Here is a 72,089-nt window from a genome sequence, read left to right as displayed (position 1 = left end):
AAGCTACTGAGAATAAGTGGCTTTTGCAGAATGATCTGATGTGCAAACATGAAAGAAAATGTAATATATCATATCATCCCTTCCAAAGCTCAGAGAACATCATAGAGATAGAGAGAATGGAAGAACGAGAAAGGAGATATTGTGTATCTGTTTCACACAGATTAAACCTTTTCATCATGCAGTGAGGGAAGAGGTTTGTGAGGTTCACAAATTATAAGAAAACGGAAATCTTAAAAGGATTACACAACTTACAAGACTCACATGGCCCTACTGGTAGTTATATATGCAATAAACAGTTATTTGAAGAGAGGAGGCTGTGGTGTGGCTGCCTGCTAGTTGAATAAACACTCCAGAGATGCAGTTTTCATTCATGATGGGTGGGGTAATTTTCATGGATGCAGCTGCTGTTGAGTCACCCATGATCCAGTAAATAATGGCACATCCATGCTTCTGTGGGCTGCAATAAACTCACCAGGTCAGCAAACTGGACTTGAATTAAACAACTTCTTGGATTTGACACTATCTAGTTTATATGAAGTGAATAAAAACTGTTTCTCTTAGAAATATCATGAAGAAAAGGCTGACCTGGGCTTCACAGAGAGACTGATGCAAAGACAGGAAGAAAAATAAAGGAGGTGAGGAAGGAAGGAAAGAAGGAAGGAAGGAAGGAAGGAAGGAAGGAAGGAAGGAAGGAAGGAAGGAAGGAAGGAAGGAAGGAAGGAAGAGATAAGGGAGGAGAGAGAAGAAGAGAAAGGAAGAAGAAAATTTTGCTTTCATCTTTTTTATTTTGTTTGTTTGCCCCCCACACACACACACACACCTTGGAAATAGGTACATGCTTTCAAAATTGTACTCACTAGAAAGCTTTTAAAAATCAAAGTAGACAAAATTTGTGGTTGGAAGTCATCTTTAAAAAAATAATGATAATTACTTATTTTAAAGGCCAACTATATTTTAATTAACTCATTCACAAGTACAAAAGATACTTATATATTTAATTCTTTAAAAATTAAGCCTTATTAAATTACTCAAACTAATGTATGCAGTGATATGATTTCCAACTTTAGGGTCAACTGGAATGAGGCTAGAGTTTCCTCCCTCTGACTAGGCCTCTAAAACTCCATGGCTGGTATGTGAGTCTAGGGGAGGTAGTGTGACCCATCCAGTGACAGTCTTATTCACACAATGCACTGCAGTCCTGCTCCGAAATACATAGAATATCCTTTAAAAACATAGAAGAGTAGGAGCTTTGTCTGTGTCTGTGGTCTATAAAAATAGACATTGCTGGTTCCAAAGAGCAGTTGAAACCATACAACCAAGTATGGACAGGCTCCAAGTCCAGTATAAAAAGACTGGTACATACCCACTCATTCTCTTTCCTAAGGGAAAATCAAAGGAGCGTGACGTGTTGTCGGATGAGTGAGTGTTGAGCATTCATTTCCAGCTGAGAAAGGAGAGGGTTTGCCAATCTTATTAACTCAAGAAGAAGAAAAAACTATTACCATATGTATGTGTGTTTGTGTGTGTGTGTCTGTGTGTGTGATATGTTTTATATACATATGTGTATATATACATATACCTATATACATACATTTACATATATATATATGTATTCATATTGTTTTTCTACAAATACATGTATCCTCTTCTTTACTTGTTACATGTATCAAAATGAGCCTTTATAAGAAATTGATTATTGGGTAGAAATTAAGTTTTAATTTTTTTATTTTTATTTTTTAAATAAAGCAGTCAAGTAACACAAGACTGACAGAGAATCCTTCTGCACTTGTCAGTTTGGCCAAGTAGGACCCTCACAGACTGAGCAGGAGATCTCACCATTGGAGACCCAGGCATCATGGGCATGTGGTCTTTCATTGGTGACCTCATTCCATGAGCAGTACCCACAGACATCATCCCAGGAGGAGGAGATCCTATCAATGACAACATGGGAAGGCCTCCCATGTGGGGTTCAAGCATCATACCAAAACAAGAAGGAGTGGGAGACTGCGCCGGTGGGGATCCAAGATCATGGTCCCTCTAAGAGAAGAAGTAGAGATTAGAGCTGAAGTTCTCCTTTCCTTGTTGAGACTCAGGTGTTATTTTGTCAACCAGGCTTTGGGCCTGCTCTTCCATCCTTATCTGTGTGTTTTCTATCACTGCAGTGTGTCTTTCTCTCAGATGGAGAATCAACGGTAAGATACACATCACCATAGTGACAATAAAACTTAAGCACGTTGTTTCAGAGGCAGTCAGTTACCACGGTGTTCCATGCCACTGGGAAAATTGAAGTTAAATATTAAAATCAAATGGGCCAATGCAACCTGTATTGCAAAGAAAACATTTATAACAGCTATGAACTCAACACTGTCGCATTGTAATCCAGTTTCCTTAGTTTCAAACATTCTGCTGAAGTCGTCATGTCCTCAACCACTCATTCTGGCCAGTAGGTAACTAGAGCAAACCTGAACTATTGAGTAGTTTAAAACTCTTCCTTTTTTTTTCTTTCCTCAGGAAGCTGAGATGATTTACCTATGGGAATTCTTCCCTAAACATTTCACTCTGGATGCACACGAGACTCCAACCTCTCCTGCATTCCATGAAGAAGAACTGAGGGAGCTGAGAAGGAACTAGGAAGCTTCCAGATGCACCAAAGCCACCTTCCCTGAACATTGCCCTGGTGGGCAAAGGCTCAGCCCAGGGTTGTTTGTCTGCAGACAACCCTGGATAAAATCTCTGAGTATTCAATTTCCTCTTCCCAAGCTTTTTCTTAAGAACAATAAGAATCTAAGTCAATACTATTCAGGAGCAATGACCTAAGGGGGGGTGGGGGCAGTGAAGAAAGGATACTAGGGAGACCAGTGCAAGAGAATGCATACTTATGAAAATACCATAATTGAATCCATCACTTTGTATGCTAACCTTAAAACCTTTTTGAAAATTGTATCAATTAAATAAAAAAATCTAAGTTAAAAATGGTAACAGAGAGAGACAGAGAGAGAGAGAACTCCACTAGTATGTAGCCCTCAATCCTCTCTTCAGGGTGTCCATTTAACCAGTGTCATAAAATCCATGTGATCCAACTCCATGCTCTAAAGGAAGTCAGCAAGCAAACATTCTCCCTGTCTGTTCTTGAATCCCTGTTTGTGCTTCCTGTGCTAATACTAATGATGTCCCCCCTCTTCAGTATCAGCATCTGAACAGGAAAAGTCTAGGCCGTGGAACAAGAAGAGCAGAAAGATGCTTCTAGGTTTTGGGGTTTTTTTTTATTTTTGTTTTTTGTTCTCTTTTGTTTTGTTTTTATTGACATGACAGCTTGTCTAATTGCTAAATATGTCAGAGAACACCCAGGACTCTTACCTTTATTACCAGAAAGGCAAAGAAAATTCAAGTACCATATATAGGCTAGAGTTGTTTTTATGTCAACCAAAACACCAATGGGTTTTGAGATATCATAATAAAATAGAGAATTTTAAGAGCTAAGTTGTGAAAAGAATGTGGTTTTTAGCAGTTAATAGAATTTGGGATGCACTAATTGTCTGGCTTCTGGAGATAAGCCCAAACACATGTGGGCTGTCCATCATTCCTCCCTAAATCTTACTATGCAGAGGCAAGTGTTTTCCAAAATTACTTTGGTATTTTTGTCTGACTTTAGCTGATATATGTTGAACTAATATGTTTATATACGACCTATTGATTTACAAGTATGGAAATACTACATTAAGCCAGGCATAGAATGATAATGGAGCAGCACTGGCTGCTCTTCCAGAAAACCTGGATTTAATTCCTTGCACACACATGATGGCTCACTACCATCTGTTACTCCCAGTCCCAGGAAATCCAACTCCCCTTCTGGCTTCCTCAGGCAATAGGCACACAGTGGAGCACAGACATACATGCAAGCAAACACCCAGACAATATGTGTATATCATTAAACCTTTGATTTCCAACCCCATCCACTTCCCAATACAGCAGTTTCTGCTTATAAATCCTGATTTTCAGTATTTGAGTTGCTTCATAATAGGGATGTTTTCAATGCTATAAAGCTTTCAGTATTTCTTTTTTTAATATTTTTTATTACATATTTTCCTCATTTACATTTCCAATGCTATCCCAAAAGTCCCCCATAGCGCCCCCCACTTCCCTACCCACCCATTCCCATTCTTTTGGCCCTGGCATTCCCCTATATTGGGGCATATAAAGTTTGCAAGTCCAATGGGCCTCTCTTTCCAGTGATGGCCGACTAGGCCATCTTTCGATACATATGCAGCCAGAGACAAGAGCTCCAGGGTACTGGTTAGTTCATCATGTTGTTCCAACTATAGGGTTACATATCCCTTTAGCTCCTTGGGTACTTTCTCTAGCTTCTCCATTGGGAGCCCTGTGATACATCCAATAGCTGACTATGAGCATCCACTCCTGTGTTTGCTAGGCCCCGGCATCGTCTCACAAGAGACAGCTATATTTGGGTCCTTTCAGCAAAATCTTGCTAGTGTATGCAATGGTGTCAGCGTTTAGAAGCTGATTATGGGATGGATACCTGGATACGGCAGTCTCTAGATGGTCCATCCTTTCATCACAGCTCCAAACATTGTCTCTGTAACTCCTTCCATGGGTGTTTTGTTCCCAATTCTAAGAAGGGGCACAGTGTCCACACTTTGGTCTTCATTCTTTTTGAGTTTCATGCGTTTAGCAAATTGTATCTTATATCTTGGGTATCCTAAGTTTTGGGCTAATATCCACTTATCAGTGAATACATATTGTGTGAGTTCCTTTGTGATTGTGTTACCTCACTCAAGATGATGCCCTCCAGGTCTATCCATTTGGCTAGGAATTTCATAAATTCATTCTTTTTAATAGCTGAGTAGTACTCCATTGTGTAAATGTACCATAATTTCTGTATCCATTCCTCTGTTGAGGGACATCTGGGTTCTTTCCAGCTTCTGGCTATTATAAATAGGGCTGCTATGAACATAGTGGAGTATTTGTCCTTCTTACCGGTTGGGACATCTTCATCTGGAATAACAAAAAACCTAGGATAGCAAAAACTCTTCTCAAGGATAAAAGAACCTCTGGTGGAATCACCATGCCGGACCTAAAGCTTTACTACAGAGCAATTGTGATAAAAACTGCATGGTACTGGTATAGTGACAGACAAATAGACCAATGGAATAGAATTGAAGACCCAGAAATGAACCCACACACCTACTGTCACTTGATCTTCGACAAGGGAGCTAAAAACATCCAGTGGAAGAAAGACAGCATTTTCAACAAATGGTGCTGGCACAACTGGTTGTTAGCATGTAGAAGAATGCGAATCGATCCATTCCTATCTCCTTGTACTAAGGTCAAGTCTAAGTGGATCAAGGAACTTCACATAAAACCAGAGACACTGAAACTTATAGAGGAGAAAGTGGGGAAAAGCCTTGAAGATATGGGCACAGGGGAAAAATTCTTGAATAGAACAGCAATGGCTTGTGCTGTAAGATCGAGAATTGACAAGTGGGACCTCATGAAACTGCAAAGCTTCTGCAAGGCAAAAGACACCATCAATAAGACAAAAAAACCACCAACAGATTGGGAAAGGATCTTTACCTATCCTAAATCAGAAAAGGGATTAATATCCAATATATATAAAGAACTCAAGAAGGTGGACTCCAGAAAGTCAAATAACCCCACTAAAAAATGGGGCTCAGAACTGAACAAAGAATTCTCACCTGAGGAATACCGAATGGCAGAGAATCACCTGAAAAAATGTTCAACATCCTTAATCATCAGGGAAATGCAACTCAAAACAACCCTGAGATTCCACCTCACACCAGTCAGAATGGCTAAGATCAAAAATTCAGGTGACAGCAGATGCTGGCGAGGATATGGAGAAAGAGGAACACTCCTCCATTGTTGGTGGGATTGCAAGCTTGTACAACCACTCTGGAAATCAGTCTGGCGATTCCTCAGAAAATTGGACATAGCTTTCAGTATTTCTTAAAGTTAATAAACATAGAAAGTTTTGCTTTGCTTAGAATTCTAACTTTTCTTTGAAATTTCAATGTAATATATACATGAAATAGTTTGTGCTGTGTGTGTGTGTGTGTGTGTGTGTGTGTGTGTGTGTGTGTGTGTTTTGCATGGAGATTGAACCATGGACCAACATATGAATGTCAGACAATTGTTCTGGAACCACTGTACTGGTGACTGCCTGGCCAAATTCATCACATAATTACCAGTTTTATATTTTTCTATATCTTTCCTAGACTCTTACACACATGAGTAATGTTTCAGATGTTTATGCACACACACACACACACACACATCTCACATACACACTCTAATCTAATTAATTGTTTTTCTGCCATGTTGTGCTGTTATATAACTGTCACGGGGAGACTCCTGTGACTCTGCCACATTCCTGATGACCTGTTCTTCTGTGTCTTCACACACTTCAAATCCCTTTCTATGAGGAAACACCTCTCTGACTGCCTCTCCTTTCCATGACATGAATTTTTCATGCAAGTCTACTCTGACTTCCTGTCTCCAGGTGTCTTGTATCCAGGAAGGTACATGTGATTCGTTCTCTACAACAGGGATATGAAAAGACCTGTTGCTGGGAATAGCAAGAAACACCTGTAATGTCAACACCGTGGAGGCTGAGGAGGGGGGACTGTGATGTCAGCACAGAGGACGCTGAGGACGTTCAAGGCCAGGGCAGGTGGCATATTAATACCCTGAAAAGAAGGAAAGTGGAAGGGAGGAAAATCAACAGTCACACGCCAGAGAAGCAGGTGGCCGGTCTCTTCTTTATGCCAACTGGATTTCCATTCAGTCTACTTCAGAAGGCATGTATTGTAGTTGCTTTCTCTCAGCCTGTGTCCTTTATTGACTAAGAGTCTCAGAGCCCTCCTCAGCTCACTCTTGAATTGTGAAATTACATAAGTGAGGAATATAATCTTCAGATGCCTTCAGCCATTGAAATATGTTTCTCATCACCTTAATGTGACTGATAATCCAAGTTAGAATGCCACAGTTAGAAATCTTCAGAATAAAAGCATTGCCCTTTGCCTTTTGATTCTAATTGCTATTAAAATTACCTTAATCCTCTTCATCTTTCCTATTATTGTATTTTATTTGCATTCTCATGTATTGTCTCTGGATATATTCTTTTAATTTGAGCTATTCTTTGCCAGCAAAGCAACTTACAATAGTTTAATAAGGGTATGGCCATGTGTGCCTTTGCTTTGGCTGGGTAGCAAGCCATTGCTGTCCTTACTCGCAGGTGCTCACTGGTTACTTCACTGATTCTTTTTAAGGCTCTTCATGTCTTTTTTCTTACTGTTTCTCAGAATTCTAGATGGAAGCCATTCTTGGCTAATCACGCCAATTCACCTGAGCCCATTAGATCCCTTTGTCTTTGATTTCACCTTCTTTCTACAAAGTTATATTCCAAACCTTATATTACTTTTTTGGTCATATATTCAAAGTTGATGTGTTACTTGCTAGTTTTCTTCTATCTCAACCATTCACACATGTAGTAACTTCTATTTTTAACTGGAACAAGTATTGTAGTTTAATTTTTTCTTATTGAATGTGATTGTATAAATTCATACCGTGTAAAGCATACCCTGGGCAATTTCCTCTCAGTAAGCAGCTCTGTATGCTGCATGACTCTGTTTTCTGGTCTGTCTCTCTGTTTATCTCACAGACATCCCAGGATGTAGGTATAAATGACTGTCATAATGCTGTGACCATTTAATATAGTTCGTCATGTTGAACCCCAACCATAAAATTGTTTTCATTGTCACTTCACAAGTGTAATTTTACAACTATAATGATTCACAATGCAAACTTCTGTGTTTTCCAGTGGTCTTAGCCAATCCCTGTGTAGGGCTGAGAACAGCTGTTCTAAGCCATGAAACCCAAGTATGTCACAGACGGATTGAAGACTTAAGAGAATGTTGCTTTGCTGGCTTTGGGAAAGGACCACAAAACTGTTGGTGGCATGTAAATGGCATTTCAAATAAGAGGCAAAAATAAATGGTGGGCTATTTTCTCATCTGCTGTGTAACGTTTAATGCTATCAGAAAAATTTTCTGTTGCTTCTACCAAAAAGTAACTACTTTTGACTTAATTGATTTTGAGCATAATTTTTAAAATAATATTCCTCCGATTATAGGAAAAGAACATGCTTACTGTAGACATTTACAAGTGTGTAATTACAGAAAACCCCAAAGGAAGCAACAAAATCATTAGCAACTACCCTACTCAGGGAAGCCCCTCCTTATCAGTTTGTTTTATAGCCTTCTGTCCCAGTGCCTGCAAAAGACTTTTGGGAACTTAGAAGGCTGTGAGAGCAGATTTCATTATTATCAACACATAGTAAATATCTTTCATGTCACTGAAACATTATTTTAAGGTGAAGTATCCAAACATATGGATGGATAGAATCTACTTAATCTCGTGCTGCTCACCTTAGCCAATTGCCAGTTCTTTGTCATCAGAACAGTGCTACAGATACATCCTAGCGTATAATCCAGTTGATACCTCACAGCTATTTCCCTGAAGTGAAAGCTAAGAGTGGGCTGGGAAGGGCATTAGTCATTAATAGTTTCAAAACCTCTGATATTATGACATGAAAACTTCCAGCCAGACCATTCCAGTTTTAGAGCACCAATAGCAATGTGCTAGAGCTTATTTGTCTATGACTTTATTAAAGCAAATTATTGTTTAAGGCTTGCTTTACTTTAATGACTGATCCATGTGAGGCCACAGCCACTATGTTCAGACATGAAGGCACTTTAATCTCTCACTCCTCAGACAGAGTCTTGATGATCTTCTCCTTCTTGGCCTGAAGGTGCTTCCCCCCCACCCCCACCCCCACCCCACTTTCCTGCTTCCTTGATCTCAGACCTGTGAGGCTCAGCCTGGTCTGCCAGGAGCTTCTTACAGGCCTTTTCTGCCTTCAGCCTGTGGTTGTGTTCCATGAGTATTTGCATGTTTTCAAATACATTTGACCTTCAGGTACAGGTTGTGATACCTACGGTGATCAGTCTTCTTAGATTAGCAGGATTTGTACCCTCTCGTCCTGGTTACCTTCTCCAGCATTCAAGCATTAGCCATACCTTTCGCTTCCCTGTGCCTGAATGCCTATGCTTCCATCCAGCCACAGTGTTTTCTGTTATCATGGCTGGGAATAGTCACTCACAAGCTCCAGGATGATCAGTGAATCTTTGATCCACTTCCATATCTGCTGATGGTAAATGGCATTGTTGATTTCATTAGTCTCGTTGGCATCCAATCAGATCTTCTTTCTACCACAGAAGAGGAGACTATAAGCAAACCTCTTCTGAAGCCCAAGCTTCTGAAGTCTGAAGCTGCTGACTCAAGAACAGGAAAACTTCATGTGTAAGCAAGCTTTCTTGCCGTGGTATTGATGACTACAGATTCATAATTAAGAAAGAGAGACACTGAAGGCTTCCGTGCTAATCTCCTCCAATCTCTCCCCAAAGAAACAGTTAAGATAGGAAGCCTTAAAGTTGTGATAAGGCTGCTGAAGTGTAGCTCTTCATAATTGATGGGCTTTTGAGGGGATGAGGTCGGGGGTGTGAACAGGCATAGATAACCTGACTCAGTTATCTTTAAGACACTGGCCACTGGACGTTTGACCACACTCCAAAGCATATATGGGCAACACAAATTTGACTTGGTGTATTTTATCTTTTTTGTGGGGGGGGGGAGGACACAGGGATGGGAAGAATGAGACCTGGGAAGAATGAGAAGAGAATGTGATAAGGGTGTGTGAAATTCCCAAAATAATCATTAAAAATATTCTGGGAAAAAGACAGCTTATTTCACTTGTACCTACTTAATGAGTTCACTTCTATTCAACCAATATTAAATGAGGAAGAGTTAAGTAATAAAGCAATACACCATTAGAGTTTCCAAAAAAGTATTAAGTTCCTATGTAGACCTGATGGTACAAACTTATAATCCTAGGACTGTAGACTGAATTGGACAGCTCAACTTAAATGTAACCTGTAAATAATTGAGACAAATATTGAATGCTTTCTCTATTATTTTAACTTGAGATAATACATTTTTCATGGATAGAATAGAAATTTCTCATTTTCCATTTCCATCAACTGTTTTCAACTATTTAATTTCATAAACATCCCCATATCAGTAGATTAGAAGCACAGCAGAAGCTGATATGTGCATGGACAGGCTGTACCAAATTGTCACATTTAAAAGTGTGGACACTTTGCCCCTTCATAGAATTGGGAACAAAACAACCATGGAACGAGTTACAGAGACACAGTTTGGAGCTGAGACAAAAGGATGGACCATCTAGAGACTGCCATACCCAGGGATCCATCCCATAATCAGCCTCCAAACGATGACACCATTGCATACACCAGCAAGATTTTGCTGAAAGGACCCTGATATAGCTGTCTCTTGTGATACTATGCCGGGGCCTAGCAAACACAGAAGTGGATGCTCACAGTCAGCTAGTGGATGGATCACAGGGCTCCCAATGGAGGAGCTGGAGAATGTATCCAAGGAGCTAAAGGGACCTGCAACCCTATAGATGGTACAACATTATGAACTAACCAGTACCCCAGAGCTCTTGACTCTAGCTGCATATGTATCAAAAGATGGCCTAGTTGGCCATCACTGGAAAGAGAGGCCCATTGGACACACAAACTTTATATGCCCCAGTACAGGGGAACGCCAGGGCCAAGAAGTGGGAGTGGGTAGGTAGGGGAGTAGGGGTGGGGAGGGTCTGGGGGACTTTTGGGATAGCATTTGAAATGTAAATGAAGAAAATGCCTAATTTAAAAAATTAATTAATTTTTAAAAAAGTATATGTTCACAGAAGCAAAATTGTGGTGGCTTAGTGATGCCACTGCATTCTGTACGAGCTGAATTATTCCTAATCAGATTCATGCAAGCCACATCGTCTCCTTGATGCCTTAGTGCCTGCTCCTCTAATTACCAGCAATGTTGAGCATGTTTCCTTAAGTGTTTTGATTGGTTGTTGTTTCTTAATTTCCAGCATATGCCTTTCATTTACATTGCAATGTGTGTAATTTAGAATTATAAATGCTATTTATGAATCGAGAGGATAAAAACTTGTCATAATTGATTTGAATAAAAATATTTAATTGAGCATAGTGAATGCCTGCATCTGGTTTATGATGTGTGTGTGTGTGCATCTGTTTGTTTTAGACCTACAAATGCTCTCAATTCTTATGTATGCAATCAAACAGCTCAATTTTTTCCTTGAAAGTAGTTTGTATATTACTTTAAGAGGTGATCTGATCTAATTTACCCTCATTTTCTTCCTTTTCTTTTTGTGAAAGACAGAGATAAGGTAGGCCTTGTGTACATGTAAGTAAGTCAGTTTCCTTCTGTTATTTTGGTTGGCTTAAGTTAGGACTCTTAACTATATTCTAGTACATGATGTAACCAATTAGTTGAATTGCATTTTTTTTCTTTTTTGAAGACCAGACTAGCCTGAATTTGTAGAGAATCTGCCACCTAACTCTGCCTTTCCAATGTTTTTGTCAACACTTAGCTAAAGAGCTCATATCCTCCTCTGTACCCAGCATTTTTAAACTTTTTCCAACTGAATTGACATAGTTACATATTGTCTTATTTACATAGTATTTAGATATACTTAAATTTTTAATCCAATTGGATCTTCATTAATTCATAACAGTGATTAACTCAGGAAATTTTGCATATTCAATACTGGTTTTGGGTGCTTTAAAGCAGGAAAGCTTGCTAGTGTAAAGCCTGCCTGGGGTGCCTTTTCCTCTAAGAGCTCAACCCCTAAGTCCTTACTCCTTGGTAGCTCTTCCATGTCTTCAGAGTGGGCTGTCGCTGCTATTGTTATTCAGGTCACTTGAGTTTTTCTCAGTGGACAAAGTTGGTTTTGAAGCAAGTCACCTAACATGGCCCTAAAGAGGAATTGTTCTTTTCTTTCACGAACTAATTTTTGCTTTTCTTTTTATTAGATCTTTTCATCTACTTTGGTTTGTTTTATAGACTTTTTTTTTTTTTTGGCCTTTTAGAGTTGAATGTTTATGCTTGCATTCTTTCCACACATATCCTTGATGGAAGCTGATTTTGAGATTATGAACTAATTTTGATGATTAATAACTAACAATACCATAAGACCTGATATAGCTCTACCCTAAAAAGTTATTCAATAAATAGTTAATGTTTGGCTGTCTGATGTCTAGTATTCACTTCCTACTTTTAAACAATATTCAGATTTGGTTCAGGTATCTGCTTCTCCTCCTCTAGCTAAACTGCTTTGCCCGATTCTGGTTTTGCTCCCACCTCCAATTTTAGGCTTCAAAATGGTTTTGAGTCAAATTATACATTCTGTTCCTTTCTCTGCAGTAATTGGTTCAGGTCTACACAAGATCTAATCAAATTTAGCCTGAGTCATCTCGAGAATCTTACTTGGAATCCTATGATAAGAATATTCTTTTTCTCCTCCACAGTAGAGAGAATGCATCATGCTCTGATTTTTCCTCATCTTCATTTTGCAACCATGAGAGAAGCCTGCCAGGGATGAGCATGATACATGTGTGGAATGGGACAGAGATGTAGGAGTCTGGGGGCAGTAGACCTGGAGCCCTGATTATACCACATTGGAAGCCATCCTCCAGCTGGCATTTCTCACTGCTGAGCCAATAGATTCCTTTTATTTTTAAGCCACTTTGAATCTAATTGATTTAACACTTTTCTCTCACTCAAAGCCAGTTGTCTTCTAACTAATATACTTGGCTATTCTACACAAACATGTGTAAGAATGATTATGTTTCAAAATAGTAAAATTAAAACAAACAAAAAGAAAAAAGCAAAATAAAATTGGATTTATGTTAAGATTATATTCATTGGCCAATTAAATCAAAACACAAGCCACTCAATTTAGACATCAAGAACCTTGTTTGATTCCTTACTGCGTTCCTAACACCTAGTGTTTGACATTTTTAAAAAGAAATACAGAAAAGTCCATGTTAAATAAGCCTATAGTTATGGTTATGTAGAACATTTTTGTCTAAAGCTATTGGCATGAACTTTCAAGTACTAGGAATTATCATTTTCTTGGTATGTCAGATATCTCAAGCCTGTGACTAAGAAGGCATCTAAGCATCCATATGGTCTTGTTCAAATGAAATGATTTGGTTCTAACATTACCAAAACTGAAAGGGTATATTATAAACAATATATATAAACTCCAATCGCTTCTATCAATAAATGCTTGGCTGTGTTTAGATAGAATATCAGTTCATTTGTAAAGCTTATAAAGAATGTATAACCAAGCTACAAGATGCCTCTAGCTTTACTATTTGTGAAATAAATGAATAACACTAAGATCATTTCTAACTCAAAAACTAACATGAGTTTAGAATTCTTAAGCTATTCTTTCTTCATTATGGTGATCAAAGCTATTCACATTTGCAACCTATTTTCCTGGTAGTCTTTGTGTATATTAGGCCTACTGGTTCTGTTTTGGTACTCAGACTGCAATAGCATAATAGGCAAAGATTTCCATGTCCAGAGACCAACAGCACTTCAGCAAGCACTGAAGCACAACTGATTAAAGACAGCATGAATCAACTCTCCTCTTTACTGAAGGGAACACACAAACACACACCTCTTCAGAAAGGAGAGGGGATGGGAAGCTTTGTGGACAATATGAATCTAAAAGGATAGTATATCAAAAAAATGTCAATGAATGGAGCAGGGGTAGTTGAGAAAGACAGGTATGCTTATACACTCTCCTTGGGGTCAAGCATCACCAATATGCTTATATTTTGCTGATGGAGAAGAATTTGAATCTCTGCCAAACTGGTAATAGGAAATACTTGGCTCTCCATGTGTTCCCCACCCCAACATCTGCCACTGGAGGAGAAGTTGCAGGCAGGAGAAGGCTGAAGGGACTCGAGTCCCACAGCTCTGGATGGTGGAGGAGTGACAGGAGTCCTCAGCACAGTACAGGTGGCAGCCAAGTGGTAACTTTCATGCCAGATGGGAGAGTGTTACATGCTGCCCTCTGGCAGACACAAAGGCCATTGGAGGGATCTTAGAAACCCTCTACTTCTCAAATGGACATATGGTGCCAAGAGGAAGATGATGAATTTTACCCTAAAAAAATAGTGAACAAAACAAAGATATTTCTTATTTGGAAGGGAGCCACAAGCAAATGAAATTACCAGTTTGGATTTTCTGATAAACATAAAACTCTCATGGTAATCTGCAGAACGAGAAAACTAACAAAATCAGTCTTGTCAGTAGAGGACATTCTTCAAGGGAGATATGCCCAACTTCCTTTTACAATCCAATTTCTTCTCTCCACATTAAAATATTGCCTACCCTTGGTCTATCTGCTCATCCCAGAGCTAAACTTTCTTCATGTAACTGACTAGTGGAGAGAGCAATTCCACTTAACCAACATTCCCGTTGGCACGGTAATGGATTCCTTCAAATAGGAAATTGCTACTTTAAAAATCACAGGACGCTTTGAAATCAAGAGAGCCGAGATGTCATTGTGAATTAGCACGGCAGACAAACAGGATCTGGAATGAATTCCTTCCACATTATTTGGATGTGAAGGAGGAAGTAGGTCAGAAAATTATGACCCCTGCATATTTAGCCCAATATACATCCTCATTCCAGGGAGCTAATTGTGGGCTATTGAAAATGAAAGTTTAAAAGAGAATAGCATGAAAAAGACATTCTCATAGCTTCTCCTCTGAAGAGCCCATAAATAGCTTGGAAGTTGTCTCCAGGGGACCTTTGCAACAGCTTGTGGGCGGGTAGTTGTAATTAAGAGCAGCCAGATGAAATGTAATCTATTTAAACATCGCCACCAATTTTTTTCTTAAAATTATGATTTTTCTCTAGTTTCTTGACTCAAGAGATATATTTCATTGCCCTCCTAGTCTTTCTCAGATATCAAAGAAAAAGTGCAACCCAGTGAGGCAGAAAGGAAAACATTTCTATGAGTGCATAAAATCTTTCAAACTGGGAAAGCACTTAAAAGTGACTAACAGCATCTTATCCTTGATTTCTGTATTTATTACCTGTGTATGAGAACATGGGATATATGATCATTATAATATTAGGTTCATGTTTTTTCCTCTACTGAATGTAAAAATGTTCAATCATGAAACTGGGAAGGGTTGGGAGTGATAGGAGAAAGATCTGTGCTTCTTTGAGGAATTCAAATACTGGAAGAAGAAACCTGAAAAGTTATTTTAAAAATTTATGCAATTATACAGAACAAACTAATAATTTTCAAGAACAGTGAGTCAATATATTTCTTAGAGGAAGAAATATATACAAACACTATTTTATCCCATGGATTAACTGTTGCCAGGACTGAGACATTACCTTTTCTTTCTTTTCTGGAAAGAAATGGGTGCCCCTTTTTGCCACATAAGATCTTTGCAGAGTGAAGGCTCATAACATACTTAGCTAACTAGCACCCTAATTTCATGTGTACATTTGGGTAGCAATATGGTGTGAAAATGATCCCCATGGTAACCATTCAACTAATAAATTTAGGTTCAGAACGTAATTAGATTTTTAAGCCTTTGGTGTCCTTCTGTAGAACATCTAATTTAAGGGGTTCAAGGAAAGTTACAGTCTGATTCATTCTTGTACCAGATTGAGTCTTAAATGTCACACCCTAGGTGCTTCTGTCTGTCTGCTCATTCAGACACTAGGCCTCGCTCTCATAAACGTGAATGGCTCATGAAATACTATGATAGAATGGTGTTCATAGTTATTTTATAAGCCCCATCAATACCTAATTAAGTCATTAACTCTACCTAAAAATGTAGGCCATTTGCATTTAAAAGATTTGTTTGTTTGTTTGTTTGTTTGTTTGAGACAAGTCTATGTAACCCTAACTTGCCTATAGCTCACTATGTGAATCAGGCTGGCCTCAAACTCAAAACTCACAGAGATCTGCCTGCCTCCAAAATACTAGGATTTGAAGATGTGCCACTAAGCCTGGCCCAGCTCAAAAGTATCAATTTGTGAGCTATGGTGGCATATTCCTTTAATTTTCGCTTTCTAGACTCCAAGACAGGCAGATCTATATGAGTCTGAGGCCAGCCTAGTTAACATACAAGTTCCAGGATAGCCAAGACTTCATAGACTCGCCCCCCCCCCAAAGAAAAACCCGTTTTTAAAGAAGTATAAATTTCAAACTTGAGCCACCACAGAGCAAAGAATTCACATTCTCTGAAATAATGCAGTGTAACTATAAACAAGTGTGCCTTAGCATTTGCACACTGTATAGACATAGCTTTCCGCTAGTTAGAAAACTGCCTTGATTGAATACTTAAAAATTCTGGACTCATGTCTGCCATCTTTACGGGACCCAAAAGCTCACCTGTTACTATCCTAAACTCAGAGAGTTTATTGTTTCAGAGATTGGGGCACACATACATTCGGGTTATCTGGATGAGGACCAGAAGTGACAGCTACTGAGAACTTGCTGATCTCATTGTGATGATTTACCTCTTAGATTCCAGATGCCACTTGCAAATACTTCTGTGGGCTTAGTTTTAGGTTTGTCAGTATTAACCTGTGTTCCTTGTAACTACTCAGGCTGAAAAACAGGCTCCTCCTTCATAGTGGAATTGGGTTAGTTGCTGGGGTGATAAAAGAAATATTATGGTTTCCACCCTGAAAATCCCAGCACACCTTCAGAAAACAGAGAGTTACTCTCATTTATGTCATTAGCCCATATTTAACACATATAAGATCATGTCTTTTTTTCTCCCATGTGGAACTTTATTGTATTTTGCTTGCTTGTTTGTTTTGTTGTTATTTTTGTTTTCGTATTTTCTTGTTTGTTTTTTGTGCTGGAGATTCTGGAAGATTCGAGAGTTTATAAAGTTTTGGGATTATCTAATAAATACAACCCAGGGGCTGATAATGTTATTTCTTGTTTTTTAATGTTAATTCTCTTTAGCTATAGAATGCATTCCCCAACACAATAATATTTTGTTAAAGCTGCCTTTTTGATCCCAGTAAATCTTAAATATCCACTGAACATATTTTGGAGAAATTTTTATGTTTTTTAGTAAAAAGGAGACCACATGGTTTCAATTGGTATTTAGAATATAAAACTTATTTTTTTAAATGCACTGAAAATACATTTTGCTTTTTAAACGCGCAAACATCTCAGCAGCTGTTATGTGTTTAATTAAATGAGTTGCACATGTGTTTATAATGCACAGCACTGTGGTCTGAGAAAAGCGTCCCTGGGGTGTATGGTCAGCCTTTTGCCTCACTGAACTTTCCTCCGGAGGTCATGGGAAAGGGGTACAGGTTTGGGTTTCCTCTTTTCCAGTCCACATGTCCCCCCACCAACTACTGGTGGGTAAACAAACCCATGTTCCAAAGGGGACACCGTGGCTGACCTGAATCATTCTGAAGTGCCAGACCTGTGGGCATAACCTCCGCCCAGCCAGCCCAGCATGCAGGTCCAGTCTCTCTTCCCCAGTGCAGCAGAAGCCTCACTGGGGATTTGCTTCTTGCTTTCTGCTTTCCCCAGGAGTCCAGATCCCAGATCCCAACACCCACTAGGGCGCACACAGGCAGAGACACCGGTTCTTCCTCAGTGAGCTGAAGTTCTCCAGATGGCAACGAGCGCCCCGCCCCCACCCCCATGCAAATTCCTGGCAGCAAGAAGCTGTCAAGTGGCTACTGCTGCTTATTGTTATGACCACTCCCCACCCCCTTCACACACAGGCAGAAGAAAGACCATCTGTCGCCATGGGGCAGAGAGGGACTTTGCAAGTGGCACTCTGTGCAGTTTAGCAGATCCGCGCGACAGCCTTGGGCTCCGCCATGTCCTTCCTAAGCCATGTCTAACCCGCCCCGCCCTGGCTGGATCCCCAACCCAGCTCCACGAAAGGAGGTGCAGTTTGCTAGTAGATTTCTTTTATGATATTTATTCCACACAGATAGAAAAGCCGGTTGTCTTCCTGTTTTAGTTCTGGGAAAGGAACTGACTTAACACAACATCTCATAATCATTAGTGAGAAATGGGAGAGGAGAGCTAGATAAAAAGTGGACCTGGAAGAGAAAAGTGTAACCCGAAGTTCAAAGGACACCGAGATTATAAGTGTGATTTCCATTCGCTTCTCCAGCTCGACCAAAAGCTACGCGTTAAACTTTGATTTTTATAAAGAGAGAACGAACCATTTCATTGTTCAAAAGATTCTAGGCATTAGGAAGTCCCCAAATACCTTGTCCATATTGGAAACCTGACCCTATTGCTGCGGTTTTGTTTTTTGCTTGTTGTCTGGTGTTTCTGGTCATATATATTAAAGCACTGCTGTGCCTTAGTTTCTACATTCTTGGTGTTCTCTCAGTAAGGAAAGGAGTTGTCCACTGGCATCACTTCAAATCACACTGTTTCCCTTTATCTGTGTAAGTCTCTTTTATTTAAACAAATAAATAAAACTACATCTCCATAGACACAACTAAGCTCACAATGCATGTTAATTTCTTTCAAACCTACCACCTGTGTATTCTCTTAAGTGTATCTCTTTTTAAAAAAAAATTTCTAGTATTCAATTGTGCTCTGTGTGTAGCTTTTGATTTGCATGTGATAGTAAACTATAAATAGTATTCTCTCATTTTTTTCACTAACAGGACACTTTGATCTCACACCAGATGCTACCTTCCTCTGAAGAGCCTTTTCCTCTGTGTCTTTCATTATGGTTCTAAGAGAGTGTATGACTTCTTGATAAGCACACTCGGCTCTGTCCCTTCTCAGGGGCCCTGACTGCGGCAGAACACCCACTTCCCCCTGCACAGGTATGAAATCCACCAGGATACTGGGCACAGCATGGATGTGCTGCCTTCTGTTTTTCAGTTTAACCCCTTTCCTCTCTAAAACACCTGCAGAGTACTGCCATCAGTAATGAAGGTAACATTTAGACAGTCCATTGTTTTAGAGATTTGGGTTGGTTGTTTGGTTGGGGGTGGTGGTCGCAGGTTTTTGTTTGTTTGGTTTGGTTTGGTTTGGTTTGGTTTTGACTTAGGGTTTCTCTGTGCAACAGCCCTGGCAATTCTGGAACTTGAGTTGTAGTCTAGGCTGGCCTTGAACTCACAAAGATCCACCTGTCTTTGCCTCTCAGAGTGCTGAGATTAAAGGTGTGGTCTACCAATGCCTAGCAACTTTCTTTTTCTCATTCCTCAATTCAGAATCCAAGCATGGAAGAAGATATATTTGACTTTTATTGAGGGCCTCCTGGAAGACTATGGCTTGAATGAACCTAGGTCTCATGGTTTACTGCCCTCTATTGATGAACACATATTGTTCTCTCTAACCCTGAGATAAAAAGCAGCGCTGCAGTGTAAACTGTAATTGGTCTTTACTACTTTGTGGGTTCTTCTTTTTCCTGCCATTTATATCACCCACCCGCCAATTCATCCCCATCACTAGATAAGAGAGAAAGGAGGAGAGAGGGGATCAAGAGATAAAGATCCCTGGATCTAATTTCTTTCCTTCTTTGTTTCTTCTTTGAATATGACTACTAAGAAGCCATATCCAAATCCTCTGAATGACCAACAATCACACCCAACCCCATCTCAAGGCCCTAGCATTTATAGACCCTCTGAAAAGTTCCCAGAATTTCAAACATCACACAACTGCAGAAGCTATCTGTAGCTGGCAAAACCGCACCGCTGGTAAAGCACACGGCAAAGTCAGATGCTCCAGTCCAAAGCAGCCCCATATCTCCACACTTGGGATTAAAATAAAAGCATATTATTAAAATGTTTTTATGTTTTTAAAATAAACCAAATTTCTCATGATAATAAACAGGTCTTCCAATGATGGGAAGCAGTTCTCTGGGTGCATACCAGAAGTGGGGCTCTTGGAGCCTAGCATTTTTCTGGAGTACATACAAGATGGGGTAGTTGGATCATATATTTTTCTCTGGGGTGCATACAAGGAGAGGGGGTAACAGATTATCACATCTCCCTCCGTGCATATCAGGAGAAGGGTGGGTGGATCATAGTTTCCAAATATTCAATTTTACTAAATACTGCCAAATTACTACTCAAAGAGAGGTTACCATCCTGTATCCAGAATTTTTAAGGATCTGATGTTCTATTTTGAATGACTGTTGGGAAACATCTGTTCATTTTTGTATTCTTCATTTGCTTCTCACCCCCATGCATTTGTGAACTTCCATTTCTATATTCTGTTCATGTTTTATCAGGTTCACAGAGTTTCTGACTCATTTGCTTGATAGCAGCAGATCGATGCATTGGTCCAGCGTGTATCCAGTGCAATTGTCGCCTGTCGGCTTTCACATTACAAAGGCCTTCCATTCTACATCCACCTACTCTTTGCTTGTGGAGTTCTTTGTTAAGCAGAAAGATTATATTTGGATATTGAGGAGTACATTAACTTTTCTTCTTTTCATTTGTGTTTCAGGCACTGCTGGGGTCTCCACAAATGAAATCACAAAGGTAAATTCCTGTATTTTCTTCCACAAAAGCTTTAGAGTTTTCCCTTTCAAAAGTAGGCCATTAGTCAATTGAAGAGGGGGGTTGTTTTCCTTTTCCTCTTTAAAAGCAGTGTGTCATGCCAGATTATTTTCTTTCATGTGTAAGCTAATTTTTCTCTCCCTTATGTGAAGAATGTTATCTCAGCCATTTGTATTTTTCCCTATTTTCTCCACTTTACCCTGTCCCATTGTCTACTTATCTATGTGTTTTCTGAACCAGTGGGTTTTTTTAGACAATATTTTGACAATACTTTGTTTTCACTTGGTCTTGACTCTTTATTTTCTCTCTTCACAGTCTTTTATCTTCCTATATAAATTATTGGACTAAGTTTTGAAGTTACTCATAACTTGACTGAAGCAGATAGAACTCAGAGATCAAGTTTTGAATGCTTAATGTATATTATGTGAAGTTTCTTGTCACTTTCAAGTCCTTTTATTGAACTAGGTCTTTTATCTTTGTCCTACTAGTTGTTATTTCTCTTACTTATCTTAATTTATGTGTTAGAAGGTACGACATCTTGTGAATCACTATAAGAATCCTTACAGGTGAAGTGTCCTTACTTGGAAGATGTCCAGAGCACTCCATTAAGGAACCACTGGCATTTTCTTTAGATTTTTATCCCATAGTTTTACCCTTTGTTGTGAATTAAAATAGATCAAATTATGTTTTAAACTGAAAAACCATAAAACCTTTCATTTTCAAGTGGCAATTGCAATAAGATGGTGAGTAAATCTTAGAAAATATTATAGTAAAATATGATTTCAAACAATTATTAACTTTTCAGAAATAAATCCATCTTTTATTTTTAAATGAGGTCTCACACAACCCAAGATAACCTCAAAGTCACTATGTCACCAAGGACAACTTTTTATTCTCCTTTCTCTACCTCCCCAGTGCTGGATCTAGACATATAATCCCATCCCTCATTTCCATAGTATTCGGGACTGACACCAGCATTTTATGAATTACTAAGCTATGTGCCCAGCCTTAGCCATCTTTTTGATGGTCTATCTGATCTGAAATGCATGTGTAAATTTCAAAATTCAAAAAACATCTCTTCTCTCTGATGCTATTCTAGAAGACCTAATAATCCTAACCTCAGACATTTCCTTTCTTTTTACTTGTTTTAGTTTTTCAAGATAAGGTTGATCTGTGTAGCCCTGGCTGTCCTGGAACACATTCTGTAGATTGCAGGCTGGCCTTGAACTCAGAGATCCACCTGCCACCTCCACAGGGATAGATTTAAAGGCATGTGCCACCACACCAAGCACCTCAGGCATTTTCTAACAAAGCAATTTCTAATCCTATACTCTAGCTTCAATACCAACCTTAACTATAATCTCAGTGTTCCTAAATGTAGTGATTTGAATGAGAATGGTCCCTATATACGCTTGTATTTGACTGATCCCCAACTGGAGAACTGTTTTGAGCAGGATTAGACAGTGTGGTCTTGTTGGGAAAGTGAGTAGGCTTTGAGGTTTTAAAAGCCCATACCATTCCCAATTGGCTCTGGCTCTCTCTCTCTCTCTCTCTCTCTCTCTCTCTCTCTCTCTCTCTCTCTCTCTCTCTCCCTCCCACCCGGGTCTACCTATAAGTCAAATGTTAGCTCTCAGCTACTCCTCCAGTGCCATGCCTGCTTGCTTGCTGTCATGCTCCCTGCTATGATGGTCATGGACCCATCTTCTGAAACTATAAGCTCCCAGTAGATTCTTTCTTTCATTATTTGCCTTGATTGTAGTGTCTCATCACAGTAGTAGAGAATCAACTAAACTAAAACACTATATATGTGACTCTCATGGTTTAGATATACAATGTCCCCTACAGGCTCATGAGTGGTCCCTAGGTGGTGGCATTGTTCTGGGAGGCTGTGGTACCTTTAGAAGGAAGGAACTAAGTGAAGGAAATTAATTCCTGGACATGGCCTTGAGAGATTCTAGCCTAGCCCATTCCTTGTCCCGTTCTGCCTCCTGATCTGCTGCAGTGACAGCAAACAGAAGAGATGTGCACCTCACTACCACAGTCACTCACTACCAAGCCTTACCCATACAATGGACCACATCACCTCAGATGCAAGCAAAATCAATCCTTCATCGGCAGTGTTGTTTCTTGCTAGACATTTATTTATGGCAATGAGAAAGGAAACTAATCCAGCCTCCTGTCCTGCAGCTCTTCTGGGAGACTATACCATTTTTATCTTTACAGTCATTGATGTCTTGCCTATATCCATGTCTAATAAGGGGCCATATCCTCTGAAGCTTGGGTTTCAAACATTTGTGAGCTACCATGTGGTTGCTAGGAAATGAACCTGGTACCTCTGGAGGAGCAGCCAGTGTTCTTAACTGCTGAGCCATCTCTCCAGACTGTACAATTTTTAAATCTCCTTTTCCTGAGTTCCATTTTCATTCCTTATCTTTACTTTTGCAATTGGATAAAAGCACCATCCAAAAGGAAGATGAAAAGTTTTAATTTGTATATTCACTTTTATGTGAGAGTCTCTGTGTATACCAAATGTTTTTATTCAATTCTTTGACATCTCATCTTCTTCCTTGTAGAGTTCCTCTGTTTCCAAAATTTTTAAAAATTGTAGAATGAAACTTTAGTGTAAGGCTAGAGATGTAGGACAGTGGTAGACTACCTACCTCACATGTGAAAGGCACTGGGTTCAAAACCTGATACTACAATTAATTGATTAGTTAAAATTTAAAAGAATAACATTAAAGAACAGATCATGAAGACATAATTTGATTTGAAAATAATGTTTCTAAGTAAACCAAATGACTCTAACAGTCCTATACTTATCTATATTCTGCTATGCAAATTGAGGAGTCTGATTTGCTTTGTCAATTTTAAGTTACATCCAACTTATCTTCAAAGCGAAACACAATTTTAAAAAAGGAAGATTTTCTTTTACTTTGCTTAAAATTATCAGTATCAGACAGGAAATTTTGAAGAATCACAATGGCATGTCAATCCAGGAATGACTGTAGCATTTAGGGTTAATTTCTTCTAGGACCTAGGCTGTTTCCCATATTAAAGTTCTCAGAAACTTGTCTTTTAATGGCTTGCATGATATTTTATCGACAAGAAAACAGACTACTTTGTCTTTATGAGGTCTATATTAGAAAATTTTAAATCATACCTAGCAAAATGTTATTCAATTTCACTTAGTTTAACTCAAACTAGTAAATGTGAACAATATAATTACACAGACTGAACTTTTCTAATTTTCCCCTACATTGATACCATATAGTGACAGATGGTGTAACTATCATTTGTTAAGAGATCTGTTCTCATGATTTTCTTTCTTTCTTTCTTTCTTTCTTTCTTTCTTTCTTTCTTTCTTTCTTTCTTTCTTTCTTTCTTTCTTTCTTCTTCTTCTTCTTCTTCTTCTTCTTCTTCTTCTTCCTCTCTCTCTCTCTCTCTCTCTCTCTCTCTCTCTCTCTCTCTATTACACAGGAATGAAATTCTTATTCTAGATGATTATAACATGGAAAAATTCACTTTGTGAAACTCAGATGAAACAAATTTCCAGAGACTGACTTAGGCATTTAGCTGTAACTATCACACACCATATATCATAGCTATTACCTTATGTTCTAGCCAGTCAGGTTACACAAGTCTTTGTCATACTCAATTTTGTTGTTGGTCTAGATCTGGCCAAAGATCTTACATCTTCACAGAAAAGTTGGTAGCATATGGGCAGTGAACTCCTTATGAGGAAATTCCGTAAGTGCTGAAAACATGCCCTGCTCTTTCAAACAAAAGTCATTGTTTTTAAAACTGTTGGCAATGAAACTTCCATTAATACCCTTGTATTAATACCCTTCTTAAGGGGAGATAGGACTTTTTGTTGTTCATGCTCACTAATTCTTTGTTCTCTGTTGTGTAGACACTTCTGTCCTTTTTTTTTTTAAATAATGCTATGTATTTTATATTTTTATCTTTGAGTCTTCTATAATTCAGTTCTGTGTTTGCGTTTTTTGCTAGCAGCTTATCCTGTGGTTCCAGAATCTTTCTGGAGTGATTTTGAGGTGGGAAGCATATTTAGTTGCATATATCATAATGGACATGGTTTTTGAAATAGGTAAATTATAATCCAAATTGTGTCACTTAACTCTGTGACAATGTTAGACCATTCACTTAATACTTTGAAGCCACAGACTCTACCACTTAAATATTTAAAGTTTATTAAAAATCAACAAACATATGAAATGAATCTGAGATACAAGTTTCCAAAAGCAAAGTACAAACAAATCATATGAAAGCATTATTCTGAAAGAGAACTTTTAAGCACCAGAAAAACCTGCCTAATGTACAAACTAATTGGAAAATTTAGAAATACATTTGTCCCACAAATATGCATTGCAACTGTCAAGTTCACAGTATGCTTGCAAGCAGTGCACACTCAGATCAGAGTTCAGTACTGGCTGTGGGAAACAATTCGTGGGATGGGTCCCCAAGGCACCATAACTGCCAGGCAGTCCACTAGGCATTTTGCACAAAATCCATAAAACATTACTTTGGGTAGATTCCTTGGCCTCTTTCTGCAAGGTCTGTGTTCCATTACAATGTCACGCTGTGAAAAGGGCTGACTTTTACTCCTGGCAGAGGGGAGCTTTTTGGTATTTCATCAAATCTGGGATATCATTTCTAGTAAAACACATCATTATTTTACATACCACTCAGAAAGATTCAAAGACTGCCAATTAAATTATGGCATTCTTTTCTATCTCTTAGAGTTTTTCTATTAGAAACATAATAGGTGAATCCATTCAGATTTATTTGGGGTTGTATATCATACATATGCCTCTATTAAAAACAGAAAAGTATAAACAAAACAAATAGGTGAAGGCATTTGAAGAGCTTTTTCACGTTTCCAGCTGAGGCATTCTAAATTGTAGATAAGAATCTTTGATGGGTGTGTTTCCCTACAGCAGCAGCATCTGTGCCACTGGAAGTGCAGATGATTCGGAATTTCCTATGAGAGCACCCCTGTGGATCGCAGTACTTTTCTCTAAGCAAGTGACACAATTTTGAAAGGCTGTGTGCATACAAACAAACAGGATGACAGAATGACACCTAACCAAAACCAGTTACAAAACACATAACTTGGGAGTTCAAACCTGTGAAGACCTGCATACCTGAAGATGCAGGAAACACTGTGTCAGTGTGACCCAGGCAGAGGCTCTGATATTTCCTAAAAGGTAAAATGGTCATAGACTATGTTTTAGGCTGTGCAATCATTTTCTTCTGATGTTCATTTTGTTCCATATTTGGGGAGCTGGAGGGGTCTCTAATTTTATTCTGTAGGGATCTGTGTCTCATTCATCACTTGCTTAAATTCTACAAAACAAAAATATAATCAGTAGCCAACAAGGGATCCTTCTTACATAAGAGGGTCTTGAAGTGGGAGAACCCCAGCAAATGCTAAATATCAACTCAATTACATGCCTGAGTTAAGGGATTTCCTAGATCATATTGGACTGTGTGTCCTCTGTGAGGAATTATCTTGATTGTTAATTGATGTAGGAAGGACCATGTCACTGTTCATGATACCCTCCCTAGACAAGTTATCTTGAACTGTATAAGCTAGCTTAGTATCAGCCAGATAGCAAGCAGCATTCTTGGTTCAAGCCTGAGGACCGGAATTCCATACCTAGAACACACATGGTGAAGTAAAAACCAACTCCACAAATTATCCTTTGATGTCTACAAACACGAAACAAGTGCACCTACAATACACACATGTGTTTGCATGGATACATACACATACAAAATATGTGAGTTTTCTTTAAATATTAAAATTTTCTATTATTCATCAATGGGCTGGAGTTCTTAATCTCTGTCTGAGTGGAAATAATGAATACGCAAAGGGTAGCTTCCTTGATGTTAGCCTTCCAAGCTTGAAAAAAAAAGGGTCTATGAGCTGGACTACCAAACCAATGGGCTAATGTCACTGGGATCAGAGAATCAGAGGCCACAGTCTATGGAGAGCAAACACCTATAGCTGTAAGTACTCAGGTCACAGGCTTATTACTCTTGACTTGGTTATTAGTGGCCTCATACTACCATTTGAGACCCATGAATTATAGCAAACAACAGATGAGCATCTCCAAGAATTAAACCAGTCTCTTTGATCTGCTGGTAAGTTGCTACTTTGTCCTTACAAAGTCCTGTCTTTAGACTAAAAATAAATATAAGACAAAAATACTTGAGAAGAATTGAAGGAATAACAAAATAGTTTCCTGATCCTGGACTATGTTTTCCATAACCCATAGCAGGAATTTAATGAATGTGCATACGATGGATGAATAAGCATTTTCGTCAGCTTTTCCAAAGATTAATTTGGAGTTTTTTTTTGATGAAAAGAATATAATAATAACTCCTTATATGAGAATAACATTTTTCCCAAAATACTCTCTGCCACACTCCAATGTTAACTTCCAAAAGTTGACTTATGGAAGGTATCTATTTACATATTAATCACAAGCAAGAACTATCATCATATCTACTAGCATGAGTTCAAACTTGTACTTTGATGTTCTACCTACATGCTCTTCTCCTGACTTCATCTATACATATTCCTCAGAGATTGCGGTTTGTAGGAAGTCCTCTGAGCATCATGACTCCTTATTTCTTATATGAGCACTTGCTGTTACAAAGAGTCACAGAGATGGTGCAGTCAGTAAAGTTTTTACTAAGAAAGCATGAAGGGCTGAGTGCAGGTCCCCAGCATACAACAGCAAAAAGTCAGGAGTGGTAGAATATGTCTACAATTTCAGCACTAGGGGACTGGACACGAAAAGGCTGCCAGGCTTATGGCCAGCCAATCTAGCTGAACCAATGAACTACCAATTCATTGAGACTCTGTCCCTAAAAATAAAGTGGGCCACAATTGAGGAGGACAATGCATGTCAACCTCTGGCCTTCATATATACATACAGGATACCCACACCCATGTGTAATGTATATACATGTGAATGAGCACACACGGAGATGCGTATGCTGTTGAGAATTATGAGTTGCCTGCTCTTTTCTTCTCTAGTTGCAATTATTTTGATTTTTCTGGGTCCTGTTTCAATAAACTGTGTTGAAAAATAGAATGTGTTCTGAGCCCTTTTCTCTGTCCTCTTCTCCAAGAAACCATTATCTCTGCTCCCACAGAACTGCTTAGTTTTAGTCAGGAATTGTTACGTGGGCACAGATTTGTACTAATAGTGCCACTTCCCATGGGCCAAGCATATTCAAACCACCACAGCAAAGAAAACATGTTATATATGGAATTTAAAGAAAACTCTTAATCCTTTCTATAGTACATATTTAAAGAAAAGACTGATCTAGGAGGAGATGATGAATGTAGCAAATGAAAACAAATTTAGATCCTTTTAGATTGTATAAGATGTGAATGGGACACTTTTTTAAACTCACTGTATCTATTTTTTTATTTTTTTCATGATCTAAACTAATGCTGGACCAATGACCATAGCTAAGAAGGTACCTAACCACAACCTCTCCATACATGAACTGGGAATAATAGTGTAGAGGGCCATAAAGAACAAAACTAAAGTAAAAATGATAGGAATTATATCAATTGAAGGTCAACCCCTCCTCCCAAAGGGGCAGATGTTATGTTTCCTCACACAGCCACCGCCTTTTGTAATCCTCCTCCAAATTATCAGATTTTATTCTTTTCTTTTCTTGATTTTTTATGAATATCAAGTCTACACCCCAATCACACTGACTTCCCAGTCCTTCCATATCCATCCACCCCACCCTTGTGAGGCCCCTCCAACAACAGCAACAATGACAATAACAAACAAGTCCAATTTGTATTATCTATTTACTCAAGGAAGTGTGGTCAAACTCTTGGTGGCCTGCCTCTTAATATATAACTGACTCCTTCCCCTCCCACACCCCTGCCAGAAGCCATTGATTATGGAGAGCTAGCTTCAGTATCCTTATCATACTTTTTAAAGAGTTCTCTTCAATGATTTCCTGTTTAGGCTGCTCTTTGGGGAGGCTCGTGAAAGTAGAGCTGTCACATAAACCTTCCATGTTCTTCCTTTTCAACTGTGTGTCTGCAGGAATATCACTGCAGCTTCCTTGTTCTTTATAGTTGGCAGGAGCATGATTTATGGGCTTCCACATGGTTTCTGATGACAGCACAGACACAAACCCATCCCTTTCTCCCTTCAGGGCTTCAGTAGGACCATCAAATGAACCTTGACAAGGCCCTAAGAGGCAGACATCGCCATGGTCTCATGTGGCATCCAGACCACTCACACCAGCAGCACAGCCTGAAGACATCAATATAGTCTCAGGCTGTAGCACAGACCACAGATATCTGCTTGGCCTTCAGTAGTAACATAGGCCATGCACATCAATACAGACCCTGCCTACAGTAGGACCATGGATTCCAACATGGCCATTGGAGGCAGCACAGGTCTAGACATCACCATGGCCTCAGATGGCAATGCAGGCCACTCGGATTGATATAGCCCCATCTGTAAAAGTGGTAGATATTTGGGTTCAGATGGAAGGTAGGTATGGAATTTGTTGATTTTAACTGTCCACAACTGCTGCAGATACTGACAACCTATCAAATATTTTCTCTGGCTTTTTAGCAATCTACACTTCCCAAGCTTCTGTGCTTTAGAGTCACGTGACTGGTTTCCAGCTGATGGCAAGAGATGATTGCTGCGTTCTACTTGGGGACCGGAATACAAAAGCACATGTATTCTTTTTGCACAGCCTATGGCATTGACAACCTAAGCATCTCTACCAGGCACAAGTTGAAAATATTTGCATTACCTTCAACTTGAATAGCGTCGGCACTCTGCATTCTGGGCCAGAACTTGGAACAGTCGGTCTTGTCAAAGTGAGAGACATAAACTTCAGTTAAATCATTGTATATCCACTGGTTAGACAAGTTTAATGGGTGCTAACAATACATTTACCACCATCATCCAAAGATAAATGATGCAGGGTTTTGACCTCAGAGGGCCCATTTTGGAATCTTCCATAAAGATTTTTGTTTTTAATTTATCAGTTGCAATTCTAAACAGGGTGTTTCTTCATTTTCTTTCACGTCAAATCTCTTAGCTTAGTTTTGAAGAGAAATATAAGCTAGCAGTTTTTTTCTTTCCATTATATTCTCCCCCACTCTGTTTACATTTCTACTTTTATTTTTCCCTAGTCTTCAGCTTTTCCTTTTAATATTTTCTTTACCTGAGTTTTCATGAGTATACACATATATAAAGGGCCAAGTGTATATGTCCAAGATCATTAACAGATCCATATCCCTGCTGATTTGATTTTCTTGAGTTCTTTATCCTCACTAAATTTTTCATGGTTTATACTAGACATAACAGTGGGCTCCAACAAAAAGTTTTACTAAATAAATTCTAACTACAAGATTTGCTGTCACAAGGATTCTGTCACATGGCATTGTACAGAGGCTGAGAGAAGAGCAAGGTGCCTGGTCTCTCTCCCTTTTTCTCTCTCATAGATGCATTTGCAGTGGTAGAGTTCTTCCTGTAACAAAGGACAAAAATGTGATGATAACCTTGAGTAGAATTCTCAACCTAAGTCTTTACAGAGGTCCCACTATCAGTGGAGCACCAAGTGTCACAGTGCTGTTAGCACTTGCCATGGACAGGAGCCTCAGCAAGAGCTTCCCTTGTCTAAGCCACTTGTATAAACTACAAAGCAGCAGCACGGTGTCCGTGCAGCAAACTGCTGTTCCATTTAGCAAACAACGAATTGTATGATGTTCGTTGAGTTCTAAAATTCCAACAACTAATAATCTGAGTCAGGATTCCGATGCTGATAGTTTGGCTCCAGTCTAACTCGAGAGCCCTTTCCAAAAGCTTTAAGTAAGAAAAGGTCCTTTTCCAGTCTCCCACACTCCTGGGTTACAACCAAGGTTTTCTGAGACATGATACAAGGTTCTCTTTCTCCACAGATCCAACTACTGTTATCATTTTTTCTTCTCCTCTCCTTCCTCTTTCCATGCCTTCCTTCCTTTCTTTTTTCTTGTTTAAAATTTTCACATAAGAAGTCAGTTCTCTATCTTGTTAAGGCACAGTCTCTCTTGTTTCTGCTCTTCAAACTCCAAGCTAGTTGGCTCACTGAGCTTCCAGGAGACTCCCTTGTCTTCACTTCACATTACAGACTTGTACCATAATATCTGTCTTTCTACACAGAAGCAAGGAATCAATGCAGGTCATCACTTGCATGGTAAATATTTGACCCACTGAACCATCTCTTTGGCCTCTCTATTGTTTTTCACAATATCTCAGGATGAAGCCCAGATTAACCTGATTCCATGATCCCACTGCCTCAGCCCACCCCCTTCCCCTCCTTGTTAGAATTGTAGGTATTCACCAGGATGCTGTGTTCAGCTGGTACCAAGTATTGGGAGAAAAAAATACCACGTCTCCAATTAGAATAAGATACTAAGCCTGGCTTACTATGAGTACCAACCACTTTCTCTGGTCTGTGTCTAAAACAAAATATTGACACTAAGTTTATCATTTTGATGGTATAGCTATAATACTCATGTAACTTAAGGATATCTTAAAATACCTCATGTTGAATAGGACACACATGTAACATCTAAGTATTTGACTGTGTTTCTCATTTTCTTGCAGAAGTTTAACTACCATGTAGATATGGTTACATGCTTTCTTAGGCTTCTATTTACCTGAGCACTTTATACAGACATTATATATTGCATCTTTGTTGTTGTTGCTGCTGTTGTTATTGTTGTTGTTGTTAGCTTGGAGTAGTATGCTAATATTCTTGAAACAGAGATCAATATCTCAGAACCCTCCCATGGAAAGCTTTATTAGCAGGTGAGAAAGTTGTAATAGCTTAGTTCCCTGGGAACTACATATAGAGGACTAGTCATCTTTTGTTATAAAACAGCTTTTACTTTATATATATATATATATATATATATATATATATATATATATATTGTATAAACTAAGTTTATATGTATATATGAAGTCAAGGAATAATTAAAGCAATGATCTGGGTAAGTTTAAACTATGGGTCACTTTCACTGACAATAGTGCAATAATTTTGGTTCCTTTTGCGTTAACTAAAATTATTTAGGCAGGTGTGTAGTAATAAATATTACCTAGATTATTTTTACTCCACTTTAGAACATTTATTTCCCAAATAAAACACATAAACCATTGTATTTATGGTAAGCCTTAAAAGCACTAGAGCTGGACATATATACATCAACCATCTATGCTATTTTATTTACTTCCTGTCAATAACCCTCAAATATCACTTGCCATGTTTCACCTCCGCCACTCCTCTTCCAACAGGCCTGGCCCTCGTGGCCAGTGCTCATGATCCACCTATCCCAAAATCCCAGGAACCTTCAGCCCCACCTACCTCTCTTCTGCCCAGCCTAGGCTGTAGGGCATCTTTATTATTAACACATCATGGATAACTTGGTAATAAGGGTTACACAACAAAAACTGGTATAAGTGAGGATTTGTTAGTCTTGGAGTAACCAGATCTTGGGGTACAGATTTTTGCATTTGGATACAGGTGGCTCCAGACCAACCTCCTACACAGCTGTTTCAGCTTCTCTATTCATTTTCTATCTAAATCAATAATCTAACACAAAGGAGAAACCCATAGATGGGCATTTGATTGGATAGTTTCATATTTTCCTCAGAGGGTGAATTCTGGGTGCCTGGAGAAGTCAATTCAATGGTGAGATCATTCTAAAACACCTAAAATCAGCCCCATTCAGTTTTTGGTAAAAGAAAACAGATGAGTTGAACCCTAATAATTACAATGTTCTGGTTCTAGCCAATATTACAAAGTTTGGCAAGAAAAATAATGTGTCTACCATGCCAGGGCTGGGTATAGCATGGCAGCCACAATTATTTTAACTCAGCCTTTTTGAAAAAGCCTTCTATATGGCAGATAATCTTCTACCTGTTTAACAGATAAATGAAGCCAAGGCAAGAAGTTAAAAATAATAAAAAAAAAATTCAATATCATATCTTTAATACTTGAAGCAATGGAGAAAATTCTTTGAAAGCAAATCCAGTATTCTATCAATTTAGAGATGTGTAAAATATTTCTAATCTAAATATTTCTAATCAATGAAATGAAATCCAGCACTCTTTGGTGGAATTTTAGTGTCTAATATCTTAGAAATATTCCTAGGAATATAATTTCATAATATTAAATTTTATGATATTGTATCCCTCAATATTTTGAAAACAGATTCAAAATTTTAATTATTTCAGAAAGTCAATAAGTTTAACTCAACAAGTCTAAACAAATGAAAAACAAAGGCTAATAAAGTTATATTTGAGAATCAACGTTCCAGAATACATAATTTGTTATTTCTGTTAGTTACTAAATCAAAGATGTAAGAGCACCATGCAAGTAGGATGTAATGTTATGCATAAACCAAGTGTTATGGTTGTTTTTAAAATCAACTTGATACAAATAGGAATCACCAAAACAGGGATTGTCGAGTGACCAATTGTCTGATTGACTCGATTAATTGTAGAAAGACCCATTCCTAGTGTGGGCAGTACCTTCTGGTAGCAGCCCAGTGAAAAAGAAGGAAGTTAGTTCATCTCTCACCTTTGCCAGCCTGGCCTTCCCTCTAAGTTAACTTACACAGTTGCTGCCTCTACTGAGTCCTTCATAATATCAGAACTAGCATTTCCCAGTATTCCATATGGACTGGGGACCAGAGGACTGCTAGGAAACTTTCAGGCTCCCTGCATCAGACTGGGACTTCTGAGGCAGCCCACATTGTGGGCTGAGTAGTTGTCTCACAGATGCATATTATGGACTGACTGATGAGGCATTCAGTCTTAAGAACTGAGTATCCAGTTCTCAGATTATCAGATATAATTTAGCTGTTGGTATAGTAATTTCTGAGGTGTGTGCATGTGCATATGTGTGCACATGTGTGTGTTCATCCCCTTGGTCCTGTTCCTCTAGAGAACCCTGAATAAAACACCAAGCCTAGCTCCTGGGAGTTGAAGCAGAAAGAACATGAGTCTGAGGTACCTAAAAAACTATATTGCAAATGCCACAAAAAAACAAACAAACAAACAAACAAACCAAATAACCAAAAAACAAAACAAAACAGAAAAAGAAAAGTTTGATCATGCAATAGAATGAGTATAATTTTCTAATTTATTCCTTGGATTAAAAAATTAATAAAAACCTGATCCTAATTTTGGAATTTTCAGTAGGTTTCTATTATCTATTGTTTTGGTTTCTAGGGTTTTAGTTAACTGTGATCAGCAACTGTAGTGATATTTTTTAATGCAAAATTATAAAAACAAACACTTTTAAAACTTTGGATTGCATGTCGTACTGACGAGCATGATGAAATAATTTGCCACTCGTATAGACATTTTACTACTCCAAAGCACTACTGAGAAAAATGAGTATTCAAAAAAATATTTTGGAAGAGACTTCATTCACTTTTTAAATCATTTTAAAAATTATTTTTATACTACATGTGCTTTGCCTACATATATGTGTATGTATCACATATGCCTAGTACCAGCAGAAACCAGAAGAAAGCATCAGATCCCCTGAAACGGGCAGTTCTCGATTTGCCTGTGCGTGCTAAGAATCAAAGCCACATCCTCTAAAAGCTTTCAGTGTTGCTAACCACTGAGCCATCTCTCCAGTCCCCCACTTTCACTGTTTACTACAGCGTATTGTTATAATGTCACTATTTTATTAGTTGCTGTTAAGTTCTTACCTAATTTGTCAATTTTATCATAGGTATATGTGCATGACATATGCAAAAGCATCATATTCATATGCTTAATAGAATTCACAGCTTTAGACGTTCTATGAGGAGGTTCTTAGACCATCTCCCTCCAAAGAAAAGGTTTTAGAAAAAAATAGAAATTACTGTACTTTGAAATAATACAGCTATCTAAACAGCTGGATTAAGCAACAGTAAATTCCAACTAACTTGAAGATCCCTGAAGTGCTTCAGATAACTACATCAAAGAGTCTCTCACCACAAGTCAGTCTTGTCACTGTGACTCAGAGAAGCACAGATGAGAGGAAGACTCTCGGTGGGGGGGTGGGGGATGAGGGATGACTATTGTTCTGACCTTGAGCTCAACTTTGTCCTATACTTTGGTTCATGAAGGATAAGGCCAGGGGAGACATATAACTTGAAAACATTCCTTCCCTCTCTGGTCCTGATCCGTACATCAGCTCATTCTGTTGAACAAGTCATGCTTGACTCCAAAATTCCATCAGCTCTCTCTACTAATTCCATATCCAGAAAGATAGTCTGTGAGGATATGGCAGACACTGTGCTGATGCCAGGCTGCTTTGAAATGCTGTGGGTTGGCAGCGCCTGCTATAGGTTTCTGGGCGATGATTTTCCTGTTTTTAAGATTCATGTAATAGAACGTGTATAATTTCTAATTTATTCCTTGGATTAGAAAATTAACAAAGAGCTGGGCGTGGTGGCACACACCTTTAATCCCAGCACTCGGGACGCAGAAGCAGGCGGATTTCTGAGTTCGAGGCCAGCCTGGTCTACAGAATGAGTTCCAGGACAGCCAGGGCTATACAGAGAAACCCTGTCTTGAAAAACCAAAAAAAAAAAAAAAAAAAAAGAAAATTAACAAAGACCTAATCCTCACTTTAGAGCTTACAGTAGGTGTCCTATTATCTATTGTTTTGATTAAGTACTGAGAACTTAATTTCCTTTCTTTTGTTGTGTAGCCAACCATCTGTTGACAAGTTCAACAACAGATGAGGAAGACACACTTTTCTTGGTAGACATCCACCTCATCTTCTTGTCTTCATTGACTCTCAAACCATTTGGACAGATGCATTCATAATACAGGAGACTTGTGCACACTGTTCTCCTTGCAAATTATAAGCCCAGATCCTTTCTGTTTACTAAGATCTGCTATTCAAATAATGCTTATATTCACGGGTGATCAGTTGCAAATATGTACAGTTCCTCTAATGCATATCTATGATCAGTTTTATTCTGGATAAAGCCAGATCACCCAAGGAGACCTCTTTGAACTGTCCTGTTGCAGGGTTTCTCTTCCTGGGTTGCACTTTTAGCTTGTTTTGACTATGAAAAATCGACAATTCTCTCAAGTCAGTTCAAGTCTGGAAGAACAGAGTGACAGTTGGACGGGGCTCCAGAGAATGGTTGCTCCACTGTCAGCTCCTGTGGTCCATACTCCTCTACTCCAACCTAGCAGCAGGATCATTTCCCCACCTCCCTAACTGCCCAACACCACACCTCCTCATCCTCCCACCTCTGCTTGCTGCTGTTGTTTCAGTGATTGGTTTGGGATTTACTTTTTTGAGACAGAATCGTACCATATAGCCCAGGCTAGCTTCAAAATTCATGATTTTCTGCTTTGGCTTCCCAGGGACTCAAGAGTACAAGCAGGCACTGCATCTGACTGAGAAATCATTCCATGCTTCACTCTATGTGTTCTTTTGCTCCTATTTCTTGTCTGGGGTCCTTTTGACCATTACAAGGTGACTTTTCTCTCTCTCTCCTTCAGGTTCTGCTCACATTTCCAAATAATTGCCTCTTTCTGTGTACCTCTTGTGTTTAAACATCCTAAAAAGCACATCTGATTGTGTCCCCTAGACTTCAGGCATCCTTTCCCAGGCAAGTCTGTAAACAGTGGTTACTCTTGAGACAAGTGTCTTTCCTTTCCCCAAACCAATTAGCTTTGGCCTTTAGTGTTGGCAACTGTGTGCAGGCGTATGTGGTGGGTGTGCTTTTGACAGGGAGTGAGAGGGCACAGAGCACAGCTGTTTGTGGGCAAGCCAAGTTTGGCTGCTCCCTGTCCTTAGAGAAGATCCCTGGTTAGGGATGAGAACTTGTCATCAGTTGTCTTAGCTTGTCATGGGAAAAATATTATACAAGGTATTTATTGAAGACTTGATGTTATATTTGTTTTAAGAATGTGTTGGCTGTGTCTCCATGTACCCTTACATAGATCTGGGGAGGATATGGGGAGGAGGGAGTGCTCAGGGCTTCTCTTGTTCCTTAAAACAAGTCAGAACAGCTTTGCTTATCATAGACTTCAAGTTAGTTTTGCTCTTGTGCACACCAAAACTTTGGGGACAACACACTTGCAGTATGTTTGTCATCTAGCATCATGATGGGGTTGTATGGAGTGTGCCTAGAATGTGACCGGTCTCTACATTGATCATGATTTCTTTTCCTATTTTGACTGGATTTTATTTAACCAGATCTCTTTTCTTTGTTTTGTTTGTTTGTTTGATTGTTTGCTCTCTCATCCATGTATCTTTTTAAACATCATGTCTTAATTTCAGAAGCAACCAGACACTAAAAAATGGTTAAAGGGATGATTCTTTATTTACACAATTATCCATATATACTAGGCTACATTTCCATGAGAACCAGTCATAGCATGTACTGACCAAATATGACCAAGTCCTAGTTTATAAAAACACTTCTAAAATTTTTGATGAATAGATTAATTATTCAGTGTTGTTGCCAAAATATCAGATGTCAAATACTACTCAGCAAACATCAAGCAAACAGGCATTCAAAAATAAGATCATTTTGAAGAAACTATCTCTTTATAATATAATATTGGTAGCAATATTGTCAGATCTCAAATTGGGATTCCTGGTAGCTACAATAACTCTGTTCTTTCCACCCCATCAGAGTTTTGAATAGCATGAAAGTGGGACTAAGTTCATAAGGCTTATGAGGGAAAAAATGAATTACAGTTTATAACCACTGAAAGAAAGACAGACCAGCACTTCTTTCTCTCTATCTTCACTCTAGCCTTGCTATTCATAATTGTAACCTGACTTTGAATGAAGTTGTATTTTCATGTTTAGTGTCTTTTGAAACATGCAATTCCATAAGCATTCCATTGTGATAAAAAGCCCTTGTGTCTATCGAAACAGAGAAAACACTGTGTCGCAGCTACTGGTGGCTGGTCTCTGGCAACTATTTAAAGGAGACAAAAAAATAAAGAGAGAGAGAGGAATTCAATATAATTCAATCAAAGACTGAGGAATACACATTCGAGAAAACAAGGCTGGATAGAAAATTGGTAAAGTTGGCATTATTACTGAATGTAATGCTTTGCAGTAGTTGAGAAAGGGCTAGAAAGAGTGTGCTGTGCTGGCAAGATACAACAGCTATTTCATATGTATAACCACCGAAGTTCACATGAAGATGTAGCGCACTAGGGAATCTGATGTGAGGATGTCACCTCACGTTTCTGGGAGGATAGATAGGCAGCCAGAAAGTCTTTTCATTGGTCAAGGAAGCCAAGGAATGGAATGTCACCAGTGTCCTCTGTGTCCTGTGACCTGCTCTTGTCTGTGTGCTGTACCATTTCAACATGTCATCAGGGACGACAGTGTTCAAAGGATGCATGTGAGAGAGAGCACAGCCATTCCCACTGTGCTTGCTCTTAGTCAGCCAGCTTTAAAAGCTTTCTTGTACTCAAAGATAAAAGCCCTTGACCTTTTAACTCAAAACTAAAATGTCTGATGCTTAGAGCCGATAGTCTAGTGTGTCCTCTGGATAGACTCCCTTGTGGGTCCCAATGGGAGCAGTGATTTGAAACATCCTCTTGGTTTCAGATTCTTATTCTCCACGTTTTAAAGGGGAAACATCATTGAGGGTGAAATTTGGACTCATAAAACTCTGCATTAATTACATACTGACTGCACTATTAAGACAAAGTCCTTTGAGGTCTGGCCATCAGATATCTTTCAGAGGAGAGGGTCTGGGCTGTTATTCTTACTAGCCCCTGAAAGAGCCCCATCCTCTCTCCTGCAGCCCCTTTTGTCCCTGGCCCTTCTTTTTTTTTCAATGGTTGCCATGGAATCAACCATTAACATATGAAAAGCCATACACAACACTCTTCCCTTTACCCTTTCTTCCCCCAGGACCAAATGCCTGTTGCTAAAGCCTTGGACCTTAATATTCATGTAAAGGAGGGTGGGGTGTGAGAACAGAAGTAAAATTCTAAGCGAAACACAAAGACATGTTCAATTTACATCCTCTGGAGGCAAAATGGTCCATTCTATTTTAAAGAGATAGAAGTTTCTTAGTTTCTGTCTTGTTACTGAGGAGGCCCCATACTATGATAGCCATAGTCCCTCACTATTACTAAACTTGCTCACCAAAACATATTTGAATTCCTTCACACATCAAAGGACAGACATGCATACTTGTTAACATACTATGTCAATAGCTTTTGCTTAATTGGGGGAGCTAATATCAATAATCAATTCTTACATTTAAAAATAATTTTTAATTTATTTAAAATTTGGCTTTGGTTGTGTCAACTCAAAAAACAATTTTCCTTCTTAAAAGAATAAAAGCTAGTTCATTCTGGATCCATTCTGAATGACCAGAAACACAGATTAAGATACCTCAAAGTCCATGTTTGAACTAGAAGCAGTTCCATGAAGTTTTATAGTTTTACAGAAAGTTGAAAGTCATAAATCAGGACAAGGCTTAAAATACATTAGTGGGCATATCTGAGAGGTAGTTACAGCAAGGTTGAGGAAACTTATTTTATAGACCAAAGATGTTTTCTGTTAACACTGTTATCTTTGGGTTTGGTAGAAGGTCTGTTAAATTAAGAATTTCCAAAGGCTTTTATCTATTAGTCACAGGATGCTGGTTCTGACACAGAGGCAGGCAAGGAATAGCTGTTGAGGTGTGGGGGATAAGGTTAACGGAAGATAAGGTAATTAGTCTCTGGACCTGTAACATTCAAATCTCTCCATAGCACTGAAATTCAAATCAGTCAATCTGTCTCAGCAGACACAACTTTCTAGAAGTTCTTCTTCACAGTCCAGAAGAGACTCAGAATTCTATATTGAAAAAAAAAAAGATTTTATTAGCTATGCAGACTACAGTTCCTAAAATTGTATAGTCTAGAATTGTGGTAGCTTATTTTAATAAGATACACATTTCTGTCTTTCTGTATGTTGTCAAATTAATACTATATTGTTTTCCATCTTTTTTACTGTACACCTTGGTAACTGACTCTACAAGACTGAACTCACTGAAAAATTGAGGGTAGGAGTGCTGAGGAGAGGAAGCTGTGCTTAAAATTCTTGCCTGCAAGCATGAAGACCTGAGTTTGAGCTCAAATACCCATGTAGAAGCTTGTTTGGAAATACGCTCTTTGTGGTGGTTTGTATATGCTTGACTAAGGGAGTGGCATTATTAGGAGGTGTGGCAAAGTTGGTGTGGGTGTGACAATGTTGGTGTAGGTATGGCTTCGTTTGAGGATGGGTGTCAGTGTGGGGGTGGGCTTTGAGGTCCTATGCTCAAGCTCTGACCAGTGTGGAAAAGAGAGCCTGCTCCTGGCTACCTTCAGAAGACAGTCTCCACCTTTGGATAAATGTGTAAAACTTTCAACTCCTCCAGCACCATGTCTGCTCTCAGGTTACCATACTTCCTGCCATGATGATAGTGAATGGAACCTCTGAAACTGTAATCCATCCCCAAATAATGTGTGTTTTGTTTTGTTTTGTTTTGTTTTGTTTTGTTTTGTTTTATATAAGACTTGCCTTGGTCATGGCATCACTTCACAGCAATAGAAATACTAAGACACTCCTATTAGATTGTTGAGAATTGAGGAGGTGAGACAGAAGGATCTGTAGAATTGACCTAGCCCCAAGTTCAGTAAAGGATCTTGTGTAAAAAGATAAATGTGGACAGAGGGTAAGGAAGACAACTAATGACAATGACCTCTGCTCTCTGAATGGATACACATGTATGCCACAGACAGACACACAAACACACACAGAAAGTGGGGCAAGACTTATTATAATGTCTCATAAAGCAACATTATACTTCATATACTACAGTCATATAGACTATTCTAAAATTACCATCTACATAATATTCTGACCCAGCATATAGACGGCATTTTCTGGCTTCCAGACAGTTTTATTTTCAACCACAGCTGCTCAGGCTCATGGCTCTTTAATCTAGCAAGTGGGGCCTTGTGGGAAGAGATTTTTTAATACTGGAAGCAATCATAGTAGTTAAGATAGAACAGTTCCCATTTGGGGCCTACAGTAGTCAACTGTCTAAGTTCTTCCAAGGAGAGAAATTCTGGTGAACATCCTTCTGCCTTTGATTGACCACAGTGATTTAGACAATACACTTGAGTATCTACAGATGGAGTTCATCAGAACTCATTTGGTTGTTAATGAAACAACCCATGTAAACAAATGAGCAAGAATACAAAGGAAGAGAATTATTGACTCTTGGAATTGAAAGACGTTGAACACAATGGATTTAGGCATTAGTGAATTAGTAGGTCAATGGATACCCAGGATGTACCATCTGCCCTCTTCTTCCTTTTTACTTCCTTACCTCCCTTCATCATCTGTCCCATTTCTCATGGTAGGGCCACTTTCTACTCTAACAATGAAGACTCCCTTTGAGTATTCCAGGAAAGTACCTAAAGAAAATTCTAGATGCACATGTGCTCTGTTTAGCCACCCTCTGAAAGAAGTCACCATATTTTTTTGGTTCCCCTGTATTATCATCAAGAAAAGATATTCACCAGTCTGGCTTAGCCAAATGCCTAATTTTGTTTATCTCCTTAGTCAGGGGTAGTTACCCAGGTTTTTTTCCCCTTCTTATTCTGTATCTCAAGGTTCAATGTTTATTACACAATGAGATAAGAAAACTGCCAAAGGTTTCTACAGAGAAGAGTTACCCATATTGCACACAGGCCTCTATTCTTCCATGCCTGAAGTTAAGCAAAGTTCATGTTAAACCAGGGTTTCTAGTAACCAACTTCCTTAATTATCTATACAAGTGAAGGTAATAGAGTATATCTATTATCATAAAAGATATAATATTTAAATGTGCCTCATATGAAATTTTATCTTGTACCTATGCAATGTGCATCCTGGAAAAGCTGGAATAGGAAATGATGCACAGACAGAGGCCAATTGTATTGAAACCAAGAGTTTTCAAAATAAGCATCAGTCAGTCGAGATATATTTATTTATTTCCCATGTGATGCAATTATGCCTTTTGATGAAATTATGCCTTTAGATCCTAGGGGGAGAGAGAGAAGGGGAAAGAGAAAGAGGTAGAGAGTGAGAGAAAGAGAGACAGTCAGAGACACTAGATGACAGAGGTAACAACAATAATTCCATATCACATATCTCTATAAATGAAAAATAGAATTGATTCTTGACCACCAATACAATCAGTAAGAAATTGATAATGCCACACACCTCCCAAATAATAGAAGCCTTGAGCCTCGGGATGCCTTTCCCTTCCTGCAACTCACTCACATCCCTAGATCCTGTGATAGCCTGTACACCCCATGGTATTAGATGAAAGATATTGGATTCAGGCTTCAAAGGGACTGGCATAAGGCATCTTGAAACCCCAGGCTTGCCCTTGATGTCATGTTAGCATTCAAGTTAAAACAATTCAAGTGCTGCTCTGATTGTTTAGACCATCAGGAGTCCCCTGAAACCTCCACTACTCATTCCTATAATTTTCACCTATCAAGCATCTGGGTAGGTTGATGGGAGCTTATCTCCAGTTTGTGACACTCTGGAAACCTCCCAGTCACCACACAAAAGGTATGGAAAAAAGGAATATGAAAAATCTAAAATCTCCCCAGGATGAATCCATAAGTAATTTAATGTATTCAAAAGTTCTGTGCAACTGGCAAGAGCCGTTGTAACTAGGACCGTCGTTGGGACTTCCATTTCTGTAGTCTTGATTCTCAGCAATCACTTCTCTTTCAGGTTGTTTTTGATCAGTAAACAAAATATCTGGGAGAATGACCCACTGACAATCATACACTGCTCCATTTACTTTTAAACCACAGTGTTGGCTTTGAAACTCTGGTCTAAAGCAGTTTGTTCAACAAGTCTCAAGACATCGTTGTTCTTACTAGATTATATTTCACTAATGCTGGTTATTATAAACTCATACTTCTCTTGATAAATTAAGAGCATTCCTACAAAATGGTCTGTACTGTGTTAAGAAAAACGTCCTTTATAACCAGATAACCTTCCATTTTCCTTCTTCAAACATAGCTCTGGAGCTAAGAGGATGGCTAAGTAGGAAATGGACCTGCCAACAAGTTAGATGACATGAATCAAATCCCTGGACCTCATATGATGGAAGGAGATAATTGACTCCCACCATCTGGCCTTTGACCACCATGTATGTACTGTACCATGCAAGTCCACATTCAAATAAATTTTTTTTAAAAAAGTAACTTAAACTCTTACATTGAATTTTAGTGCATTTCTACCAGAAGCCATCACTTTTTAGGACTATCCTACCTTGATCTAACTTTAACTTTAAACTCTACCAATATTTAGATGAAATCAGTAGATAATCTGCAATCAATTGAGCATCTATTAAATGCTTAGCTACAACAAAAATATTGAGGAAAATAAAGTGGAAGAGAGATAACTTTTTCTCTTGAAATATATAGTCTTTCCAAAGACACATTGCTTATATAAGTAAAATATTTTTTTAAAAAGCATACTAAATGGGAGACTTGCTAACATATGGCTTAGATAAAAGTTGAGCCCCTCACTTTGAATTACCATTATAGAAAATTCAGTGTGTATGATATAGCTAGGTTCTGGGAACACTAGAAAGATTAAAACTCCCTCACAGAGTTCAACACTCAATGGGTAAAGCAGATAATACAGGTAATACAGTAATTGCCCCAGTGAGTCACAAGCACACATTCTGAGGGTGTAGCTATAGGAACACAGATCAGGGCTCTTAAATCACACAAGAATAAGGCTTCTCAACCTCAGGACACGTTAACTCATTTTATGTTGTGACTATCCTGTGCACTGAAGGGTATTTTTTATAGTCCCTTTTAGAGTCTGCCTACTACATTCAGGTTAGCAACATCACCACTACCATTACCAACCACCATCACCACCACCACCACCACCACCACCACCACCACCACCACCACCACCACCACCACACAAGCTATGCTAATCCAAAATGTCTACAGGCATTACCAAGAATTCCTGGGTGTTCAAATAGATGGAGGATCATTGCTTCAAAAGGCTTCAGAACAGTGTTAAAGAAAAAGAGAGACTTGCCACACTGCTGGTGTGATTCAGGTGCCACCCTGCTGGTGTGATTCAAGTGGGGGCTGAGGAGCAAGGGGGTGAGGGGGAGGGCTAGATAGTTGAGAATCAGAGGATGTGATAGCTGCATCAGTGTCATGTGTCTAATTAGCTCCTGTTGCATTGCAGAAATTCAGAGGCAATAAATAATATCCATGCATATTTACTGAAGAATGGGAGCATAGGTGGAGGGCTCTGAGCATGCTGAAATCTACTGGGCTTGGTAGAGTTTCCTAGATAAGATGGGATGCCAACCTACAACCAGAAAGTACTACACAAGTATATCTGGAAAGTGTCCCCATGAGATCTTAACAAAGAGGATCTGAAATCTCTAAGGCTCTAACAACAATTGTGATTTATTTCATCATTCTAAATAAGAATTCCTTTTGAAACTACATTTGTATTCTTCATCATAAAGAGAATTTTCTAACTGTTCAACTCTCCTTCCCAGAACCTAAGCCTGTCCTGCTGGGAAGAGATCCTCAATAAATCACTTTGCCATGTCAAGGTCACTCTTGACCTAGGCTTTGAATAGAAGCCTCTCCTGCTGAGGAGAAAAGAAATTGTGTTCTAAGTGTGGGAGTTTTGTCTCTGAAATGATTCACTTGTATATGCACCCACAAACAGGCTTGGAAAAAATGGATATGCCTTGTGATTTTCTGATTTCACATTGTTGAATTCATAGAGGACACAGTCCATGCACGAGATTTTAAGTTTCCCCTGCATTTACCAGCCTGCATTTGCCAAGCTTTGAATGAGAGCAATGAATCAATGAAAGGAACCACTTCTAAATTCATGTCCTAATTGGCAGGTAGACTTCTAAACTAACAAGCTACTTACTAGGCCTAGAAATAAATGTTCTACCTCCCCTCTGTCTAGATATGGACTCAGTAGTTCATTTTGTGAGTTGCATTTTCTGTAAAGTTAAGCATAGTTTCATTTCTAAGTTTATTGGCATGTGTTAGCACTACTAAATAGCTCAATCCATATCTTCCAGGAATGGTAAGAAAGCCTATCTGAGATAGTGGTCAAAACAGTAGATTCAGCATTGAAAAACTTGTCATCGTTGAACTTTTATAGGACACAGTACACACATAAGACTTCAAGTTTGCCCTGTATTTACCAGGCCTTGAGTGAGAGCAATGAGTCAGTGGATTGAGTCTCAGATCTACTGTCTTCCATTCAAGACAACTGATAGAGTCTAACATGATGTTATATTTAAGGGGTTTCTGAGAGTTATGACGAGGTCAGTGGATAGGTAGAGTAGATGAGCATCCAAGGGCTAGTGTTTGTTTGAATGGTGTTTGTAATGGTTTCTGAAAGCTAACTACTTTGACTTTCATTATACATAGAGCCTAATGGAGAAGCTAGTCAAGAGTCTGTCTCCAACTATCCCCATCTCACTGCCTGCTCCAGCCAACCTCAGATGCTTTTGTTAGTTATAGCCCACCAGCACTGCTGCTCTAACAATAAGAGTTTCTTGAGTTATTTCAGCTTTGAGTTCCTTGTAGTAGTGGCAAAGATTTGAATTCGCTCACTCTTTCACACACACACACACACACACACACACACACACACACACACAGAGAGAGAGAGAGAGAGAGAGAGAGAGAGAGAGAGAGAAAACTGAGGTGAGGGTCACCATAGCTAGTTATATTTTTTTGAATCATGGAGGATATGGAGTGGCTTTTTCTCTTGTGCCTGAATGTGCAGACAAGTATGGCAAGTGTCCATGGTTTGTGTTTTTAACAAAAGATCCACATGATGCATACCAGGCAAAAGAACTGTGTGACCTCTCTCTGACCAGCCTTCATGGGCATTCTTGCATGCTGCCTCTCCTAGTAGGAGTCAAAAGGGATGAATTAGTCTCTGGCTCATTCCTAAATGGGTTCTGGGTAATTAGAACTCTGCTGCTCCTTTCTCAACCATCTGGGCAGAGCTACCAGGACCTTGTGAGATCGTTTTTCCTGGGTCAGTCCACCTATGAGAGTACAAGCTGAACATATTTCTCCATTTCTTGGCCAATATGAGACCTAGAGATAGTGATTAGAGGAGCTGTGAATGAGTTGTATAATGGTGTCACACATGCGTGTTTGGCTCCAAATATGGCAGGATGGAGGCAGGCTATTTGAAGAGGCCATACCTAGAACCAAAGGCCAAGAAAGGAAAGGCAAGATCTCTCTAGACAACAACTCCCAGGATGCAACTACAAGGCATCAGGAAACGTAGAACCCAGCCTGTAGATTACTCATGAAATCAATATGTTTGTTATGAGAAGGACTCTTCCCTTCATCTAAGGATTTTCAATTTTGGATCACAGCTCTTCAGTATTTAAGCTTACAAGCATGTGGTCCCCCCCCATTTCACACCTGGCTTAGGCCTCCGTGTACATTCAGTGAAGGCCTAGAGCATATGACTTTGCCTCATGTTCCTCTCAGACATTTTCTTACTTGAAATCAACAACCATGGATGGTTTCCAAAGCTTTTTGAAGGCCCTGAGAATGTGCTCCAGTCAAAAATACTGTTTGCTTTAATTTTACAGTAGGGTTTGTTAACTCTGGGTCCAGCCAAATTCCTCTAGGTTCCCATTGAGCCTTTGGCCTTCCCAGCTAGTTCCTAATGGGATAATGAGTCTTTGTCCATTCAATAAGAGGGGGGAGCTGAGGGAAGTGTAATCAACCAAATCAGGAAGGACCTAGCCTCAGGACAGAAGGCTTCTGCTCCTTTGAATTCATGTTTTTTTTTTGGGGGGGGGGGGAGGAGGGAGGCAACAAGAAATAAAAGGAATGGTCTCTGTTTTTCTCTTGTGAACGTGGATCATGATAATGACCCTGGTCTCACAGGAACACTGTAAACAGTATCTTGGACACCAGGGTCTGTTTATAGCACACATATTAAAATGGGTAAGAAATTGTCACTTCTCTCTGACTTGTTAATCTTCCAGGATTTATTGGGGTTTTAGACAGGATACATGGATGTGTTTTAGGAGGAGAGGAAAGTGGTGAGCATTAGGCAATGAAAGCCCACTAAAAGACTGAATTCACACTTTATAAGTGTGGCACCACTGTCAACATTGCTTCATGATCCAGCCAGAATCAGACAATAAGAAACTTAGAGCCAAACAATAGTTATTTGCAAGCAATGAGTTTCCCAGCAAATTAAACATGCACTTTCACAAGAATGCTCTGGAATCTAGGCAAAAACCATGTGGACCACCAAAAAGGTCTCCAGAGTGACCAATGGCAGCTATTTTCCCCTGAATGCCAACGGAACTTACTTCCCCAGAAAAGGAGACAAGTGACCCTAAGACCAAGTTACTATGGAATGTCCCGAAGGTCCCTGCCCAATCCAGGGCCTCATCCTGAGCTGAGACAGCCAAAGTTATCTCTGTCACTTCACTGAGAGCAGGCAGGCAACATAGAAAGTCTGCTTGCTTGTATTATGAAATCCAAGGCTGGGGTTTCCTCAGCATAGAGAAGGGTCATCCTTTCACACCTTTGCTGTTGGCTGACAATATGTACTGTGCTAATTGGCTTCCCAGATGTCTCATTCAGAAAGGGGAATTATAGACTCAGGTTGGGCCAAAACCCAGTGTCATGAATGTGGACTGTGAACTTAGGGTCCTTTCTGTCCTTCTTCATTATGTGGTGAGTAGCAAACCAGGTGCCAGATGTGTCACCCCTCACACAGACTATCCTCAAAGCACTCCATGTTCCACAGATGCATCCCTACGTAACGGTTACTGAAAATAGAACAGTGACAAACGTAGTGTGGAGCAACTTAGAGTACTTTGCGATCGGGAAAGGAATTAAACAGCATTCATTGTTTACCACATAGGCCTATCCAGAGTATCCTAATGGGGTACACAAAGATGATGCTTAATCTTCATTCAAATTTGGAATTACTGACCTATTGAATGGTTCTGCCATTTCCCCACCCTCCCAAGAAGCCTGAGCCAAGAGATATTTTACACACTGGAATGAACAAGACAGAAAATGCTCTCCCTTTGCAGACTGGTTCTTCCACTTGCCAGCCATGTGATCATGGCTCAGATATTTAATCACTATGCATCTCTGTTTCCTCATATATATAATAGAGCTAATAATAGCCACAACGCAGAACCATTACACAGATGAAATTAGATAACTCTTGATAGTTGTCCAGTAGGTGAAAGTTTCCATGGGTGGACAGAGACATGGCTGTTTGGAAGAACCCACCTCTCCTTGCCCCATGTTGTTTCTGGTTCAGCAGGAACACCTGTGGTGTATTCTGCCTCTGAGCCATGTTACTGTTCCCTCCCCTCCCAGTGCGGTAGTCTAGTCACTCCCATGGCAAATACTAGTGTCAGGATCTATGTTTAGAGAACATAACTTCAAAAAGCAGTATGAGAGGCTCCTCCCCTCCCCCTCCCCACTATCTCTCATGCCTGCCATGCATGGTAAGAAACAGACTCAGGGAATACTGTTTGAGAAAAGAGGGGAGTGCAGTTTATACAGGTGGTGACTGACCCATCAACAAAAATAAAATATGTTAAAGGTCATTTAATGGCCCCTCCCCTTTTATCTCCTCTGAAGCTGAATGGGTGGATGTGGCCAAAGGGTTTTTCTCAAAGACCAGGGCCCTTGTTGGCTTCAAAGTTACTGTAAACCCAACACCCCTACTTTTAAATGCCATGCATGCTTCTCTGTTGAGTGTATATCCCAAAAAGAGATGCGCCCCAATCCCTCTCCATCTATGTTCATACCTTACCTTGAATGTAGCCTAGATCTGTGATGCCACATAATGCTTGTGGTTATCACAGAGCCCAATTATCACTGACATTATGCAATGGTGTTTTGAAATTTCTTGATGCTCTAATGACTGATAGCATACTTTGGCAAACTGTTCAGCCTGATCTCATCCAGAACTTCTCAGACTCCACAAATGAAGTACATGAATAATATGAATGGCATTTGGTACTCAATGGCTTGCACACCTCTTGCATAATGGAGGTAAGTGACAGGGAGGGAGAGTGAAGGGAAGACCTTAGTCGGGAGAGTCAAGGCCATTGGAACTAGAAATGGGTAGCACAGAATTGTTCAATCAGTCCTCATCTCCTCAGAGGAGTGGGGAAGTCGCATCTACTCTTTCCTTTATCTAGCTTATGGGTCTTCTGAAATGACTGGAGGGTGACTGAAGACAAACTCCATCCTTCTTTGCTGGTACCAAGTATCATTTTGCAAGCATGGAACAAAGGTTTGCTGCTGACAGTAAGATATGTCAATGGAAGCAACTTCCACAGGTGTCACTGAACACAGCAACACATCAGAGGAGTTGGAACAGAATGGAGGGCAGTCTAGAAGGCTCCTGTGCTTTTGCCCCAGGAAGAGGTTGCCATTATGCAGATGAAAGACTTGCTTTGTTAAAGCTTTGTCTAGTATGCACAGAGGCCTTCTAAGTCCTTAATCCAGTTTCTGAGAGCAACTAGAGCATTCACCATCATTATTTAAAGCAAACAGAAAGTAAAACCTGCAAACGAGTATTAATCCCTTATGTCTTTGGACATTGTGCTTTTCCTAGGGAATACAATAAGCATCTCAAGCAATGACTCACAAAAAACTACAGCAGCCTCAGCCAAATATAAAACCAGAGGGAGAACTGGAGTCTAATACCACAATGTCCAGGCTTATTTAAGGCACTCCCACCACCCTGTCCTATACTTGTGAAGACTCTAGCATAGCACTTGAGTAAGTCTTATTATTTGCAATATGGGCATATGGCACACAAAACCATATTAATCGTAGAGCTCTCAGTTTGGCATCTGCCACTATTCTATAAAGGCCACTAAAATGTCATGGGAATCCATGTACATTGAACTCATTCCCAGTGCTGTTGTGAGAATGATAGCTTCTTACCAGGACCAAAAACACTACAGCCGAATGCCATTGGAAATAGCAGTGGCTATCAGCTGAAGACCACAATCTCAGGTAGCTATATTCTGACAATGAGAAGTGTTCCACACAGTATTCCTTGTAGTAGTACTTTCTACAATTATCTACCATTTGCCAATTACTGAACCTGCAACAAACTAAGATTTTGGAATCTTGCAAGAGAAATTATCCAAGAAGAAGCACAGGAAGGCATTTTTGTCAACAGAACATTCTTAATGGGTGCAGAAAGTGAATAGTTAGAAACTGGTTTATATGTAAATTTTTATGGAAATGAATGTTGGGCTAGTAATTTTTTTAAAACTGCCAGTTTGGAGAGATATCAAATCATTTTATCGCCACCACCCCCTTCCCTTTATATCTTAGCCATTGCTGGGAAAATTTCAGGAAAAAAAATTCTCCTCTAGAAAAATAACTGAAGATCTACTAACGTTGTTCATGGACTTAATATAGCAGACTCACTGTACTAGAGAGAGTAAAACATATATCCTTCAGAGATGTCTAATTTAGAACAGCAAATAGAAGAACTGAACAGAGTCTAGTTTCCCCAGAAGTCTTAATTACTAAATCAATATAATTATATGATCAATTAAATTGACTGTGGATCAGCTTAAGTGGTTCAAAAAAACTCATTGATTCTTTCTTCTAAGTAGAATTGCATATGGAGCAACAAGGTCTTTTCTCTAAGTATTTAACACTTTTTTTTTGACTGTCTTAATCAACTCTTCCCATGACTAGACATTTCAAACACAAATACTATTTTGTACATAAAACATTAATTTGTTAGTGACCCTCAAGCTTATTTTAAAATTTGTCCAAAGTCATTTCCAACTTTGATACCTGGTGTGTCCCTTAAAACTTCGTTTCCCGCTCCACACCCATTACCTCAATCATAGATCTTCTAACTGGCCCCTTGTTACCTCTCTGAGCTCATCTCTTGGTACTTTTGAGCCTGACAACATACTAGCTCCTACTGCCAAAAATCACTAAACACATAGCTGCCTGGGGGCCTTGGTACTTGTCTTTCATGCCTAGAGAGATCTCATCCTTAGATATGGTCCATCACATAGCATCACATCATTCTGGTATCTGCTAAATGGTTCAAGACCAAAAAGGTCTGTAAAAAAAAGTTTATTCTACAATTTTATACCTCTAACTCTTCCCTTATTACCTTGTTTGCTTTCCTTCACATAATCACTGATACATTGTGTATGTCCCATTCTAGATGATACATATTGGGCAACTATGTTATGCTTTACACAGGAAAAAAATATGGGAAAATAGAGAAAAAGAACAAGAAAGACACCATCTCCCCCAATGTATTTTAAGTCTTGCCAAAGAGAAAATATTTACTTAACTGAATTATTTCAAAGCAAGATAATATTTGATAAAACTTGCTGGCTGTAGTTCATGAGAGTAGAAGGTTCTAAGCTTCCAGTGAACAAAATGTCACCTACTGACGGATGAACTGAGTTGTGGTCTGAAGATGCTCCTGTGACAAGTCTTTGTTCTCTATGTTGTTTTATCCCCTACCCCAACAACAAGTGAACAAATATTCAATGAATCAGCATCAGTGAGCATTTCCATGTGACAGATCAATTTTCCTCCCCCCAAATACTGATTGGTTTCTGGGGTTCTTATGAATGAATTGTTTTTGATGCCAGGTGATACACTGACTTCATGGCTTTCAGCTAGATTAATGACGCAGAGGGTTCTCACATGGTCCACGTGGAGATGCTTCACTGTCTAACCTCAGCATTCCCAGGCAGAGCTTCTGACTATACCACAGCCTTTGTCATAATGCTCTGATATAGTAATAGATTTTTTCCTTACTATAATATCCATAAAAAGATCTTTTCTCATCGCTGGGTGTGTTGCCCCATTCCTGCACCCTCAATACAGTTATTAAAAGGTAGGAAAGGGGGATCCAGAGTTCCAGGTCATTTTCAGCTACTTAGCAACCTTAAAGCTTGCTTAGGCAACATGAGAATATGGGACTCCAGCTCAAAAAACAAATGTTATCTCTCTTGGCACAAGGTGAAGTATTTCCACGTATTTCCAACCAGTGATTTTTCCTGTGAGCACCTTGCTTCTCGGTATTCCCATGTGTCTTCATAACAAAGTATCTAACCTAAGCAAGCTTGGAAATGGACATGAAGCTAACTAATTTTGTATATGAACACAAACAGTTTGGGCTTTGTCCAAGACTCTGACCAAGATGTAGGACAGTTCTTATGCTGTCAAACATGATTAACCATCCCAAAGGGGAAGTTAATTACACAACTCTCCATACAGTGAGGAGAGGGAAGCAGTTATGGGAAATGGGAGAAAGACTGTTCTCTTGGTTCTGGGGAGTGTCGATAGTTGATACGGAAGATTTCACTGGAACAAAGATTGCATTGCAGGCTTATGTCATTTGTGCTCCACTTGTAGAACATTATTATAAACTAGTGCTATTGTCTTGGTGGACAATGGAAGGTTTTATTTCAGCATTGTGTACTGAATGCCTGCATGGCCTCTTTCTTCTCTCCTCCAGATGCAGGGAGATATTCAGTGTCAAGTTTCTAAAAGAGCCATGTAAAAAAAGAAGAGGTTTGAGCATTTCCCTCCCCCAGCCTCATGTGAGCTTTCTAAGGCCACTAATTCCTGTTGTTTGCAATGCAAGAGATCACTGCATTACTGTATAGCAATCCTGGACAACTCTACAGGAACAGGAATGAATACTAGCATAGATCTCAAAGGCATGACTCCTGGTTCAGGTGCATGAAGAGAGAGCCCGATCCAGGTAATTTAAACGGGGAAACCGTATTAAAATGAAATTCTCCAAACATTCTACTTTTAGTTAAAAATCCCTTATTTTTCTTATCCTTGCCTTGTTCTAATTCCACACCTATACATGAATATTCTGAAGTTCTATCTACCTAGAACGACACGCATACATGAGGCATGGCCTCTGCAATTGATGATAATCGTTTTAATATAAGCACCAGTTATCAATCATCCACTGGGACCTATGTTCTGTAGCATTGCCATAAGTCACAGTCACCTAAACTCTTGTGTTCTAGCTAGCATCATGTTCTCTTCCAAGCACTGAATCAGAGACTATCCTTATTAAATAAAAACTCCCTCACAAATAGCCAGTCAGAATTTACTCAACAAAAAGTTAAGAATAAACATGATTCTTTTGTTTCTTAACTTGGACAAAAAGACAAAAATATCCCAGGTAACACATGACAACAATTCAATGTCACTGTCCTAAACTTCCTATACTTTCTGTACCAGCTTCAACAATCAAGGGCCATAGATAATAGCTCAGCCTTAATTTTTTTCTATTTAGCCTGTTCATCACATATTTGCCTTGATTAAACCACTTGATTGTGATATAACTGCCATGAAAGCTACACCAACCCACTTCTTTCTAAAGAAAATTGGTTTGAGTAACTGCTTCATCTTATTCAATTCTTTGTGTCATAGTTTCCCCATTATCAAACCAGAGATGCCTCGTGGGTCCAGAGGCCTGATGAGAGTTGAGCAAGAGCACCATAGGCTCTCAGCTTTTGAGAAATATAGGTCCTGGAAGTCTGGAAAGAGAATCTGGAAGCATATGGGATGCAGGACTGTGATACCCAATGCTGTTGGGCAAAATCCCTTCTAGTTACTGAGTCAATTTCATAATGTTTCTAGGTAATGAAATATCTGCTGTAATATTACCAGCTAAAGACTTTGGAAGGCTTCAAATAAGCAGGACTGATTTTATTGGTCCCATTAATAAAGATAAATTTAATTCTCTGAGAAAATTAATACTAATGCTCCCAAGTCATAGCTCTTCCCTCCTTTACACCTTTGTTTGTTTGTTTGTTTGTTTTTCAGTATCCCCATCATTGGCTATCACACTGAATCACCATACTTCTAACGATAACTTCCCAAGTGGCCTGGCTCCCTCTGCTGCCCCTCCCACTGTAGTTATCTATGTAGATGGTCCCCACCCCCATATTCTTTAGATTCCACGCTGGTTGTCAATGGGTTGTCAATGGCTCAAAAACCCTGATAGACGTGTCCCACCTATAAAGTTGGGAACAACCCCCCAACCCACAATTTGTCTTTTGACTACTCCTCCATCTCAAATCTACCTGCTTCCTAGATTAAGGCTGAACTGCAAATGAAATGCAGAATGCTTTCTAGTGCAGACCCATGTGAGCTCCATGTGGTTTCCACTGTACCTGCACAGCCTAGGGCTGCCCTCACTGCTCATGACCAAAAGGAAGTACATCTTTCAGCTCCAGAAATTATCCTAACTATTGTCAGAAACCTTCCAGCTTTCTGAAGCATGTGTTCTGTCTCACAGTCTTGTCATATCATCACTACCTGCACTAGACTGAGATGCAATGCAATGACAGAAGTCACACCTTTAGAGAGCAAAACCAAGACAATGCTTTGGGGTTGGGGGTAGGAAGTGGTATTGATTCAGCTACATGAGACTCTGCCTGAAGAACAATAAAAGTTTTTTTAAAAAACATATATCATGTATTTTAAGAGGAAAACATAGCTGAGGGAAAAATATTATCTTTAAGAGCAAAGAAAAACAAATGTTATCTGTTGTGTCATTTTTTTTTATTGCTATGACAAAGCTCCAAAACCAAGGTGACTTAAAAAAGAACAAGTTTATTGGGGACTCACAGTATCAGAGGGTAAGTCCATGATCATCATTGAATGGAGCACGACAGCAGGCAGGTAGGCAAGCATGGCACTGGAGATAGGAACTCACATCTTAGTCCACAAGCAAAAGACAGAGAGTGCTACCTGGGAATAGCATGGGCTCTTGAAACCTCAAAGCATACCTCTAGTGACACACCTCTTCTAACACCCCCTAATCCTTCCCAAACAGTTCACACTGGGAATGAAGCACTCAAATATATTGAGTCCCATGGGGACATCTTCATTCACTTCATGACAACTATCACTAAGAAAGCATATGAATAATACACAAAACAAGCCATCAAAGACAACTGTGATAGTTAAGTTTTTGTAAACTTTACACAAACCAGTGTCGTCTAGGAAGAGGGTGCATCAATTGAGAAAATGCCTCCATCAAATAGACAAGACTAAGGGATCATTTTCTTACTTGACTGTTGATGTGCAAGGTCCTGGCCCACTGTGGACAGTGTCACCACTAGGGTGGTTTTGTGTCATGCAAGAAAGCAATCTGAGCAAGCCAGCAAGTAGCATTCCTCCATAGCTTCTGCTTTAGTTTCTGTCTCCAGGTTCCTGCCTTGAGTTTCTGCTGTGACTTCCCTTCCTGATGGAGATGATCAGGACATGTAAGCTAAATAAACTCTTTCCACCCCAGGCTGATGTTAGTCATGGTGTTTTACCACAGTACTAGAAACTGTAAAACAACATTAGGGGGTGGAGGGTTCAAACACTATACTCACATGAAGCCTGTCTGCATGGGTACTAAATATTCAAACACTGAATCCTGTCTGCATGGATACTAAATATCCTCACCTGGGCCTGATGACCCAGGTCTGTCATCTCAGCTATTTGGAGGCTGAGTTAGAAATATCACAAGTTCAAGGCTACAGAATGACTTCAAGACCACCTGGGCAACTCAGTGAGACCCTATCTCAAAATAATAAAGAGTAAAAAGATACCTAGGAATATATTTCAGTGATAAAGTGCTCAAGGCCTTAGGGTTAATCTCTAGCAGCAGGAAAAATGTAAAAATTCTCAGGCTAACTCAACACTTTTGCAGGACAAGACTGGTGATTCTTTCCCATCAGAGGATGTGTTGGTATTTCTGAAACTGGCTGGTCCTTTGCATCACTAACTGCTGTGTAATTCTAAGCCTTGGCACAACTATGATCAAATCACAACGATGATTCAGTCCACAAGACAGTGCATGTCTATGTAATGAACTCCATTAAAGCTGTACAGAAGTTCAGACCAGGAACTATGAAGCCCTGCCCAGAGACTATGTTCACACTAGTCACTGAGCATCTTTGTAAAGCAAACCACAAAAGTTGGTAAGTAAATGGTGATTTAAAAGTGGGAAAGAGACACTATCATATTTATGAAAAAGGTCTTAGATAATCTGATAAAATAACATAGTCTCTATTTTTGAAATGAAGAGATATTTAGTTTTATTTTATAGATTTATTTTTATTTTATGAGTTTAGCATAAGAATATAATAAATTCTTTGGGTTTTTTCCTATAGTGGGGCATTTATTATTCATCACACAATAAAAAGTAATTATCATACAACTATATTACCATTGAACAACTCAATTAAAGAAGTGGCCTAACTGTGGCCTACCTGTGTTGCCTTTTCTATCAAATGGCCTACCACTGAAAAGATGGTGAGTATTTCTTGTTTTCCAAGTAGAATGTGGGTTTTCTTCCTTTTTATTGATGTAAATTTGTTCTTTGATAAGTTCATACATGTCTACAATGCATTCTGGCTCCTTTCACTACCATCTTTGCATCCCCTATTTTCCTCACAGGCAGGATATTTTGTTTTTTTTTTTTTTTTTTGTTTTTTTTTTTGCTGACCTACTGACTTTGACTAGAGCCATTGTTATGACCACAGTTTGGAACCTTATGTGATTTTTAGGAGGGTGTCCCAGAAATACAACCAAAAGTTCTTATCTTTATTCTGCAATTCCTCTTACCTTTTAAATTTTTCAAAGAACTATTTTAAAAAAGGGAAATAAAAAATTAAAAAAAAAACCCTGAATTTGTGTTAATCATTCAAATGTTGGAGCCCATATAGGATTAGAGAGCATGACTGTGTTTCCTTGGGAAAGGAAATAATAGTGTGACCAACCAATTGCTATAGAGACAGAGGAAGATGAGACTAGAGGGGAGCCTGGAGCTGTGGAGAACAGAGTACATAAAATTACTCTGGAGAGAGGAAGACAGCAACCTGAGCCTTTCTTCTTCCCAGTTTGGGTGGTGATATCCTCAGATCACTCCTATAGTCGATCGATTCAAATCTACCTTAATCATTCATATGAATGCCATAGAGTTTCTGCCAGGAGGTTGTAGCTGCCATGTCCTAAGCCAACTCTCTGAGAAAATTGCATCAAACAGAGCAACCTGCACTGCAGATACCAAAGGAGATGGTTCATCATGAAGAAGGCTTGCAGTTCATCATGGAAACGAAGACGCAAAGGGAACACTATTGGTCAGGAAATCAGGAGGCAAGAAGATGAGAGTGTATGGTTCTCTGGATTATAATTTCACTTTTTTTATCATGAAGAAGTTGATCTTTTTGTTGCATTTTCACACTCAATTGTTTTGAGAAGAATTTCATGTTTATTTCATGTTTGATGCATTTCAGTGTTTATTGTTTTTGAAATACTGATTGATTTACAACAAGGTATTACATATTTAGATAACCTAATACATCATTCACTGACAGTGGAACATGGGGTGAAAAACAACAGTCACACAGCTGAAAACAGAGCTAGACACTTCTCTAAAAGGAAGGCAGTCTTCTGACACATGATAGAGATTGGTTGTAGCTGACCAGGAGACAATGTGGATTGGGACAGAAGGCAGCTGTGGGAAGAAGAAAATCTTTCTCGCAGCTGAAGACTTGAGGGGAGTGTTGCTGCAATTTCTGCCATTAAAGAAGAGAATGAATGATCTATCTTTCCAGGCTAAGCTATTGTTTTCCTTGTAGGTTCCCCTAAATTGCCTTGTGCTGCTTTTTCTAAACTGTTGATGATTTTTCTCACTCCCTTCCTTCAAAGTGGAAGTGCCTGGCCTATGTAGCATGCTCAAGGCTGACCTGGCGCCCTAGTTGCTTTTTTGCTGTAATAAAACACCAAGACCAATTCATGGAAGAAAAGATTTGTTTAGCTTAAGTGTTCTGATCATAGTCTATGGCTGAGGGAAGTTGGGGCAGGAACTGAAAGAGAAGCTGAGGAGGAACCCTGCTTGCTGGCTTACTCTAGATGGCTTGCTCAGCTTGTTATTTATACAATCTATGACCATTTGTCCAGGGGTGGCACTGCCCACAGTGGGTTAGGTCCTCTCAGATCAATCATTAATCATGAAAATGCCCCTACAGACTCCTAAAGGCCAATCTGATGAATGCATTTTCTTAAATGAGGCTTCTTCTTCCCAAGTAACCCTATCTTATATGAAGCTGACCAAAAACAAAACAAAACAAAACAGAATAAAATAAACAAACAAAACCTACCTAGCACAGCTAAGCTACAAAGTGAGACACTGTTCCTAAAAGAAACAAACAAAATTCACATGTTAATCTACTCAACCTGAGTAAATATACTCTCTGTCTCGGGCCTGAGCTACAGCCTTGGTAATAAGCCCTGAGCCATTCTTTAGCCTGGTGTGACTCCCTTTCCTGTGCACTAAACAGAAAAAGTGCAGGAGGTTCTAAGATTTACCTTCCAGAACTAACTCAACAAAAAAGGGATGCTGAGTTCAGCACATGGTGTTCAGTATAAAGGCCTGCAAATGCGATCACTTTTGGGCTGTGGTTTTCATCACACAAGCAGAGGTTACATTTTAATGTGATCATGTGCACATACCAGGGCCTGATTTTCCTAAATTGCTCTCCCTAAATGGAATTCCTTTACCAAAGCACAGACCCATTTCCCCCCCAAGGGGCATACTATTGTCGTTCTCCAATGAAACTCAATTCTGCACACATTAACTCTGAGCCAAGGCTCTAATAAATCCACTTTAAACCCTTCCATTTACTTATTGTGAAATTATTTGATTCTATATTTTCTATTTTAAAAGATCAGAATATGTATAGCAGTGGGAGATAACTCCTTAGGCTTTTGACCTGTACATTCTCTCTTTTAGAGAGTGACTAGTTCATTTTGGTTAGATGTGTGTTTATCATGATACCGTTGGCCGAGTAAGACATAATGTTGATCATTTTGCTGATAATGTAAGGCTTACAGAAGGCTAACACTTGTTCGCATCTGTCTTCTCCAGCTCTTCCAACACTGTTAAAGAATGTCTTTTTAGTTGGATTTTTGAGATGTGTATTTTAAAAAATCTGAGTAAACTTAATTTTTGGAATCTTTACAATGCTGACAGTGAGCATTTCCCTGCACACAGCCTTTAATAGAGCAGCCAAGGTTGTCATGGTGAAATGGAACAGTGCTGTTTGCCAGGCAGCCCATGGAACTGCAGACAGGCTGTTGGTACAGAGCTAGCTACGCAGGCCACCAGTTCATTATCTATAGCTGAATCTAGGTCACTGGGATCCGTTGATGATGCAGCTGATCCTGAAGTACTTCTGTCTCCTTCAGTGTTCAACAATGGCCCATGCACACTGGGTATCCCTTGTAGCTGCAAACACTGCCAGCTTATATCCTCTCCTTCTGCACGATAAGTGGTCCTCTTTGCATTTAATTAAAGACTCTCAACCATTTAAGCTGGAAAACATCACAGGTTTGCCTACCTCCATGTGTGCCTCTGTGTGTGTGTGTGTGTCTGTATGTGCATTTATGTACGCAAAACTTGACATGGAGATATCACACTGGAGCCTGCATTTCTCTTATTAAAATGCACATTCCAGAGGAATGAGCTCAATATTAAAATCACATTCCTCTGTGAATGTAAACATTAGCCAGCAGCAAAGCTTGGCAGCTCATAAAAATGAAGAGTGCTCAGGCTTTCCTCCATCCACAGCATGTGCCGTTTTCTCCCTAGGTACATAGTTTCACTGTGTTTGTGGTGGTATATCTCAAATGGTAGGAATGTGGTGGTCCGGGCACGTGGTCAAAGACCAGAGCAGAAAGGCTTCAATATCTTTTCCCACTCACTGCTGCTGCTGCTGACTGTGCTCTCCTGCAGCAATAATAATAAATAATGTGTCTGTCTGTGTGCATCTATGCGCCCTGGCCTTACTTTATTGATTTTGGCTTTCTGAGACAGGGTCTCTGTGTAATCCTGATTGTCCTGCTATGTAGATCAGGCTGGCCTCAAATGAACAGAAATCTTGACTGTGCCACTCAACGGGATTAAAGTCATGAACCACCATGCTTGGCTCCCATGGATTTTCAAATAAAGCAGTGGAAATGACCTTTTTTTCTCATTTTTGTTTTAAAGCAATGTCAGGAATGGAGGTACATGCCTATAATCCCAGCACTCTAGCAGCTAAGGCAGGAGGATTGTATGTTCAAGATTAGACTACACTGTCTGGTAAGAACCTATAGTGGTGTGTATTGCAGGAAACATTAAAAATGAATGACAAGTTTTCGCAATAAGCCCAGCTACTCTCTACCCCGCCAACACCACTGCCTCCATGGCTAGCCCCATGCAGCAATTGATTGCAGTCTTCCTAGCTCCAGTTCGCTTGCCTCAGTGGCTTGTTCCTAAAACCATAAACCCCTATGGTCTGTGGTATCATATTCCAGTAACACAGTAAAACAAAACTCTTGAAGCTTATAATTAACCAGTAAGATTTATATATCAATACATTCTCAATTCACAAGATGGCCACACAATAATTTCTGTGCCAATTGATACTGATACAAGCTGCCCACCTAGATTAGTCAAGTTACCCCAATTATTTTATCCCAATATAGTAGCATATCTACCCATGGCTATTCAAAACAATGCTGGTTCTGCATCATCCTGCCCATAGATCTTGCTTCCTGTCTCTCCCTCCATCCCATCTCTCAACTCTTAGCTATGCCTCCCTTTTCCCTGTCCAATCACAGGCCTCCTGCTGCACTAAAATTTTAATGTAATTGGACAGGGAAAATTCTGCCACAGGTTTGACTCAGAATGGTCCCGTAGGCTCATGTATTTGAATGTTTGGTTCCCAGTCAGCGGAACTGTTTGGGAAGCATTAGGAGGTATGGCCCTGTTGGAAGAAGTGTGTCACTGGAGGTGGACTCTGAGGTGTCAAAAGCCCACTTCATGTCTCTCTCTCTCTCTCTCTCTCTCTCTCTCTCTCTCTCTCTCTCTCTCTCTCTCTCCCTCCCTCCCTCTCCCTCTCTCTCCATCTTGTGAATCAGATGCAAGTGCTCTGCTACTGCTCCAGCACATGCCTGCCTGCCTCCCTACCGTGATCATCATAGTCTAACCCTCTGAGATTGTAAGCAAACTCCCAATTAAATGCTTTCTTTGATAAGTTGCCTTAGTCATGTTATCTCTACATAGCAATTGTAACCTAAAGACAGCGTCAATCAATCAATCAATCAATCAATAATAAACAAATGAGTGAATGGATAAGGACATGAACTATATTTTGAAATAAAATCTTCCTAGACATTGTTACTTTTATGATCCTTTTCTTCCCATTTGGGTTGGGCTTCCCATTTGAAGTAAGTTACTTGATATTGAGCAATCTTTTTTTTTTATTTAGATTGTACCATTTGAGTTAATATTTCCAGCTTCTCAGGCTAAAGACTGTATATACTCAGATCCTAGCAAGTCACCAGCCCCCTTGCACTGTGAGTCTTTTCTTAATTTAGGTAGAGAGGGAAAAGCAAAGCCTTTCATCTCTACAACATTAAGATTGTGGCATAGGCAGATTTATTCCATGGGAAAGCTGAAGGGAATGGGGCCTGAATGAAAAGATTAACCTTGCTATGAAGACACAGGAGAAAGTGAAGATGATTACAGACAAAAAATAAAAAATAAAATGCTTGAAGCCGATAGGAAGTGTAGTAATTAATTGCCTTCTGCAGACATGCACCCTGTTACTGATGACTGCAGTGGAAACTCAAACCCATGTTTGCTTTGGGAGGATGGTCATTAGCACTTTCCTGCTCTGTGTCAGAGTCCCTGCATCGATGCCTGATCAACATCTCTGTTGTATCACTTTCAGATATGGGTAATGGGTATTGTGCACATGTGTGTATAAGAGACTGTGTGTGTGTGTGTGTGTGTGTGTGTGTGTGTGTGTGTGTGTAATTAGTTCAGCAGCAAGAATATCAACAATGGTTACTGGTGCTCAGGTGTTCAGTTGTGTATTGTGATCTCTACCTCCAGATCTCAGGTTCTACTACACAGATAGGGCAACACTCCAGCCATGTGGCCTTCATGTGCTCCTTCTAGAAAAGGGGATACATTCATACTCTCATCACATCATTTCCTGCCTAGAAATACACCCTTTCTTACTTGAATCCTTCCCTCCACTCAAAGTCTAAGTACCCACTCCACTGTCAGCACCCTCTGATTTCTGTTGCATGAATTTTTGTGCATTCATATGGCACTATCTGTGTGCTGTCAGCAATTACCTTGAATAATCTACCTGAGTGATCCTATCTCATATCCAAAGACAAAGCTTCCTTATGGCAGGACTTGTGTTATAACTTCCTCTTCAGCATCTACCATAGGTCTAGCACTTTAGAAACAAGATTTGACTTCAGAATAGTATCTGGGGGAAAAAAAGAAATCTATGCAAATGCCATAGCTATAAACTGGGAGGATATTTTCATCTGTGATATGTCTTGCTGCTTGAAAGTGAGGAGGGTATGGTGCTCAAGGGTGATTATATGCAGAAAACTCAAGCAAATGCAGAAGCCCAGGAGTAAGTCCTGAATGTCCCATATTCCTTCTTCACATTCCATTACAATATCCACCAGTTCCTCATCTAGACAGTTTGCTCTGTGGAAAATGAAGAGATTAGGAGCTATACCCTTAGAAACTAAAGAATCTTTAGCATATTATATAATCTCTTTGAAGTGCAGTTTTTCACTTGCTAAGGGAAGATTATAATTCTTATCTCAGAATTCCTGCTATAATCTCATGGGATTATTGCAAAGATGAGAGGAAATCATGTATGCAAGTCCCTGGCAGGCACACAGTGGATACCAGTTTTATTTTTAATTTTTAGATACAGTTTATTACATGTGTTCATGTGTTCACTGGGATGAAGCATATGCCATGGTGCATATGTGGAGATCAGAGGACAATGGTCAAGTATTGACTCTCTTTTTCCACCACCAATATCCTGGAGATTGCACTCAGGTTGGCAACTTTGGCAACAAAAGTCCTTACCCACAGAGCCATCTCAACAGTCCTACTTACCTAATTTTATGCCATTCCCCCCACACCCCCACTTTCCCATTTTCTTCTGTGCCAAATTAAAAATAAAAAACTATATTTGCATAGCTATTCAAAAAAGATTCCAGGGACTGTAGACATGGGATATATCTGCAAGTGGGTGCCCATGAAGGATGAGGACCTGGGTTCAGATTCCCAACAAACACACATGACACACACAGCACACAGAAAAGCCACATGTAACAGAACATGCTTGTAATCCCAGCTCTAGACAGGCAGAACAAGATGTAACATGTAACAGAACATGTAACAGAACATGCTTGTAATCCCAGCTCTAGACAGGCAGAACAAGATGTAACATGTAACAGAACATGTAACAGAACATGCTTGTAATCCCAGCTCTAGACAGGCAGAACAAGATGTAACATGTAACAGAACATGTAACAGAACCTGCTTGTAATCCCAGCTCTAGACAGGCAGAACAAGATGTAACATGTAACAGAACATGTAACAGAACATGCTTGTAATCCCAGCTCTAGACAGGCAGAACAAGATGTAACATGTAACAGAACATGTAACAGAACATGCTTGTAATCCCAGCTCTAGACAGGCAGAACAAGATGTAACATGTAACAGAACATGTAACAGAACATGCTTGTAATCCCAGCTCTAGACAGGCAGAACAAGATGTAACATGTAACAGAACATGTAACAGAACCTGCTTGTAATCCCAGCTCTAGACAGGCAGAACAAGATGTAACATGTAACAGAACATGCTTGTAATCCCAGCTCTAGACAGGCAGAACAAGATGTAACATGTAACAGAACATGTAACAGAACATGCTTGTAATCCCAGCTCTAGACAGGCAGAACAAGATGTAACATGTAACAGAACATGTAACAGAACATGCTTGTAATCCCAGCTCTAGACAGGCAGAACAAGATGTAACATGTAACAGAACATGTAACAGAACATGCTTGTAATCCCAGCTCTAGACAGGCAGAACAAGATGTAACATGTAACAGAACATGTAACAGAACATGCTTGTAATCCCAGCTCTAGACAGGCAGAACAAGATGTAACATGTAACAGAACATGTAACAGAACATGCTTGTAATCCCAGCTCTAGACAGGCAGAACAAGATGTAACATGTAACAGAACATGTAACAGAACATGCTTGTAATCCCAGCTCTAGACAGGCAGAACAAGATGTAACATGTAACAGAACATGTAACAGAACCTGCTTGTAATCCCAGCTCTAGACAGGCAGAACAAGATGTAACATGTAACAGAACATGTAACAGAACATGCTTGTAATCCCAGCTCTAGACAGGCAGAACAAGATGGTTGCAGTGGTCTTCTAGCCAGTTAGTCTTGTCTAATAAGCAAATTCCAGGTTTTCTGTCTCAAAAAAATAAGGTGGAGTGTGGTAGAGAAAAACATCTAGTATCAAGTTCTGACCTCTTCATGCACACACACACACACACAACACACACACACACACACACACACACACACCAGGCTTCAGCTCTATCTGCATTTAACATTTGACTAAAAGTTTTTTGCTTCCAAGTTTCATTTAATCATGAGAAAAGTTCCACAAAGCAATCAAAAAAGGAATTGATAATATACCAGTTTTAGAAGAGGAAAAACTTTCTTTAGGTTTCCTATAGGACAGCTTATACAAACAAACTTATTCAACTACTCAACTGAGCACAAAACTTAACCTAAAATCCAGAGAATCAGGATTTACCTACCTGTGTGACTATGGTAAAAATCGCACATTCAATTTCATGCTCTGGACCAACCCTCCAAAGGATCAGCCTCTTTCTCCTCAATTATCCAGGCTCTGCATCCTTCTGGGATTATTTTGTTCCCCCTTGTAAACAGTATGGGACTATGAAATCATCTGCAGTTCTAGGAGGATAGGCATAGTCAAAAGAGGAGGAAGCATTGTGCACATGGCAGCACTCAATTCAAATGATTTCATGTCTGGATGCCTTTTGTTGCAAGAGACTCAGTTTAGCTGGGGGTGGGGGTAAATGATAATTCATGAAGATGGTAGTAATATAATGTTTTGTATTTGTGAGAATATTATATAATTTCAATATAATAATCATAATTTATATTCTGAAGACAAACTTGAAAGTTGGTTTCTAGCCTTAACTCACAATTTTGCTTTCTCTGTCTTTTGAATGCTGGAATTACAGGCATGCCATTATGTCTGGAAAAATAAAATGTCAAAAGAATACATGTACAATGTTCTCAAAAGACCTAAAACCCTAGGTATAAATTTATTAAAAGTTATCCAAATCCTTTATACATAAAACAGGATTGCTGGGAAATTTTTTGAGAAATGGGATATAAATCACACACCTGGCAAGCCATTTAAAAAAAAAAAAGACGACAAGATGATTCTAAAAACTGTATTGTAACTAAGGGAGGAACTTCTATTTATAAAAACAAAACAGAACTTAAGATTTTCTATGCCATTAAAGTCATCAGGATGGTGAAGTAGATGTCAGAAATATGTTGTATCATGTCGTAGGCAAAGATTTATTAAATGAAGGCAGGAGAAAGAATTAAAGATAGCATTTAAAATTCAATCCTTTTACTAGCTTAAAGCATGATGAAGAAGTGTATCTAGAATGTGTAAAGTACTTTTCAAATCAATACAGTGAACAATGTAACATATTAAAGGGGAAAAGACTTTTATAGACTTCTGCTTTGTTTTTAGCTTGTCTGTTTTTGGAGACTTGGTCTAGTCTTATAGCTCAGGATGGTTTGGAACTTGCTATCCCACTGAGCTGGCATATGACCTGCAGTGACTTCAATAAATTTTTCAGAATATATAATCATCCAAATGTTCAACATTGGTTGTTTAAAAAGTGTAAATTAATCCAGAGACTACCCCACCTGGGGATACATCCCATAATCAGCCACTAAACCCAGACACTACTGCATATGCCAGCAAGATTTTGCTGAAGGGACCCTGATATAGCTGTCTCTTGTGAGGCTATTCCAGTGCCTGGCAAACACAGAAGTGGATGTTCACAGTCATCTATAAGATGGAACACAGGGCCCCCAATGGAGAAGCTATATAAAGCACCCAAGAGGCTGAAGGGGTGTGCAACCCTATAGGTGGAACAATATGAACTAAGCAGTACCCCCAGAGCTCTTATCTCTAGCTGCATATGTAGCAGAAGATGGCTTAGTCGGCCATCATTGGGAAGAAAGTCCCCTTGGTATTGCAAACTTTATATGCCTCAGTACAGGGAATGCCAGGGCCAAGAAGTGGGTGCAGGTATGTAGGAGAGCAGGGTGTGGGGAGGGTATAGGGAACTTTCAGGATAGCATTTGAAATGTAAATAAAGAAAATTCTAATTAAAAAAGGAAGTGTAAATTAAAATTATGCTGTGATATTATTTTGTATCTATTATACTGGCTGAAATTAAGAAGCTGGCTGAATTAAATATAACATACTTAATGTATAAATGTGAAGAAATAGTTCTCATGCACTGCCTTTGAGGATACAATATGGTTCAAATACTTTAAAATGCACCTTGACAGTTTCTACAAAGGTCAAGCACCCTTGATGCACTGCCTAGCTATTGAATTAAGAAAAAACACACATGTGTACAAAGAAGACTTGCATATAGATGTGCATTGCCATTTGGTTTACAGTAGACCAATTCAGAACCAACCCAACTTCTACCAACAAATGGATACACATGTTACATGTATTTATATGACACAATAGTTACTCAATGGTGTAACAATATATACCATCAAAGGGATGAACTGCATCCATACTTTGAGTGAAAGGACACAACATAATGACTTCAGAACAGAAATGTACATTAAAATAATAAAGTCAGTTTAGCAGTTTCCCCAAATAAGTAATGGAAACTACAAATGATACATGAAAATTCTGAAGGGTTTGAATATTCTATCCTTCAGCTCCGTGGTGTTATGAATGCATATATTTAAAATATATGAATTTTGTTACATATAAATTATACTTTGGGAACATTTTCTTATTGAGTATGGTCAAACTTCTTAAAACATTCTATTTCTATTATTTTGTAAAAACCCATAAAGTTTAGAACTCCAGAGCTTAGAGGAATTGGACAGGAAAAACATACATTTGAGATCAAACTGAGCTACATAGCCAAGATCCTTTCAAAAATATGAACAAATTGAATAACAAGACCCCAAACATGAAAATCTTAATTTCTAGCACAGAGATTATTCTATACTGAGAGCATCAGCATTGCTGGTTTTGCAAATGTTTCAACTAATGTGATCTTTGGAGTGCTAGTTTCAACACTGTCAAGATAGCAATTAAGGAAAGGGGCTCAAAGCTCCCAAGCTGAACTAGACAATGATCATGCCGACAAAAGCTTTTTGTAAGCATTTTGTTATGTAAAATAACAAACTACACTAGAGAACAAAGCATAACTTGTCTAAGCTTCAGCAGTCATTATACAGACAATCTGGAGTACCTGTGCCTCTCTAGCTCTCTTCAATCCCCAACTTAATTATTTTAAACAATCCTAAGTTCCATATTGTTTCTTCTATAAGTATAAATGATCTGGAGCTATGAATCTTTAACTGAGAACACATTCCTATCCTCTACCTGAAATGTTTGCCCCCTGTTCTGAATGTACATGGCCCTCTCTGGTCTTCCAGAAGAGATCTAGACAGGAAGAACTCACCTGTGTTCCAATCTGAAAGGCCTCCCTTTCACCTCAGCCCAACAAGTCCCCCCACCCCCCCAACCCCCGGTAATCTAGACACGGTCTTTCACATCATTTCCCATAATTTGTAATTAATGATCACTCAGTTTTGTCTTTTTACAACTGCATTCTAAATGCTACTTGTGATAGTCCTAGCCCACATCAATACGGGGATTAATAAGTATTTATTTCTATGAATCACCTAAACATATAATCAGCTACAACTCCAGCAATTAACATTTATCCATGCTTGGTGATGCTCTAGGTAATTATTGAAAATAAGTTGATACCATTCATTCAGAATGTCCTAAAAGTTTCCCCATAGGAACTATCCAATAGATGTGCTTTTTTGTAAGAGGCACTGAGTGTTCCATATGGAAGAAGCATAAGAAAAACTGCATTCTCAGGTCTGTAGCTTTTAGATAAAAAGGCTCTGCGGATAATGTTTTTGTCAAACAGATAACAAATCAGAAAGCATCTAATGTTACAGTGTTTATGAAGTACAAATGGCCATATCCTGAGATCTTTGTCTAGAAAAAATAGTCAAGTAACGTGAGTCAGAATTTAATCTCCTGTAATATCAGACAAAACAATTCTCTTTTATAATGTGCATGTGCAGTATGTTCTGTAAACTATTTATTCAACAGATATTTATTTCCTACCTATGATACACCCTGACCCCTTCTAGATAATTGCAGATATAAGGAGCAACATAGCAACAAAACTTACACTCTTATCAAATATCAGCTTGCAATAGTGCACCCTCCTGATTTAATTATGAGATCATGGCAACATAGATGAAATTTTTTTTGTTTTGTTTTATCATTTCTCAGTAAAATCAGGATACACATTTCCTTGTTGAGTATGTAATACAAAAGTTGCAATGTGGTCAATTACCTTCATCATCTTCCAACATCCTCAAAAGTTAGCCTTCTCAGAACACAAACATGTTATCAGTCAGATGGCGAGAAGACTTGACCCTAGGAATTTCCCTTCTATTGACTCACCAACATGAAATGTGACTGCAGGTCCCCAGGCCTTAATAACAACTGTGGGATGACAGGAGAGATAGAACAAGAAACTCGATGGAATTTAGAGCATTCAGCATACCTAGTACCCTTTTGAGTTTCATACAATCCAGAGACATAAAGATTCAACCAAGACTTATTAAAAGGAAAAAGGAAAAAGAAAGAAGGAAAAAGAAAAAGCACTCCATACCCCACTTTCTCCAAGGAGCTATACAAATATTTCCATCTTCTTGGCTCATAGCTCGGTTACTTTTGCCAGTGTCCTAAGGTGCATTTGAGGCAGTACCGATACTTTCTTGGATGCTGCGTATAGAGTCAGGGACAGGTTCAAAGGTATGAGGTGAAGAGGAAAGAAGTAGGCCTGGACCTTTAGAGGGAAGTCTTCTAGAAGTGGAGAGGCTGCAACAGTTTCTCTGTATCCTCACCATGTTGTCACCACGCACCACATCCAAGAGAGCATTTCTCACTTCCTGATAACATTCTTTCCAGTCTGAATATTTGTTTGGTTTTCTCCTGGCATCTCTGGACCTCTGGCAAGACTTGCTGCATCATCTGGGGAGTGTGGATGCACAGATACCTACTTCATAGGACAACATAAAGAGTGCAACCCTTGCCCAATGAGGCTGGGATGTCTTCAACATTCAGAAGTTGACACTATAGTAATCTTATTTTCTCCCCCCTTGAAAAGAAAGAAGCATGCACTGCATTTAAAAAAAAATTGTAAAGTAATGTAGCTTTCTTATTTTAACAGCTCAGATCTCAGTTGCCAAGTAACAAACCCCACAAGTTCTCTGTGCTTTCAGTGAGCTTTCAACATTATTCTCCGGCTTACTTCAGGGCAAGGAGGGACTTGTTGCTAAATATAATGCATGCTCTTCCTGCAAGAAGTTAGAGACTTTCTCAGGAAAAGCCAGTGAGTAAAACCATGATTGAAAGCTCTCTCTAGCCTTTCCTCTGAGCTGATGAATCTGTTACTAATTCAGGACAAATACTGATTGTTCCTGATTTGAAGAGCCAGAGGCATTTTTGAAAAGACAGGATTATCCTGCTGAATTCAGGAAAGAATGTGGCAGAGGGCAAGACCAAATGCCTCCACAAGATGTGACTCTAGGCAAACTTATAGAACATTTTCTTAATTAGTAATTGATATGAAAGGGTCTAGCCCATTTTGAGTGGGCCTACTCCTGGACAGGGATCCTGGATTCTTCTAAAAAGTAGGCTAACAGGCAAGCCAGTAAGCAGTACCCTTCCATAGCCTCTCCATCAGCTCCTGCCTCCTGGTTCTTACCTTGTTTGAGTTCCTGTCCTGGCTTCCTTCCATGGTGAACAGTGATACAGAAGCATAAACCAAATAAACCTTTTCCTCTCCAAGTTTCTTTTAGTCATGGTGTTTCATGGAGGCAATAGAAACCCTGACTAATCCACTGTAACAAACCATAGATGTTTAAGACATGAGTCCTAGTCAAGATACTGTGTTCAGGTGAATAGCCTATACTATTCAAGAGACCTTCATCAGAGGAGGCAAGCCTCACTGAACTTTAAAGAACCTCACTTGCAGCCATGCCAAACATCTGGCTACATGAGACATCCTCAGTCTGGTCCATAGCAAAATAGGTCACTTTCTTAGCGTTCAGCAAAACACTTGTGGTCAACAAGTATATCTATGATTATACTTCCCCCAAACTGAAAGTTGTGCTGTTATTGGTGTTAATTACAAACACCATGTTTGTATGGTATACACATGTAAACACTCCCTTCCAATTATTGTTGTTCACAATTCCTGAGTCAGCCAGAAGACACTCTTAAATAAGGACAGCGGATGTGTTACTATTAGGACAAAATAACAAGGTCTTCCCTGAGTGGATGGTCTTTTCTGGTCTGTTTGTAATCTCTGTCATGGATGGAGCAGGCTAGCACTAGCCTGGCAAGGAGGCAGTGCTATGGCTGCCAACAGAAGCCAAGACTGCTGCCTGATGAACATTGGTGAAGCATTCAGAGTTGCCTGGGTCAGAAACTGAATAGAACAGGGACAGCCAAGGTTAAGCGTGGGTAGGGGGAGAGAAGTTAAAAGGAGGTGGAACCCCAATACTGTGGAAGGACACAATCTTGTTAAGTAAAATATGAGAGACTATGGGAGGATTCTAGGGAGCTGTCAATTCCCTAAGGCCTAGAATACCAGTAGCGAAGGACCGAGGCCTATAATATCAGCTGCTGTTAGGAGTTCAAGGTTCCTACACACAGACTTGATAGCTTTGGCAGTAACCACCACCAGTGCAAACCAATGCTAGCTGTGGTTATGGATGAGCAGTGGAGGCATGGACCAAGGATAGCTGTGTGTGCAACCACTGATAGTTAACACCCGGAACAACAAGCCTCTAACCTAAGTTGCTACAGCTTTAAGTTCTGACTTGGACAGCTTTGAACCATAAGCCTTTGGCTCTCTGGTCCCAGATTCTAGGAAGGCTTGAATATGCTAAAGTTGAGGAAGCTAACCTTTGCCTAGTCAGGGTTTCCATTCTGAAATATGGACATACAAACAAGAATATTGGACAGTGAATTGGCAACAAAAGCAGTGGAAATGGAAGCACAAGTTATATTCATGGCCTGAAACATGACCTCACTGTACACCAGAAGCATATGCCCAGACCCTCAATCTCAGTTCACACCAGAAACACACACACCTAAACCCTCAGCCTTACCTCACTCCAGGAGTACACACACACACACACACACACACACACACACACCTAGACCCTCAGCCTTACCTCACACTAGGAGCACACACACACACACACATGCACATATACATGCGCACACACACATACTCAGCCTTTTCACTTCACACTAGGAGCATACACACACAAACCCGTAGCTTCACTCCACACCAGAAACACATGCACCTAAGCCCTCAGCCTTGCCCCACTCTAGGAGTGCACACACACACACACACACACACACCCCTAGACCCTCAGTATTTTCACTTCACACCAGGAGCAACACACCCAGACCCTCAGCTTCACTCCACATGAGCACATATAACCAGACCATCTGCCTCCTTTCCATACTAGGAGCACACATGACCAGACCCTGAGAATCCTGGATGTACTCACATGAACCACAAGACAGTTGACACAGATCCTTCATCTCCATTACATATGATTTGAATAAAATAATGTGTGAGATTAACTTAGATCCTTCCTAACATATTAGCAGCATTTTATAAAATATAGTTCAGAGCACACATAATAGAGATACATACCTGCAATTGAAGCACTCAGGAACCAGAAGCAGGAGAATCATGAGCTCAAGGCCTGTAGCAATACAGTGAAACTTTGCTTAAATTTAAAAAAAAAAAAATCTCAAATGTCCATTGCTGTCATCCTGAGTTCAGGTAGCTGTTGGAATCAGGGGATATGGTGAGTTGAATACCTATGGCCCCCATAGATCCATTCTTCTAAATGTTTGGCCATAGAGAATAGCATTATTAGGGGGTGTGGCCTAGTTGGCGTGGGTGTGGCCTTGGAGGAAGTGCGTCACTGTGGGGTGGGCTTTGAGGTCTCCTACTGTTCAATCTCTACCTAGTGTGAAATCAGAGTCTGCTCCTGGCTGCCTGTGGATCAAGATGTAGCACCCTCTGCTCCCCCAGCACC

This window comes from Mus caroli, unplaced genomic scaffold (genome assembly GCF_978045245.1).
Source record: "Mus caroli unplaced genomic scaffold, Mus_caroli_1 scaffold_9, whole genome shotgun sequence".
Classification (NCBI taxonomy): domain Eukaryota; kingdom Metazoa; phylum Chordata; class Mammalia; order Rodentia; family Muridae; genus Mus; species Mus caroli.
The sequence above is the reverse complement of the archived record's forward strand: the minus strand, read 5'-3'. Positions refer to the sequence as shown.